The following is a 72,089-nucleotide window of genomic DNA, read 5'->3' as shown; positions in this document are numbered from 1 at the left end:
GGCATGAATCGGAAATATCGAATTAGGGTCCAAGATATAAACAGGACATGCCTTGTGCGGAGCCCCCAAACCGTGCCCGCATCCAAGGAGTGTGGCCCCTGCATCATGGGTTCTCAGCAAACACAAATATCCCATTAGTGGTGAGCGGATTTACCCTGACTGCAACTCGGTGTGAGCGTGGAACTAAGTACTGTGCCTTGTGCGGAGCCCCCAAACCGTGCCCGCATCCAAGGAGTGTGGCCCCTGCATCATGGGTTCTCAGCAAACACAAGCATCCCATTAGTGGTGAGCGGATTTACCGGTTGCAGAACTCAGCGTGGCCCACTTCATAATTCCTAAGAAAACAAGTTACTTACCTGTAACTTTGGTTCCCCAGTATTGGTAACTTTCATAGATTCCCATGCTTTGTATCATTTCCCCGTCGTCGGATTGGGAGCCTTGGTAAATAAAAAATACCATAGCAATAGGCACAAAGGAGAAAAATTAGGCCTAGGTATATATACCTTAGCAAGGACTATCACAAGTGATACAAAATGTGCAACATAGGAAGGAGGGATTCTAGGGAAAGCTCACCTCTCATTGAAAAAGATTCCTCAGGACTGCCTGTCCAACAGCTGCGTCATTCTTCATAGAAGAATCCAGGCAGTAGTGCTTCGTGAAGGTATGCGTCCTGCTCCACGTTGCTGCCCTGCAGATTTCCTTGATAGAGACTCCTGAAAATAGAGCCACTGACGATTCCACTGATCTTGTGGAATGTGCATGGACTCTTCTTTCGAGCGGTTTGCCCGCTTCTTGATGGCAGAACTGAATAGCACTTGAGATCCAGCGAGAAATGCTGTGTTTGGACAGCGGAAATCCCTTCCGCGGGGCACTGTAGGAGACGAACAGTTGTGAGGATTTTCTAAAAGGTTTCGTGCACTCCAAATAGAACTTTAGACACCTCTGAACGTCCAAAGAATGTAAGGACCTCTCTGCTGGAGTAGTAGGTCGCGGTAAAAAAGACTTCAAAATTAATGGTTCATTCAGATGGAATTCAGATGGAACCTTCGGGATGAACTTTGGATTCGACCGTAGTATCAGGACATCCCGCTTGAATTGTAGGAAAGGCTCCACGATCGTCAGTGCCTGGAGCTCGCTACTCCTTCTGGCCGATGTCAATGACAACAGAAGAGCTAGCTTCCAAGATAGGAATTTAAGGTCGGTTTTGTGAATGGGTTCAAACGGTGCTCTCATTAGCTGAGCCAAGACCAAATTAAGTTGCCAGACTGGCGGAGGAGGACGGACTGGAGGAAAAACCCTAAACAGGCCTTTCAAGAACTGCTTGACAATCCTAGCGGACCAAAGCGAAGGACCTGAAGACGTCCGTCTGAATCTTGAGATGGCTGCCAGATGAACTTTAACAGAAGAATGAGCCAACCCAGATTTAGCCAGCGACAGGATATATGGCAAAATCTGATGCGGAGCTGAAGTGTAAGGGTGAAGATGTTGTTTCTGACACCAGAGGCAGAACCTTTTCCATTTTGCCTTATAAGTTCTGTTCGTACTTGGAGCTCGAGCTAGAGACAATATGTCCCTACACTCCTTGGTGAGGTTCAGATTCTGGAATTCTCTGTACTCAGGAGCCACGCTGTCAAGTGAAGCGAGCTCGGGTCCGGATGGAGCACTTGACCCTGAGATCTCGTCAACAGAGAAGGAACCGGTGGGGGGGCGTGGCTACGCGCGCAGCGAGACTGGCTGCACACTAGTGGAGCTCCGGCGTGATCCCCAACTCAGGGGTTAATTTATCCGGTGAAATGGCCACATCGGCGACTCAAACTCGCAGCGAGTGACAACGAGCCGCCAACACAGCATCGGACCAAGTCTGACGCTCCGACGAGCACCGGGACCGCACCGACGTCAGCGGGGCTTTCGTGGCCGGGGAAGTGGACACAGGCCCGGCGAGACCCGACAGGCAAGCCCGTTGCTGGGACCGGAAGCAAGGGCCGCGGGGACGAGGCGCCCGAGAGGCGCGAGTGGAGAAAGCGGCGCTGAGACCCACCACGACGGACAGGTCCCCAACAGGTCGTCGGAGGCAGTGGGGACCTAACGGGCGGCGTACGAGTAGTACCTGGCCCCATTACTACAATACGAGGGACTGGGAGGCGGCGCACCGCCGGAACACTGAGGCCGCCATCGGGACTGCAGCGGCGGGCCTGGAGCCCATCCCCCACCTTGCCTACGCCTGCGGAGCGGCCCGAGTGCGGCCGGAGCGCCCTCTGAGCTGCCCCTCACCGGGTCCCAACGGAGCGGAGACCGGAGGACCCGGAGCTGCCCCTTGAATTGGAGGCCGAATCCCCGACACCGCCTGCTGTGGCCCTGAGGGTGAGTGCCGCGACGCGAGGCACCCCAACTGCAGACGCATGCCCAGCGGGCACTAAGCGTGGGCACACCGCTCCAACCAAGTGCGCGCAAGGGGCTGAGAGGCGGCGCACCACCGGTAAACTGAGGCCGACATCGGGTCTACTGCGGCGGACCTGGAGCCCATCCCCCACCCGGCGCTGCGCCTACCGGACCCGGGTGTGACCGGATCACCTGCTGAGCTGCCCCCCACCGGGTTCAGGCGGTGCGAAGACCGGAGGAACCCGAGCTGCCCCCCGGACTGGAGGCCGAACCCCCGACGCCACCTGCTGTGGCCCTGAGGGTGAGTGCCGAGGCGCGAGACACCCCAGGAGACACACATGCCCGGCGGACACAACGTGTGGAACCACCGCTCCCCTCGAGACGTAGCCACGGCAGCGCCTACCTGACAGGCGCACAGAGGGGGCTCACCGCGCCTGACAAAGCGGAACCCACAGGGAGCCACACATCGCCTGGGCCGGAATCCGACCCGTCCAAATTCACGGAAGACTCCAAGGTGGTCATACCTTCACTCCCCGACCTAGGAACATTGCCGGAACCCCAGCCTGTGGCACTGACGAGTACTACGACCATAAACCGACACCTCGCCGGGGTCCCCCGAAGGCCAGCGCCCGCCCATGTCCGGGGGTGCCGGAAAACGCACAGGAGCGGGGACCACGTCCCAAAAGGGAAAAATGGATAAGGCGCAGAAGCAATCGGACGCGGATCCGGTGGCGACTAAACTAGACTCGGTGCTGGCAGCCATGGAACGCCTGGAAAGTTCCATCCAGTCCACCCGGACGTCCCTGGAGGCGAAGATAGACGGAGTCGCCATTGACCTAACACACCTGAAGGAAGATCACAAGAAACTGGCTGAGCGCACCAAAACCCTGGAATCCACGGTGACGGGCATGGAACCTCGGGTTGCCCAGTCAGACAAGCAGATTAAAGATCTCCTCAACAGGGTGGAGTTCCTGGAGGACAGGGCAGAGGATGCAGAAGGGAGGGCGAGACGCAACAACGTCCGCATAGTGGGTTTGCCCGAAAAATGGGAAGGCAAGGATCCGACCACCCACGTAGAAGAATGGCTACGCACCTTGCTGCCGGAAGGTACCCTCTCACCGCACTTCGTGGTGGAACGGGCGCACAGAGTCCCGTCAAGACCACTGCACACCGGCTCCAACCCGCGCCCATTCCTGCTCCGTATCCTGAATTACAGGGACCGGGATGCTGTCCTGAGGGAGACTCGGAAACTGGGCACCATACAGGTCGAGAACGCGAATATAATGTTCTTCCCAGACTACACGATCCAGGTGCAACGCCAACGACAATCATTCCTAATGGTGAAGCGGAGGCTACGGCAGCTGGGACTTACGTACTCCCTCCTCTTCCCAGCAAAACTCAGGGTGGTAGCGAACGAGAAAACGCACTTCTTTGACTCCTCGGAGGAGGTGGAAGCCTGGCTGGACAATGGGACGGATAAAAACACCGGGAGGTCGAGACGCCTGGACAGGCCAAGGAAACGCAGGAGGTCTAACAGGAGACGTGGAGCTAGATCACCCTCTCCAGCGGCCAGCAGTACCCAACACAGCGCGAGCCCACCAGAGGAGGAGGTGCGCAGGGAACAACAGGAAGCTCTGCGAATGGTCTCGGAGCTCAGCGGCTCCCCTTCACAACGCTCCCCGCCAACCCACAGCCCCAGAGTATCGCCAAGCGACGACGAAGCGATCTATGGACTCCCGGACTCGCAGCTCTCGAATGGACTGCCCGACATCACCCCACAGACATCGGACCTGTTTGGCTAACGGAGGAGTGCCATGCCACGGGGCCACCAGTGATAGAGGTAAAGACGCAGCGAGGCCTGGCGGAGACAGACACGGAACACGCAGTAAGTTGAGACTATGTCATGTTTGCAGTAACTTGTTACGGAGCAGCTGCCCAGTGGCACCCTTGCCACGTGGGCCGCTACACTGCAGGGTCCCTATAGGTGGGAGATAGTTGGCGGCTCCAGGCTCAGCTGGGGCGGACACCCCATGACTCTCTGGACATATAACTATCCAACCCGTGGGCTGACCAGAGGGCCGATCGGGCCTACACTACACACCCCCCTGGGAGGGCACTCACGCCTTCACGCTCGACGAACTATCACTGGGCACTTGGACTGCGCGATGGGCAGCAACCCCCCAGCATGGACTGTTCGTACTTTTTGCAAAAAGTTTGGACGGCTGCACGTTTGGCAGCCGACCCGATGGTATTCCCCCCAGTTAACGTTTACTCCCCCTTTCCCTACTGTGCAATGCTGCATACATGACCTACGGGGGTGCTCACTGGGTTCTCCTGGGTGCTGCTCGAGAAAAAGCTGCGGATGCTCTGACGCTGGGTGGTGGAGGGCTCCTTGGGGGGCGCTTGGTGTGGGGGGGAGAGTGGGTGTGACTGACTTGTTATATGCTGATGGCTGAAGTAGTACTGTGTACCTGGAATGTGCGCGGAATACACACACCTGCACGCAGATACATGATTTACTCCTACTTAAAGAGACACAAGGTACAGATAGCGCTCCTCCAGGAGACACACCTAACAGCCCCTGAGGTACACACCCTGCGCAGGCGATGGCGCGGACAGATTTATGCAACTGGGTTCTCCTCGTACGCTAGAGGGGTACTGATATGGATCAGACCGGGGCTCCCGTTTGAGGTAGAGGACTCCCACATAGACAAGGAGGGGAGGTTTGTGGCGGTGAAGGGGCGCCTAGACGGGCGACCACTGGTGGTAGCGTCGCTCTATGCCCCTAACACGGACCAACAGGGCTTCCTCGAGAAGACCTCCGCGGCACTGGCACATTGGCATGGGGTCCCCTGGGTGCTGGGAGGGGATTATAATAGTGTACTGGACACCACACTGGACCGCTCATTCCCACCACTACCCACTGCGCCAGTAGTGGGCGCCATGAAAGCTCTTATAGCCTGGGCCTCACACTGGAACTTGCATGATGTGTGGCGACATCGGAACCCCACGGCCAGGATATATTCGTACTATTCGGGAGCCCACACTTTACACACCCGATTGGACAGATTCATGCTCACGGATGACCTACTCCCGCTAGTGACGGACGCGCATTACATGGGTAGGACACATTCAGACCACAACCCACATATGCTAACCATCACTAGGGAGAGTGCCCGCCCCCCTGTCCCCACTTGGAGGCTACAACCAGACCTCCTCCTAGACGCACCCTTCCGCGACTCGCTGTTTGCACATATCGTACATTACTTTGAGGACAACGCAGGCTCGGCCACCTCTCTGCAAATGGAATGGGAGGCGTTTAAGGTGGTCATTAGGGGGCAGTGTTTAGGTACACAGGGGAACCTCAAGCGCCAGGTAGAGAGGGACCTACTGAGGGTGGAGGAGGAACTGAGTCGACATGAGCGGGACTCGACGGGAGGAAATGTCACTGGCCTCCGACACGCGCAGGCGACCCACGAACGACTATTGGAGAGGCTCCGGTGTCTGAATTTTGCGGCTCATGCGGCGCGCACACATGATAGGGGCGATAAACCCGGAAAGTTGCTGTCGTGGCTCATCGCCAGTGAGGACCGAACGAAACCGGTCACAAAGGTGCTAGATGCGAATGGGACGCCCCTACACACGCAGTCAGAGATCCATGGAGCATTCACTACTCATTACGGGGCGCTGTATCGCTCTTGCCTGCCCACACCCGCCCCGGACACGGAGGAATATCTCCGTCGGTTGACGTTGCCGACACTCACCGACGCCCAACGAGCAATCCTCGCGGCACCCGTCGCCCCTGAGGAGATCCGGGAGACCATAGCAGCGCTCTCGAACGGCAAGTCCCCTGGCCCCGACGGACTCCCAGCGGAGTTTTATAAGGCCTACCAGGACCTCCTGATTCCTGAACTCGTCAAATTATATGAGACGGCTCTAGAAGATTCCTCCCTGCCCCCTTCACTGAACGAGGCCACACTGATCTCCCTATTGAAGCCGGGTAAGGAGGGGACGCTTATGGGCTCATACAGGCCACTCGCCCTCCTAAACACAGACTATAAAATACTAGCCTCCACCTTAGCGAGAAGACTGGCCCAATATACGCCCCTCCTGGTCCACCCTGACCAGAACGGGTTCGTACCCACACGCAGCACATCGCTCAATATCCGCCGGTTATTCAGGGTGCAAGAGTACGCGAGAGACCCTTGGCCACGATCGGGTTGCATAGTATTAGACCTGGAAAAGGCATTTGATTCGGTGGAGTGGCCGTACCTTAGGACGGTTATGCAAAAATTTGGTCTGGGAGACGACTATCTGGAAATGGTAGGACTCCTATACCAGACACCCACCGTCCGGGTACGAATAGGGAGCCTGATCTCGGATACTATACAGGTGAGGCGGGGCACGCGACAAGGTTGCCCGTTATCGCCCCTACTCTTCTCTTTGGCCATGGAACCGCTGGCGGAGATTCTGAGGATGCAGGGCGCCCAGTGGGGCATTCCATTGACAGACGGGGAGCACGCGGTTTCCTTGTATGCCGATGATTTACTCCTCTACGTCCGGGACCTGACGCGGATACCCCCGGAACTCAGCAGTGCCCTCTGCGAATTCGCGGCGCACTCGGGTCTAAGGGTCAACTGGGGTAAGTCTGGGGTCTTCCCCTTTCACCCAGATATGCAAGAATGCGCAGTACGGCTAGGAGACACAACGCTGACGTGGTATGCCGGCACCTTTAAGTACCTGGGCATACACATTTACAGGAACGCGGCGGATATACTGGATGGCAACCTGGTTCGAGCCATAAACTCCTTGCGGGCGCAAATCCGATTCTGGGGCACGCTCCCGCTTAATGTCCCGGCCAGGATTACCCTGTCCAAAATGATAGTCTTGCCCAGACTTCTGTACTACTATTCGAACCTGCCGGTATATGTCCCAGCCCGGGTCTTCAAAGACCTGGAGTCCTTAACACGAACCCTCATATGGAATGCGGGGAGACCGAGGGTGGCCCTGAAAAAATTATATGCTCCAACGGCCTCGGGGGGACTAGCGGTCCCGAACCACGAGCATTACTACCTCGCCGCACAGCTTCAGTGGGTGGTGGCGTGGCTCGCGGGCAGAAACTTAAGCGATACGGCCTCAACAGCCCCGGCACTGACCCATGCGGAGGCTCTCGCACTGTTCCACCCCCTCAGAGGCGCGACACGTGAGACGCAACTACATGTAGTGGTGGCACTGAGGTGCTATAAGCGTGCACTGACGTTAACCAGGGAGACTACACCCTACGCCCCAGCATTACCATTGGAAGGACTGCCCAGACCAGGGGGAGTGGTGACGGCAGCGCGCCTGCAAGACTGGGCACAGGTGGGACTTGAAACGATGGCGGACCTCTATGACGATGGGGCCCTGGTGCAGTTCGAGGGACTAGTGGTGAATCCAGGACTGCCAGCGGGTCAATTCCTGACGCATGCATCAATGATACGGGTCCTAACGGAACACTGGGGAGATATGACAGCGGAACCCGAGACACACCTCTTAATACAATACCTGCACGTAATGGGGGCGGGCACACACGTCGTACATTGGCTAACGCAGGCGCTGAGATCCCACACTACATGCTCCCTGCGATCGCTCAGGGACAGGTGGACCACGGACAGGGGGGAGGACTGGTCGGATAAGGAATGGGAAAGGATTTTAGAGGGGCCACAACACATTCCTCGCAACTCGAGATTCAGAATCATACAGTTCTACATAACACACAGGGCATATCTGTCCCCAGACAAGATTAATCGTTATTTTGGCCTGAACACGTCCAAATGCCCACGCTGCGCGCTACTGAATGCGGATCTCCTACACATGCTATGGGCATGTCCCAAACTACAGACGTATTGGCATGATGTCACCACACTGTTGGCAAAGGGAACGGGACTAAGTGCTCGACACGACTGAGACGCCTGTGTATTGGGCCTCCTCGCCAGGACGAAACACAACAAACCGCATATGAGGTTCTGGGATTTAGGGCTGATAACCGCCAAAAGACTCATAACCCGGCACTGGAAAGCAGCAGCACCACCGCTGACAAAACATTGGAGTGCCTCCCTCACCTACTGGGCGACCGCAGAGGGCACGGTACTAAGCAGGGAGGAAACAGCGGGGCGGAGGGCCATACCGATAGCCCAGATGTGGGAGGGTTTCCTTCGAGCTTTCACCAGGGCCTGCCATGACAAAGGGGTGATGTAGAAGGGGGGCAGAGAGGAAGGGGAGCAACGAATGACGCGCGCAGATAAACGAGAAACGCCGCCCCCGTGATCCACCGCCCTCCCCCCTTCCACCCCCCCACGCCCGCCCTCTCCCGCCCCCCCCGGTTTCCCCCCCCTCCCCCCCGCTTCCACTTCCCCACCCGCTCCGCCCCTTGCGCCCCCCCCATCATCATCCCCCTCACCTGCCGGTGGGACACACACACACACAGACGACCCCGCCAATGCACTCCCACCCCGGGATTCAATGTTATCACGCACCACTTGTAGCACCCTCATGCGAGCACCACGGAGCAGCACCCTATGCGGCTACTCCGCTCGTAACCAACGAGACAAAACCCACACTGCAGCACCCCCCCCCCTATGCTTAGGTTAGTTGCACCCGCACACTCTTTCCTGTTCTTCCCTAGATCGGAATAGCGACACACACGGCAGAGGTCGCCCCCCAGTTGACCACACCAGACCTGCCTTTCCCACTCGCACCCTCGCTACTAGTATACAAAGGTTACACGTAGGAGTGCAGCACATAGGCGAACCACTACCGGGACCTTCCACCCCATGGTGCCTATATCCTGACCAGTCTAGTGGTCCACAACACTCGTACATGCCGCCCGGAGTCAGACCTGGATGGCTGTCCAAACTGTAGGGAATCACCACACTTCACCACTGACCATAAGGCTACGCACACCGGGGGGAAGGCTGGACACCAAGCTGCCCATCTGGGCGGGCAGGATTGGCTGCCCAGGTGGGAACGACGCTGCGAGGCACTCCGAGACAGGACACTGGAATGAATGGTCTGACGCATACAGCGCCCACCCATGAGGCGATAAGTGGTGATTTTATATGTATATGTACAATTATCGGACCTCTAACCATCGACTGTATTTGCTTTGATACTGTACGGACCACTCCGATTGTTGTTTCCCCTTTGAGTTATGCACATAATGAACTGTACTTGTATACCAAGAGTTTCAATAAAACAGATTTAAAAAAAAAAAAAAAACAGAGAAGGAACCGGTTGCAGGCGAATTGGATGGTCCTGAGAAAGAAGGAGGAGTTCCGTGTACCAGAACTGTCTGCGCCATGCCGGTGCAATCAAGATCATTCTGCACGGCTCCGCCTTGATTTTCCTGATCAACCTCGGGATTAGGGGTATCGGAGGAAAAGCGTAAAAGAATGCGCCGTACCAGGCAATCGAAAGTGCGTTCCCCAAGGACCCCGGATGGCGATCCCTGCTTGCTTAGAATCGGAATTTGGTGTTCTACGGAGTTGCAAACAGGTCTATGGTCGTGGTTCCCCAGACCGAGAACACCTCCTCCAGAATGGTTTGGTCTAACTCCCATTCGTGACTGATCGATTTCTGACAACTCAGCGAATCCGCTGGTACTTTGAGCGAACCTGCAAGGTGTTCTGCTGTGTGATTGTGCTGCATGAGAACTAGTGCTAATATTTGCATCGTTCTGCAAAGTTGTTCTTGTATTGTTTCATTACCTAACAAATACTCCATTTTTGATATTCGTTTTACCCGTGCGGCCTTGGCCCACGGTGCTGATGAAAGGTGTAATATATTCCTGTGTGTACACATTCCCGATATCATCGTGACCTGAGGTGCACACTAGGAATTTGTGGATCTGATTTGTGTTACTTGCCAGGGTGAGCCAGGCTCTGAAAAAGTATCGCACCGTATGAGGGTGCTAAGGTAAAATAGAATGTTGCCCAATTGTGAATGTTACTGATGTCATTTTAAACTGTTGGGACTAGTACTGCTAGTAATATTTCAAAGTGTGATATATGCCCAGAAATACATGACGCTCTAATTGTGTTAGTTAATGTGTGTGTGGAATATAATGTTTATTTACTTACACCACATGTGAAGTCTCTTTTGTGACGCTCAGTGTATGGTGTATTTATTGTGTGAGAGTGCTGTGCCAATGCTTTACACAATACCTCTGTGATAAGTCTGACTGCTCAATGCCAAGGTACCCAAGGGAGAGCACAGGTTTTAAGGTAAGTGAGATCACCTAACCCTGACAGGAGTGGTAGGGTCTGCCTAGCTTGGGCATTGCCTCAGCCGACCAGAAAGAACCAGTTTCAACACAATCCATTACACTAACAGCTGCTATTATAGTCAGCACCGGTGGTTACATGCTTAGCATCAAAAGCAAGGATTTAATAAGTGTGCATTCTGGGAGACTCTTTGGCTCATTAGGATAACAGGAAGTGTAAACAAATGGTAACTTCTATTGTGAACACTAAGAAGAGGTCCCCATCTGGCATTTTTCATGTGCCCTATATTCAGAACACAGACAACTTAATACATCTGCAGAACTGTCAGTGTATGAGAAATGCATTAATTATTTCAATTTAAACGCTGTCATACTGAGTAGATGTGCAATAGGAATATGATTTTACCTTCAAAAAGAAGAGAAGCCAGAAAGCAGGCTACAGAAAAAGCAGTCCTCATGCTGATTGAACCACGTCTGGAAGTATCCAGTTATGTTCCGATTATTGAGTTCCTTAAGGTATGGTTCCTGTGCTCACTAAAACACAGCAGAAGAAAGAAATAAGAAGAAGCTACACTAATCTGAAGAAATTACACAATTTAATTTGCAACTAAATAAATTATAATGCAACATCAGTTTTTCAGCTTTTATAAATTTGTGGTTCTTAAAAGCTCTATTCAGAGTGGATTGACTTATGTCTGCTAACTACACTTCATGCCTACTTTAGCTGATCCAGCTCAGCTGCTGAATTGGATTGGTAAATAAAAATAAAAAAATCAGTGGGCAAACTGGCCCAGCAGCAAATAGTAGTACCCTCCAAAACCAAAACGTAAAAGTATTTTTTAATGACCATAAGGGTTGGTGGGGAGAAGATGGAATTAAGGAATGGGAAATGGATGAGGGGGGAGGGATTAATTGAGGCCAGCAAAAGCACAAATGGCAACTGCTGGACACCCAAAAATGAGGTACCAGTAGAGGTAGTTGAACAACGGAGGAGAGGGTGAGTATGGGGCCAAGTGAGGGGAAGCAATGGGGGTATGTACTGAGGACAGGTGCTTCAGCACTATTGAGAGAGCAAATAAACAAATGCATTCTCATGGATTGCTTCATGACAAAGTAAAAAGTAGTTCCATAAGCATGATCATTAGAAGAATACCAGCCGGGATTCCAGGAGCATGCAAGTTCCTTTAGTTTGAGAGGAACTGGAATACCAAAGGATTGATGATCACTACCCCAGCCAGTGATCCAAAACATGTAGAGTGGTCAATATCATGGGCACATTTTTAACTGTAATCAGGGTCGGACTAGCGTGTTGTCTTTGAAAATATATAAATTAATAGCATTGTTATTCACAAAGCAAATAGCTTACACTTTCCTAATGCAAGTCCTATTGGCTATGGCAATGCTTGTTGGTAGCAAGCAAGGACAGTGTTGTTGTGGTGCTGAGTGATGCTGTTGTGGTGCTGAGTGAGGATGTGGCTGGGCTGAGTGATGTGGTGGTGTCCCAGTGTGATGTGGTGGTGTCCCAGAGTGATGTAGTGGTGTCCCAGAGTGATGTGGTGGTGTCCCAGAGTGATGTGGTGGTGTCCCAGAGTGATATGGTGGTGTCCCAGAGTGATGTGGTGGTGCCCCTGAGTGATGTGGTGGTGTCCTAGAGTGATGTGGTGGTGTCCCTGAGTGATGTGGCGGTGTCCCAGAGTGATGTGGTGGTGTCCCTGAGTGATGTGGTGGTGTCCCAGAGTGATGTGGTGGTGTCCCAGAGTGATGTGGTGGTGTCCCAGAGTGATGTGGGGGTGTCACAGAGTGATGTGGTGGTGCCCCTGAGTTGTGCCCCTGAGTGATGTGGTGGTGTCCTAGAGTGATGTGGTGGTGTTCTGAGTGATGTGGTGGTGTTCCTGAGTGATGTGGTGGTGTCCCAGAGTGATGTGGTGGTGTCCCAGAGTGATGTGGTGGTGTCCCAGAGTGATGTGGTGGTGCCCCTGAGTGGTGCCCCTGAGTGATGTGGTGGTGTCCTAGAGTGATGTGGGGGTGTCCTGAGTGATGTGGTGGTGTTCCTGAGTGAAGTGGTGGTGTCCCAGAGTGAAGTGGTGGTGTCCCAGAGTGAAGTGGTGGTGTCCCAGAGTGATGTGGTGGTGTCCCAGAGTGATGTGGTGGTATCCCAGAGTGATGTGGTGGTGTTCCAGAGGGATGTGGTGGTGTTCCAGAGGGATTTGGTGGTGTCCCAGAGTGATAAGGTGGTGTTACGTGAGTGATGTAGTGGTGTCTGTGAGTGATGTGGTGGTGTCCCTGAGTGATGTGGTGGTCTCCCAGAGTGATGTGGTGGTGTCCCAGAGTGGTGTGGTGATGTCCAGGAGTGATGTGGTGGTGTCCCTGAGTGATGTGGTGGTGTCCCAGAGAGATGTGGTGGTGTCCCTGAGTGATGTGGTGGTGTCCCTGAGTGATGTGGTGGTGCCCCTAAGTGGTGCCCCTGAGTGATGTGGTGGTGTCCTAGAGTGATGTGGTGGTGTCTGTGAGAGATGTGGTGGTGTCTGTGAGTGATGTGGTGGTGTCCAAGAGTGATGTGGCGGTGTCCTAGAGTGATGTGGTGGTGTTCTGAGTGATGTGGTGGTGTTCCTGAGTGATGTGGTGGTGTTCTGAGTGATGTGGTGGTGTTCCTGAGTGATGTGGTGGTGTCCCAGAGTGATGTGGTGGTGTCCCACAGTGATGTGGTGGTGCCCCTGAGTGGTGCCCCTGAGTGATGTGGTGGTGTCCTAGAGTGATGTGGTGGTGTCCTGAGGGATGTGGTGGTGTTCCTGAGTGATGTGGTGGTGTCCCAGAGTGATGTGGTGGTGTCCCAGAGTGATGTGGTGGTATCCCAGAGTGATGTGGTGGTGTCCCAGAGTGATGTGGTGGTGTCCCAGAGTGATATGGTGGTGTTACGTGAGTGATGTGGTGGTGTTCTGAGTGATGTGGTGGTGTTCTTGAGTGATGTGGTGGTGTCCCAGAGTGATGGGGTGGTGTCCCAGAGCGATGTGGTGGTGCCCCTGAGTGGTGCCCCTGAGTGATGTGGTGGTGTCCTAGAGTGATGTGGTGGTGTCCTGAGTGATGTGGTGGTGTTCCTGAGTGAAGTGGTGGTGTCCCCGAGTGATGTGGTGGTGTCCCAGAGTGATGTGGTGGTATCCCAGAGTGATGTGGTGGTGTCCCAGAGTGATGTGGTGTTGTCCCTGAGTGATGTGGTGGTGTCCCAGAGTGATGTGGTGGTGTCCAGGAGTGATGTGGTGGTGTCCCTGAGTAATGTGGTGGCGTCCCTGACGACGTGGTGGTGTCCTAGAGTGATGTGGTGGTGTCCCAGAGAGATGTGGTAGTGTCCCTGAGTGATGTGGTGGTGCCCCTAAGTGGTGTCCTAGAGTGATGTGGTGGTGTCTGTGAGAGATGTGGTGGTGTCTGTGAGTGATGTGGTGGTGTCCTAGAGTGATGTGGTAGTGTTCCTGAGTGATGTGGTGGTGTCCCAGAGTGATGTGGTGGTGTCCCAGAGTGATGTGGTGGTGTCCCAGAGTGATGTGGTGGTGTCCCAGAGTGATGTGGTGGTATCCCACAGTGATGTGGTGGTGTCCCAGAGTGATGTGGTGGTGTCCCAGAGTGATGTGGTGGTGTCCCAGAGTGATGTGGTGGTGTTATGTGAGTGATGTGGTGGTGTCTGTGAGCAATGTGGTGGTGTCCCTGAGTGATGTGGCGATGCCCCTGAGTGATGTGGAGGTGCCCCTGAGTGGTGCCCCTGAGTGATGTGGTGGTGCCCCTGAGTGATGTGGTGGTGCCCCTGAGTGATGTGGTGGTGTCCCAGAGTGATGTGGTGGTGTCCTAGAGTGATGTGGTGGTGTCCTAGAGTGATGTGGTGGTGTCCTAGAGTGATGTGGTGGTGTGAGGCGTGCAGCAGTGTGAGGTGTGCAGCAGTGTGAGGCATGCAGCAGTGTGAGGCGTGCAGTAGTGTGTGGCGTGTAGCAGTGTATGAGGCGTGCAGCAGTGTATGAGGCGTACAGCAGTGTGCAGCGTGCAGCAATGTGAGTAATGCAGCAGTGTGAGGCGTGCAGCAGTGTGAGGCGTGCAGCAGTGTGCAGCATGCAGCAGTGTGAGGCGTGCAGCAGTGTGAGGCATGCAGCAGTGTGAGGCATGCAGCAGTGTGAGGCATGCAGCAGTGTGTGGCGTGCAGCAGTGTGTGGTGTGCAGCTTTGTGTGGCGTGCAGCAGTGTGCAGCATGCAGCAGTGTGAGTAATGCAGCAGGGTGAGGCATGCGGCAGTGTGAGGCATGCGGCAGTGTAAGGCATGCAGCAATGTGAGTATTGTAGCAGTGTGTAGCAGTGTGAGTAATGCAGCAGTCTATGAGGCGTGCAGCAGTGTGAGGCGTGCAGCAGTGTGCAGCAGTGTGAGTAATGCAGCAGTGTGAGGTGTGCAGCAGTGTGAGGCATGCAGCAGGGTGCAGCATGCTGCAGTGTGAGTAATGCAGCAGTGAGGCGTGCAGCAGTGTGAGGCATGCAGCAGTGTGAGGCGTGCAGCAGTGTGAGGCATGCAGCAGTGTGTGGCATGCAGCAGTGTGTGGTGTGCAGCAGTGTGTGGCATGCAGCAGTGTGCAGCAGTGTGAGTAATGCAGCCGTGTTAGGCGTGCAGCAGTGTGCAGCATGCAGCAGTGTAGTATTGCAACAGTGTGCAGCAGTGTGCAGCGTGCAGCAGTGTGTGAGGCATGCAGCAATGTGAGGCGTGCAGCAGTGTGAGGCGTGCAGCAGTGTGAGGCGTGCAGCAGTGTGTGGCGTGCGGCAGTGTGAGGCAATACTTTTTGGGTAGCCTCCAGAACAAGATACAATATTTCAGAGGAAGCCTCCAAAATGGCAACAACATTCAGATAGGAGTTCTTGAACTTGGAATCATTTTCTAGCTGATGCTTCCAAATTTGAACCCAATATGTCAGAGGTGACCTCTAGAGCTGGAAACAATACTCTTGAGGAGACCTCCAGAGCTGGTCTCTCAGGTCCAGGTGAGGCCTCCATAACTATTCACAAAAGTCAGTTGAGGCCTTCAGAACTGGACACAAAAGTTCAGTTGGCCTTCCAGCCCTTCACACACTCACTGAAGACGTGTTCTTGGGAATTGAGGACAGCACTCCATATGGAACTACCAGAACTGAGCACAATCTGGCAGCAGAAACTTCCAGATCTCAGCACATCATTCCAAAAGAGGACCGCAGAAATGGGCGCAATGAAGGGAAGCCCTGCAAAATTGAACGCATCACTCGGCCTCCTGAACTGGACTCAATACTAGAAACAGTACTTTGGATATGTTGAGTGATAACAGAACTTTTTTCCTCTTAACTGTATATCTTCTATGCATTCCAGCATTACTCTACGTTTTTCCGTGACCCTCAATTGTGCCCCAATTGAGGTAATGTGATGCAATAACTCGAAGATTTAATGACACGGGAAGCTTGCATTGTACCTGTTCTGTGTATGAGAAAGAAGCTAATGCTGCCTGTCTGTTGTAACGTGTGTGCACACGTGTGTGCGTGTGTGCTTGTGCGTGAGTGCGTGTGTGTGGGCACGCGTGCAGGGTGGGTGGGAACTGTACCTCACTTTACCCATTCCCTTTGCTGCCCATGTTGTACCTGGGGTGCTAGTGTTGTTGAAACTGGGTAAAACATTTTCACTCTGCAAAATCCTAAGCCATTGGCTTTGACAAATTTCGTTTGAAAGCACATTTTGTTTTTGTAAGTAGTTGGTGTGCTAAAGTATCGCTGTTAGCTGTTAACAGGAACACAGCTGTGCCAGCCGCTGCCAGGAAACCTAGAAAACTGCAGCTCCGTTGCACAGTAAATAGCACATTTACTTTTTTTAAGTATTACCAAATGAATGGGATAATTTCTGCAGTGCGACGGCTTAAACTGCCTGCATTTGAGGTATGCATGGACACATATGGACCCCCTTTTCACATCGGCCTTAATTACCTCCCCTTTATATAGGCTGTGGATTATCCAGAGCGATCATTGTGCAGACATTTCCTGAGCGTCGGCCCCCTCCGGGCTTACTGGTCTGATAGCAAAACAAGCTGCTGCTTTCTTTAGAAAGCAGGGCAGCAATTAGAGAAAACAATGGAGCGGACAGACATAAAAGTAGACTTCGATCGGGCCACAAACCTCGACAGCCACATCCCACAACATGGCGAGGACAGCTGCATGGTGGGCGGCGCTACTTAAAGTTGTAACGCACTAAAATAACCTGTTTCATAGTGTAGCATGACAGGATCCTTTCTGTCTGTATGCACGGGAGGTACATGCTGCCAGCATCAATCAGTTTAAATGTACTCTGTAACTCAACCTCTGAAGTAAGAAAGGCTTGATTAGCCCTGGGAGCGTTCGAATGCTTTACCAGCAGATGAGTGGCAAAATGTCAGCAGCGAGCGCTGAAATCACTGAGCTAACTTGGGGTTAATGTCTGGTAGAGGGTGATTCACAACCAAATGAATTGCATCATGTTATTGGCCTCAGAAGGATAAAAGGCTGAGTCAATGCAAGACCTGCTCGCGTCTAACTAGGTGCTCAGCCCCAGCGGCAGCCGCCACAGACAAAGGGTGATGGGGTGTTTGGCTTTTCGCGGGAGGATGAAATACAATATAAACAAGATTATAGAAAAGACTGGAGAGGAAGGAAGCGAAAGATAGCCAGAGCGGGAGCACATTCCTTTGAAGTCTGATGCGGGAGAGCGGCATCCTTTGAAGTCTGATGCGAGTCACAGACAAATGGTGGTGTGTCACGTGGCTAGTTTGTGCACGCGCCTGTCTCACATGAACTGTGTCTAATCCACAGTTTTGGTAGAGCTTTCGTACTGCTTACTAGAATTCTCGACAAACAAGCACTGCTAAAGCAATGCTTTAGGTCGAGACCTAAAAGGGAGCTTAGTTCAGCACTCTCAAGCAACCGTATAGATATCCAAAGTGTAATGGACAAGTGTACCCAACACAAAGGATACAACAAACATCTTTTCAAGGAATAAGTTCCAGGAAGACCTATAATATCCTTTCACCAAATAAAGCTAGTCACAAATAGTCCACAGAATCGTTGTTCCACCTGTTTGTTGTATTTTTTTTCCAGTATTCCCAGCATGGATTTTGCCAACACGTGTTTTGTCTAAACATAGAGTTTTTCAAGGCTGGAAAAGTAAATACTATACATATTTTTTCATATTTATACACATTTCTAAAGAATTATAATGCGTAAAATCCAGTACTGGTGAGATTAAAACTTATTACGTGCCACCGTGTTATGGTCATTACAAGGCCAAAAAATACACAATGTGAGGAGTGAAGATAGACAAAACGATATTGAAACTTAAAATTCCAACAGAGAATTCAAAATGAGAAGAAGAGAGGAGAGAGGGTGATCGGTAGTTTCCAAGATGTATCTGCGAAAGGTGGATCGCAACGCCCGTCCCAGAACAACAGGGGCCAGGGGGACCAGACTGGCATCACCCCGTCACAAGATCCTCCTCTTGCAGGACATTCTCCTCTGAAGTGACAGAACTGAGCAGCACTGTCTGAGAGGAGCCTGGTCTTCGAAGGTAAGGGGGGGCAGATTGCCCCCGGGGGCCCAATATCTGGAGGGTGTGGGGCCGAAGATCCGTGGAGGTCTGCGAACTTGGAAGCCTCGGACTGTTACTGAGCCATATGATAGACTCCCAGAGACTTCGGCACTAGGTTTAAAGATTAGGGGGGGGGGGGTTGCAGAATTTCACTTGGGGGTGTGTACTCCGTTTCTACATTATGACTTCTTCGGCGGCTGCAGCATCAAATTCCCTGATTTGATTATTTGTGGGGTCATGGGGCGACAGGCACTCTGCATATTACAATGGTGGGTTCTCGTCAGGCTCTAGGGGGGTGGGAATTTTAATCCACACAGCCCTTCCACTGATTGTCACGAGTAAATGGGAGGAGGACTCAGGCTGCTTGGTGTCACTTGTGGCCAAATGGGAGGGTCGCACGCTACTGTTTAGCTCCTGCTACATTCCACCGGGCTGCATGCCTCAACCTACACGAAGTTGGGGTCCCATTTGGCGAAGCTTCCAAGGAGTACTTTGGTATTAAGCAGCGACATTAATGCAGTTATGAACTCAGATCTGGACCGCTCGGGGGAGAGACAAGGCCACAGGGGGGAGGCGGGTTTGAGTAGTTTTACGTCTGCGCTGGGCCTCAGCAACATCTGGCAAGCACACCACCCCACACAGAGGCAGTGCACTTTTTACTCTGTTAGGCATGGATCCTTCTCCAGAATAGTCCATCTCTTTGCCAAAATGGACCATGTGGGAGACTTTGTAGACTTGTGTATTATGGCCAGGGGGATATCAGATCACTCACCGGTGGGGGTCACTCTCAAAGGGGCGGTTATGACTAGAGCACCCTACCCGCGGATAGACATGTGGCGCCTCAAAGACGACTCAATAGTGGACAAACTGCAGGAGGGCTCCCAGCTCTACTTCGAGGAAAACCAGGGCTCGGTTGACTCCCATGTGATCATATGGGAAGCATTTAAGGCCGTTCTGAGGGGTCACGCCCAGGCTTTTATTGGCGCGAAAAATGAGGAAGGTGGAGGCACTGGAGAGAGGTGTTGGGGGCCCCATCGGCAGAGCACAGTCATGAGTTGGCCCTCAAGCAGCAGGCGTTCACTGGCGGAGGGTGAATCACGGGCCTCCTCCCTTGCCGTGCAGCACCGGATATATGATGCTGAGGACAAGAGTATGAAGCTGCTGGCGTGGTTGGAACGCCGGGATCTGGAGCGATCCTGGGTTGCGGAGGTTCGCGATAAGGCAGGGACCCTGGTATTGGCGGGAGTGGACATAGCGGAGGCCATCGCTTCCTATTATGAGGCGGTGTAAACCCCGGTGTGCACCAGAACTGAATATGATTGCGAGGAGTTCTTACAGGACTTCGCGCTTCCCACGCTATTGACAGCCTGGAGAAGGACCTCACAGTCCTGGAATTGGGTGAAGCCCTTAATGCGCTTCAAGCTGGGAAGGGGCAGGGGCCGAATGGGCTCCCAGTGGAAATTTATAAATGACAGGCCAGTGTCATGACTGAACCCTTGAGGCGCATGTTTCTTGAGGTGCAGCAAGTTGGGATACTGCCACCGGACCAGCAGGAGGTGACAATAGTAGTAATTCATAAGCCGGGGTAACCGGATGACCGTTGCTCCTCATATCGACCTATATCACTCATGAACGTGGAGGCCAAGGTCTTGGCTAAAGCTTTGGCGACGCGTCTACTCACAGTCCTGCCGGACCTGGTACATGTTGATAAGTCAGGATTTATGCCTCATAGGAGTACGCGACACAATTTACGCAGGCTTTATGGAGTGATATAAATGGCGGAGGACGTGGGTGACACTCAAACGTCATTGATGGCGCTGGACGCCTCAATGGCCTTTGACAGTATCGAATGACCTATTTATTTATGGTCCTGCAGCGTCTGGGCTTTGGGATGGTCTTCTGTGGCTGGGTGCGCCTGTTGTATGAAAGGCCGGTGGCGAGGGTGAGGTCAACGGAGTACTGTCCCGGGTGTTCCCCCTGCGGCGTGGTACGAGACAGGGGTGCCCACTGTCCCCTCTCCTATTTGCCTTGGCACTAGAGCCATTGGCACATTAGATTAGGAGAGAACGGCCATTCTGGAGCTTGGTGCTTACGGGCGATTGGGAGGAGCGTATATCTTTGTATGCTGACGATATAGTCCTCTACATGGCTAGACCCTACCACTCCATGGTGCAGGCGCTTCAACTTTTTGTAATATTTGGCAGATACTCCTTGATTTACCCCCTCTCGGGCCCACCCCCAAGGGTCCTGTCGCAATGTCCGGCATTGGTTGTAACTGAGGGTTTTAAATACCTCGGATTGTACATCACTAGGGACAGGGCGGAGTTCTTCACCAAAAATCTAGAGCCGCATCTGGCAAGATTAGCGTCAAGACGTCGCTCACTGGCGTTCCTTGCCTCTCACTCTGAAGGGACGTGCTGCACTTTTTAAGATGTTGGCATTGCCGTGCCTTCTGTACATCCTACAAAATTCACCTTATCCTGTGCCAGACGGAGTGTTCCGGCCCATATCCCAGGTCCTGAGGACGTTGCTTTGGGACGGGGGCAACCTGAGAATCGCGCTGAACAAACTTACGAGGGGGGTGTATGACGGGGGGCTGACTCTACCGAATGTTCAGCTGTACTATTGGGAGTCTCAACTTCAGGTCATTAACGACTGGGTCTACGCGGCGGACTCAGAACCGGCATACAGGGTGGATAGATACGCCATGCCAGAGGGTGGTTGCGAGCCTCTTCTCTATTCACGGAAGCACAGGAGTGATTTGCCCTCGCACACAGGGGTAGTGCTGCAGTGCTGGAAGGATGCTTACAAGTTCCTGGGCTGGGCTAACACCGTAACTGGTAGGACCCCGCTTTGGTGTGGTGACCAATTAACGGAGGTGAAGAGACTCACCGGATTTAAGGGCTGGAAATTTATTGGCATCGAATACCTGGGGGATGTTTGGAAGGGGGATGCCCCTAGGTATTTTGAGTACTTGGGGAAGGAATACCAAATGCATGCCTCACAACACTATCATTACTTGCGTATTACACATGCTCTGCATATCCCCGCGGGGACCTCAATCCAGGAGTACTCGCCAATGAAGGACAGGCTCTTACTTGACCGCATTTTAGTAAAGCCCACGGCCACTATTTATCGCAAACTGATCAATAAAATGCCTGACCCCTTATGTCACTGTGGGCGAAATGGGAGGAGGACATTGGTACCCTCGACGATGATGATTGGCAGGACACGGGTCCGGTTTCGTCTGGTCCAACTTAAAATTTTGCAGCGGGTCTACTATCCGCGCACTCACTTTTCTCATAGGGCAGGACCCAATCTCCTTTGTGCGTGAGAGGTTGTTATGAAGAGAGAACATTTTTCCATATCCTTTGGGACTGTCCGAGTGTGGCACCCTTTTGGTCTAAGGTGGCTCGCACCCTGGAGATAGTAGTGGGGTCGCCAGTTCCGGTGGAGCCAAGATGGCTTTTAGTAATGATTAAAGGGCCGACTGACTGGTCAAAGTACAAGGAGATCTGGCTGGCCTTGGCAGCCAGGGTGGCAAAAAAATATATTGCCCGGGGTTGGGGGCGCAGGAGGCCCCACAATGGGACCAGTGGCGGCGGGATCTGGATTGGTGCCAGAGGGCGGAGGAGACGATTTACAAGGCCAGGGGGTGTGTGAAGAAGTAGAGGAAGGTCTGGGGTCCCTAGCGGAAATACCGAGGAACAGGGAGGGGAGGTGGGTGTGGAGTGATGTAGGCGGTGGTCTTTGGACACGTTTTGACCTGCCCAATGTATGTACAAGCGTTCGCTAACTATCTCCTGCTAAATGAACGCTGCTATGTATTTTATGTACCTGTGAGCAAAGTTAATAAAAATAATTTAAAAAATGTAAAAGAAAGAGTGAAATCACTGAACGATGTGTCTTCTTTCTACCAAGTGTCTACTAGATGATTTCTAAAATTATGAGAAAAAATTATCCTAGGTAACTGTGCGCACAATATGTGTTTGTGGCCCTACCAATTTTATGTCCGCAGTCCAGTTGTTTGTAACTTGAATGTTCCCGTAACCACGTCTTAAGGAGATGCTAAAAGTAGAATCTCCTAATAGGATCTATTGTGGTGAAAGAGAATGTGAATGTGAATGTGAATAGGCTTTTATAGAGCGCACTTACACTCCAGGGAGCATCTTGGCACTAGACATCGCTGTCCCGACAGAGAAGAAGTAGGGATGCTGCTTAAGGTAGGTCCTATATGTAGATCCTGGTCTATGAGTAAAGTGTGGGTTAGATTAGCGCTAAGCAAAGTGAGTCTTCGATTTTGAAGATCCATGTTTTGAGCATTTTACGAAACAGTTTTTCAGAATGGATCAGGCGCATTTGTGATGGGAGCTTGTTCCAGGCTTTGGCTCCAAGTACTTCGATGGATTTTCCACCTTTTGTGGTTAGTCTGAATTTGGGGACTGCGAGTAGGCTTAGGTTGGATGATCTGAGTGACCGTGGGGGAGTGTATCTTCCAAACCTCTGGGACAGGTATGTCGGTCCTGACTGGTAGAATGGTATTAGTGGACCGTTTAATCATAAAGACAAGGATTCTCGGGAACGCACACACAGTTTAAAATCCACTGTGTGGAAACACTAGGCAGTGAATGAAGCTGAACTCGCCATATGTACTATTTTTCCAAACAACCGCCTAATAATTTGTATATATACAAAGAATATGGGCAACATCTATTCTGGCCCGTTTGAGATTATTAAATCCCTGTACTAAGATGTATGTTCTATGAATAAAATATTTTCTAGCCTCAGACACCCAAACTGTAAACAGTAATACAGGGAAAAGGAATGATTTACCAGTTCAGAGGTATATATAAGCACGGAAAATGCTTTTGAGATTCTGCAGTTGCCCAATACACTGGCAACCTTCCTATTAGTCCTTAATACGCCAACCTCGTCCTGGTTAGTTTGTTTTGCTGCCGTCTTGTTTGTTTGTGCATTCCAAAAGCTCCCGCCTCCCAGCTGACCTTCCCTCGCACAACCCCCTCCACTATCCACTTATGACAGATGCTTTTGCGCGCAGCGTTCACGCGCAGCAATCGCGCCCCATGCGCGCCGAAGGTGCGCCAAAGGTAAGCCCGTCTACGCCCGTCCGCGCCTGGACTGCGCCCAGCGCCAGACCCCCTGGCCCCCGCAAACCACACTCCTCCCGCATTACGTTTGACGCCTCCACCCTCCTAGCCCTTAACACACCACAATGCTACAAAGCTGCCCCAGGACGTACCCACGGTCCCTTCACCTGCCACTCATGCAAGTTTGCCTGCATCAAAACCCACACCAAATCCACGACCTCCATACACAGCTCCGACTCTAACCACCTGAAATGCATCCTGCTAAACACCCGCTCGATCCACAAACACGCCACAGAACTCTGGGACATACTCGACACTACGTCACCGGACATCGCCTTCCTTACAGAAACCTGGATGAACGCATCATCCACACCCGACATCGCCATAGCCATCCCGGACGCTTACAAGATCATCCGAAAAGACCGTACCAACCAAACAGGAGGCGGCATCGCCATCGTCCATAAGAACACCATCAGAATCACGACCAGCTTCGACGACCACTTTGCAACCGCCGAACACCTCCACTTCCAGATCCACACCGACCCCAGGTCCACAGTTAGAGGCACCCTCATCTACAGACCACCAGGAACCCGTAAATAATTCTGCGAAGACAGCACCGACTTCATCAGCCCACATGCGCTCCCCTCCGAGAACTACATTCTACTGGGAGACTTCAACTTCCACCTAGAAAAGAAAAACGACTGCAACACCACTTCCCTTCTGGACAACCTGGCCAATCTCGGACTCAAACAACTTGTTGACACCCCCACCCACTTAGCCGGACACACGCTCGACCCTATCTTTACCTCCAGCAAACACATCTCCTTCAATCATACCACAGCTCTCCATTGGACGGACCACAGCTGTGTTCACTTCAGCTACAAAACTACCACGACTCACAACCCCCCACAACCTGCTCCGCGAAGAAACTGGAACAAAATCACCACCGACCAACTCCTCACATCGCTCAACCAAAACCCTCCAGCCCTCTCATCGGACCCAAACGAAGCTGCCACCAAACTCAAACAATGGATCACTCACCGCGCTGACGAACTAGCACCCCTAAAAAAACACCAGATCAAACAAGGTAACAAAAAGGCCCCCTGGTTCAACGATGACCTTAAGAATTCCAAGAAACTATGCCGTACTCTCGAAAAAGCATGGAGAAAAAAGCCAACCACTGACAACCTGACCACCTTCAAGGCAGCCACCCGCAAACACCACCAATTGATCCGATCCACCAAGAAATCAGCATTCAAGGATCGACTCGACAACAACGCCCACAACAGCAAGGAACTATTCAACATCGTCAAAGAATTTACCAACCCCACCTCAGCCTCAAACGACATCACTCCCTCCCAAGACCTCTGCGACTCATTATCCTCCTTCTTCTTCAACAAAATCGCCGACATACATAACAGCTTTAAGAACATTTCGAAAGAACAGCCCACCCCACCCGTTTCCAAACCCGAACCGCTCTCTAACAACCTCAGCGTCTGGAACCCAATCACCACTGAAGACACCATCCGCCTAATGAACTCCATCCATTCAGGTTCACCAACCGACCCCTGTCCCCACCACATCTTCAACAAAGCAGACTCCATCATCGCACCCTATCTCCGTGATGTCATTAACTGCTCCTTCAACTCCGCTACCTTCCCCGAAAGCTGGAAACACGCCGAACTCAGTGCCCTCCTGAAGAAACCCACAGCTGACCCCTCTGAACTTAAGAACTACCGCCCCATTTCCCTCCTCCCTTTCCCGGCCAAAGTCATTGAGAAAGCCGTTAATAGCCAGCTCGCCGCCTTCCTTGAATCCAACAACCTCCTCGACCCCTCACAGTCCGGCTTTCGAGCCAAACACAGCACCGAAACCGCCCTCATCGCAGCGACAGATGACATCCGTACGCTCCTGGATAATGGAGAAACAGTTGCCCTCATCCTACTCGACCTCTCTGCCGCCTTCGACACAGTCTGCCATAGCACCCTCATACAATGCCTCAGCAACGTCGGAACACAAGGAAAAGCCTTGGACTGGATCATCTCGTTCCTCGCCGGAAGAACCCAGAGAGTCTGACTCCCCCCATTCAAATCAGAGGCCACCGAAGTCATCTGCGGAGTCCCACAAGGATCATCGCTCAGTCCCACCCTCTTCAACGTTTACATGAGTCCCCTTGCATCCATCGCGCGACAACATAACCTCAACATCATCTCCTACGCAGACGACACCCAGCTGATCCTTTCCCTCACCAAAGACCCTAACACCGCCAAAACCAATCTTCATGAAGGCATGAAAGAAGTAGCCGAATGGATGAAATACAGCCGCCTAAAACTTAACTCAGACAAAACGGAAGTCCTCATCCTAGGATCTTCACCCTCTGCCTGGGACGACTCTTGGTGGCCATCGGCCCTGGGCACAGCACCCATACCCACAGACCAAGCATGCAACCTGGGCTTCATCCTTGACTCCTCCCTCTCGATGACCAGACAAGTTAACGCCGTCTCATCCTCTTGCTTCAACGTACTCCGTATGCTCAAAAAAATCTTCCGTTGGATCCCCACCGAAACAAGAAAGACGGTCACTCACGCACTGGTCACTAGCCGACTGGACTATGGAAACACCCTCTACGCCGGAACCACAGCCAACTACAGAAAAAACGCCAACGCATCCAAAACGCATCTGCCAGACTCATATTGGACATCCCTCGCCAAGCTCACATTACCGGCCACCTGAAAGACCTCCACTGGCTTCCCGTCAACAAGAGAATAACGTTCCGTCTCCTCACCTACGCTCACAAGGCCCTCTACAAACTAGGACCTGAATGCCTCAACACACGACTGTCCTTCTACACACCCACCCGCCAACTAAGATCCTCCAACCAAGCGCTTGCAGCAGTTCCGCGCATCCACAGATCCACCATGGGAGGAAGATCTTTCTCCTACCTGGCGGCCAAGAACTGGAACTCTCTCCCCACTCACCTCCGCCTCACACAGAACCACATTTCCTTCAGAAAGGAACTTAAAACCTGTTTATTCGATAAATAATGCACCCCCTCCCACAAGCGCCTTGAGACCCTATCGGTGAGTAGTGGGCTATACAAATTTCTGAACTTGAACTTGAACTTGAACTATGCCATTGATAGACTGCTGACAAGTCTTCCCTTTAAATTATAAAGAAATAGTCCATATTAAATAATAGTGACTAAGCCGCTATCTATGCTGCACTATGGACCATACCAATAGTTACCATTTCTGAATGCTATACTATGCATCCAATTGTAGCTGTATCTCGCTGGCTGTGTCTATTGTCAATGGCAGCACCAAGAGTACGCAGTCCAGAAAGAGTTCCTAGTGGGTCGCCTTTCTATGATAAAAAGATATGGGAACCTGATGCCAATTGTAACACCAGTAGCTCAAGTCCAATACATTGAAACATAGGCCCTTCACTCAAACTTATCTGGATGCCACCAATTTGTGTACAACGGGACGTAGTTCAACACCACCTGGAAGTGGTTCCTGCATAGTCATCTGCGGTTATAAGAAATGCTGTATTACACTCGCAGGAAAATCCCTGATAAGTTCCCTTGCTACAAGATAAAAGTTACCACAAAGGTATACACTAGTAACCATGCCTTCGGTGTCATCCAGTTTGAAAGTGCATCTTGGTTTAAAGTCAACCAGCGGGTCCACTTCTCAAAGATGTAGAGTCTTCAAACCGCCCTCACATCTGCATCACCTGCACCAGTATTCCTAGTTGAAACGCCCTGTTGAATTAAAGGCAATGCTTACAGATCACATGGTCTGCGTCCCTACATTACTCCTATCAGTATAGGGAATAGGTCGAAAACATGAGCGCCATCTTTAAAAGATAAAAAAGGATGTGTGTGTTTGTTCTAGTGCGAGTGTAGCTTGTAAAATAATCTACCATATATATTTAAAGGATTAGCATCTTGTATCTTGCTTATGGCAATAGGATGCACCGATTTAAAATTGCAAGTTCCAATCACGTGCCCCACCTACATCCAATATATCCAAAAGCCCACAGGGTATATTATTAGTGCTGTCATCATATTGTAAGTATATGGACTATTGTATGTGCTACTGATGGATACAATGGACCTGCGTTCTAAAACCACGATCTAATATGCCTCATACAGCCGCAAAGTGAAGTGTTAGAATCCTATACTCCAGGTTGCGGTCACATAGCCCACCTGTATAAAATCCCTTTCCCAATGTAACTCGTGAAATGAAAACAGCACCATCCTCCTCGAGATTCTGCTGTTTTCTAAAGTCCTATTAACAGTATTGCTTCATCAAATGCACTATATTATATCTCAAAACAAAGTGCAAGAGGAAAGTATGTAGAGGTATCTATAAAGGTGCAAGTTATTTCAGATGTTTCTATTTTAATTGGTTGGTTAGCAAACGCTCTAGCGGGTGTGCCACTACGCTCGACCGTGTTTGGTCTAGCTGTTCCTTGACGCGCATTAGCTTCGCGCACCACTATTGACCGCCGAGTCTTATCACGCCCACGCAGTCACCCTGGCCACGCCCTCCCCGGAATGAGAGCGCGAAACCAGTCGCCTTCTTATACGGTGAAACCGGAGACTGCAATCATCTTCGGGATACGGTTTTCGAGGGCAGAAGCAGTGAAGTAGTGTGGCTCACTGGTTAGAGGCAGCAGACCCGAGAGCAGAGGACGGCCTGGGACCAGGGTTCAATTCCCGGCGCGGCAGGTTTCTGGACCAGGGTCAGCGGACTCGATAATTCTCTCGCCTCGGTGCCCACTCTGATCAGCGATCACACTCGGCAACTCTGGGCATTAGCTTGCCTCATCTTCACTAACGGCCCCACCAGACCGCCGGGGATGCCTGGTCTCACCCTGGAGATACCCATTAAGGGACCATCTCTCAGGGAAGCCAGGAAGGGTTTCGCAGCGGTCGAAGCGCCTTGGGACCCTACGGGTAAGTAGTGCGCTATATAAATGCCAATACATTTACAAGCATGTTTCCAGTGGGTGCCTGGCGTTGAGGGCGTGAGTCTAGCGCCCTCTTAACACCATCAGACCGATCTACTACACTTAGCTAAGTACTGCCTGTGTGAACTGCTGAAATATGTCTTTTTTTTACCCAAGGTTGTGCCGATTACGCCACCACCCAGCTCCCGAGATCCATGATGTATATGCTTCTCACAATACAAGTGAGATATTTTATTCCTGATTTTATGCTTTCTTCAGGTGGGGGTCACTGGCCAGTTTGGTCCATTGATCCTCCACTCCACACGCGCCAGTCACTATGTAAGGGCTAGGCAGCATGAGAATACAACTGCTTATACCATCACCACCATACACCCCCTGGCGCTGTTTACTTCCTCCAGGACCTGGTATGGTGCTAACAATACCGTTAAATCACCATCCATAAGTCCCTTTTTGACAACAACTGGAGCACCAGATCTTGCCAACTAGATCACTGTAGATATACTCATGAGCATAGCATAATGTTAATTGTTTGTTCAGTCTCTTACATGTTTGTCTTTGTCACTTGGTTAGGGTGGGCCTTAGCGTGCTCATACCGCCGGGGTTTAGTCTACATATGGTCCTGACGAATGCCTGGTAAATTTACACCATTTCAAGGCAGAAACATGTTGACCGTCTGATGATAATATATTGGAAATAACCAAACAATTAATTTGGCCTATTTTCCCACACTTTGTTTTTAATATGTCCAATTGATCAAACATTAAATATCTTTTTGATACAATCTAGACATTTTTAATCACTAATATCACTCACTTCACATCAACTCACAAAAACCTGCTCCGCAGTAAATCTGGCGTTGTAACACACTGGGGTGGCATTCGGCTTCTCCCAGTGGGGCCCGATGATGAAGCATGTCACCAACCAAGTTGGTGAGTGAGGGCCTTCCATACAAACCTAAGTTGGGTTTTGTATCTCCTTTTCCTTTTGCTCCTTTGTCATATAATGTTGTAAATCTGGACACTCTTATTTTGTTGAAACAAGTTTAACGGGGGATTAAGAGTGTACCCACATTCTCCCTACCTCTCTTCTTGTTGAATTGTATTTTAATATTATGCCAATTGATACAACCCAATCATGGTCCAATGTATCTTACTTATATGTCTAGATTCAAGTTAGATCCCAAGAGGATATATATCCATAAGAACCCATAGTGCAAAAAATCACCACAACAGAAAGTGTGAATTAGGATCCACATAGGGAGATTTTACATGCTTGTCATCACAAATTTCTTTTCATGTCACAATGGACTGCACATTCCTAATCCTCCAAGCCTCAGTTGAATATACACAATGTTCCATCAGTTAGACATAACTAGTTAGCAGATACAATTATACAATCCAATAGAAAGACATGGAGTTCCCTGTCTATATTTAATCCTAGATCCACCGGCCTCAGTTTTATCTTGCCTTGAGACATGCTGGATCTGCCAATGCCTTTTGTTTTACACTGTACAGCATTGGCACTGCTGATGTTGGCATCAATTGTTTTATTTACAAATCTAAGATAGAGCTGGAGATAAAAAATATTACATTCGACAAGTACAAAGCGTTTTTATTTCAAAGTGAAAGGGATGGCAGTAAATTGCTGCCTGACCTTACAAAAAAAAAAGAAATAGGACTAGGGAGGCGATGGAGAATAACGGGCAATAAGGGTCAGGGTGGTGGGGTGAGTAAAGGAAAAGAAGTGCCGTAGAAAGAAAGTAAAAGAGATGGAGGGAGACACACAAGGGAGAAGACAGCAAGGGGCAAAGGTAGAAGCACACAGGCAAGAGCAGGTCAGTGGGGGTTTGGCTATAAAATTCCGTAGTCCAATCGGGGTTGTGCAGCGCCATAACTTACCAGACACGAACAGATGTAGTGACCCAGCTATCCTGTGTCAATGTTACTAGAAGGAACACAGCAGAACCTATATCTGCAGGACCTGGAGATACCAAGTGCACCTTTTCTGATCAGCTGTAGTGCATGACAATTTCTGCCCTAAAAAGGGTTACTCCAGGGCGATGTGTGGTACCTAGCATAGCTGCATACATGCCAACAGATTCAATTCAGGCTGGAGACTCCAAATGTTGTAAGCCAAAAATGACTTTATTTTGGTTGTGTCCCACCTGAAATTGCCTCTGCTTCAATGGAAATCAATTGGGGGAATACCGTCTCCAGATTTGTTTTTTTCTTTTTGTTTATCCTCCCACTTTCCTCTTCCAAAATGTTTCCATGTATGGAGCTATGATGTTGTGTAGGACACACACTAAATATTTACCCAATTACTAGGGTGGGGCCAGTGTACAAAATCTATGAAAAAACTCATTCTCATGCATTGAATGAGACTGCATCATTGACACTATTTTATGTTAGCATTTTACTCTATCATGTTCTTGATGTTTCCAAATATCTGTGTTCCTACGGGGAACAGACAGTCCTTATTCTGAAACATTTTCGTTGAAATTCAAAGCTATCTCAAAAAAACAAGCATGGGTAAATGCATTCGTTTTTGCCTGTATGATTATTAATACACTGTTTTTCGTTGTAAGTTTGTTGAGTAGTTTTACAATAAAATTTACAGAAAGTCTGTTAAAGTGTTATGACTTGTTTATGTACAAAAAGGCAACATAATTAAGTCTACCTGTTTTCCGTTTAAACTGATTTTTGCATATAAATACAGACGGAAAGATATTTTTTCTTTTTCTGTATTTATACATAGAAATGGAGAAAAAAAACAGTAAATATGTTTAACTTTACTGCTGTCTGCGAGGAGAAGAGGAGCCTGTCTGAGTGCAAGCGAGGAGAGGGCTTATCAGATTTCAGCTCTGCCCATAACAAAGGTCGACATTAAGGGTCCATCAGGCCTCCTTTCTTTTAAATATCCTGGCTGGGAGCTTTGAGGGGTGGGGGCGAGGGGGTGGCGCACATGTGAAAGCAATTGAGGGAAAATATATGCAAACAGGTTATCACTTCACAGGTACTTAAAAGAGGCAAGCTTTTTTCTGTGTTCAGTCCCTGGATCCTAGACATATACATGCACTGTAGGAATGTTAGATGTGTTGGTCTGTCCAAGTATTTACACAAATAACAATTTAAATACCACAATTTTGTTTTATTTCTTTTATACTGCTATCACACTACTCATCCCAATGCAGGGTGTCAAAGCGCTTTACATCACACGTTATACACTGACAATAAATCATGTGTGCAAATCAATGTGTAGGATATGTTACATAAGACAGTGAGGGTTACAAGGTCTTCAAAGCTCACTGTGCTGTATTAGAAGGATTGAAATTTATTAACTGCAAGTAAAAAAAGGATCTCTTTGTTAAAAACAGTAACCCATTTACCCATCTACAAAAATCTATCTAAAACTATAACAACCAAGCGCGCATTGCCTACTTAAATACATGTGAAATGATACTAGCTGCATCCTCCATTTTTGCTTGGGTTAAAAATAAAATGTGGATAAATATAGATAAAATGGCCCAAAAATAGATACGGATAAATACAAATGTAAATGTTAAGAAAATAAATACCATAAACCCAGGAGCCCTAAATATAATGAGTTGCTATGTACAACGGGTAAATAATAGCAGTATTTTGAAAAATTAAATGAGGAAAATAATATAATTAATTGATGTAATGCAATATTATGTGTTTAGAGGTGTTCTGAAGAGTTTTGGGCTCGGTGCCACTTTACCATTTAAATAATTTCCCTAGTGCCTCTAACAGTACTGCATTTCTGACTGCCTATTTAGAAATTTTTGGTGTTTAACACTCCAACGCTTACTGCTAGATGCTTCTCTTTTTCACGCATACATGTGTTTCCCTTATGCACATTTTCACCTGCCTTTTTGAGAATATGGAAGATAAGGATGTGTTTATAAAAGATAACAATTTGAAATTCAACGAATAGCTGCTGAATTAGTGGAAACGTAATGTATTTTTGCTTGGGTGCATGACAAATCTGTCATAAGAAATGTTTAATTATTGATACACAGATATAAATAGCACAGTATAATCGCAGACACTTTGGTCAGATTGTTCCTTATCCCACGAGAGGAAATGTATTAAACATGCCCCCTCTTCTGCTCTTCCACTTTAAAGAACTTCCCATAAACTCCAAGGCAGTCTGTGAAGCGTTGAAAATCATAAGGCCCCCTGAAACCAATGGCATTTCCATATTTGAATCCAGCCCATACGACCCCATCCATTGTGTTTTCTACACATTAAGCCTGAGGGAAAAGCCCTCGTGAATACTATGGTTTAGTTTCCAGAATATGGGAGGTCTTATGAGGTAGGTGTTTATTTACGGATTGCAGTGTACTTGCTTAATGTATAAAAAGTTATATGTATAATCTCCCCTTGAATGCTTGAAGGGAATTTACATTTAAACAATTCCAGGGAACAAATTAGTACCCAGCCGCGTAGCTGGGGGGGGCTGGGGGAGGGACGCCCACGGCGGCACCTTTTTGAGGCGGCACCTTTTCTGAGGCGGCGGTACGGGCCGGCACTGACTGTCTGAGGTCGAGGCCTGTTGCGGCCGCGGCGGCCTCTGTGACGCTAGTGACAGTAGGGCGGACGTCGGCGCTCTTTAGTTTTACATATCAATATATGTTACAATAATACGGCAATATGTAAAGTTAGCACTAAGCACTGCACAGAGTTCTTATGGGCATTATAATAAATAAATACTGCAAACACACACTTTCTGAGTTGCTGTCACGGTCGGCCCGGGTTCGAAATTAAATTCAACATTCATGTGATGACCGTTGTGTAGGCCTGCCCCTCCTCCTCCCAGCCTCGCTCAGTCACTGTCACACTAGTAGTCCTCCAGGGCAGTCAATCCAGGGGTAGCGGGCGCAGCGCGCGCTAGCGCAACCAATGACGACCCTGTAAGGACATTTGGCCAGCCCTCGCCGCGCCGTAGCAAGCAGTGTGATGAGTTACGCGCTCACTGCCCGCCCCGCGCCCCCTCCGTTCGCCCCTCGTTGTCGTGTCGAGCCTGGAGTCGGAGGAGTGCGTCACTACCATTCTCTTCTTCTTTCATCTCTTGCCTGCAGCCTGCATACGTCCATGGGCAGCGGCACGCACGCAACAAGCACAACTATAAAATAATTCAGGTGAGGAAAGGAAAGAATAAAGTTAACCGACCGTCCGTCCAATTACACCTGCAATCATTGCACTGTGCACGACCGGCACGCGCCAACAAGTGTTACACTACTTCTACACACTCTTTAAGTGCCCAGACTCGTTTTGCACTCTGCCGTTAGTTAGGATCTATGCCTATGCACTTCATTGAATTCTAATACCCATTCTGCATGAGTATGAGTTTGCTCAATTAGAGATATGAGTTAAGAGTGAGCACTCCGTCTTAAGGCACCCAAACATTAATCTATATGGTGGCTCCTGGTAATTTCAAGAGCAGCATCAGTCTTGTTGGGCATCAATCTTGTTGGATCAAAACAAAACGATGTTGAGATGTTTCAAAGTTGAGAGGTTACCTGTGATGTGTAAATGCCAAGGGTGCAGTCTTTTGCGTAGTGGTGAAAATTAATAGAAATCTAAATTCATTGTGATTGTTAACAAAAACAATGTACAAATTCCGTGTGGTACTCCTGCGTGTAAGAGGATGCCCTCAGCTATTTTATGTGAGAAGTAAAATTAGCATTGTCGGGAGCAAGTACTATTTTGGGTGGGTGGGCTAAGACAGAGTTATTCCTCGACTGAGCTGGCATGTTATGTAGGGGTGATATAATAAGGCGTGGACTGTGTTTGGCAGTTTCAAGTTCACATGTTACTGCTGAATTCCCAATTTCCTTTTGGACAACCTGCAAGTCTGGTGACTCGTGACTGTGGGGCATCTGGCAATAGAGGGACAGAGCTCAGCTTTTAATCCAATCCAGCTGAACAGGAAAACCACCTTTTGAAGTCTAAGTTCTTAGCATGTGTGTGGGGGCCCGGGCGCGCTGTCGAGAGAGAGTCTGGCGAGCTGGCAGAGAGCAGAGCGCACGGATAGCACCTCAGAGCGCGCGGAGTCCTCCAGTGCCTGCTGCTCCACAACACCAACGGTTATAAGGCTGGGGGTTGCCATTCAAACCTCCCAGCCTGAGTCACCAGAGGGGACCTTGGCATAAATCAGGGCAGGCGCCCAATGAAAAAGCAAGTTAGTACCTCGTCAGGAGTAGTAAGCGCTACATAAATGCAGCTTCAATCAATGTCAAATGCTAGGTTTTATCGTCACGGAAAGCACAAACATAATACACTGGTTATGACGAGTTAGAGAGCGTCAGCTTTGCCAACATAAGGGCTTGAAGTGCCTGAGTGATAGATACATCTGCTTCCTGTAACATGCTGCACAGCTTTTCTGTGTGTCCTGTCTTATGGTAACACACACAGCAGCATCACACAATCATACACTTTCATGGTTATAGTAGATTTGGATTAACTATCACAAGAGCTTGAATACTCTTGTGATAGTTAAGAGATAGTTAGGGAGAGAACCAAAGGTCTGTTAGTTTCCTTAGTTTTAGAGAGGGGTGATGCAGAAATAATGTTGCAATAACCCCTATATACGAACGCTGTGAAGTATGTGATACTTTTCTGGTGAAGGTTCCTCTAGAAAAATAAATCAGGGCATGAGAGTTGTCAAGGAAGACTCAGATTTAATAAAGTTCTTCTCATAAGGGTCATTAAATGCTTGATATTAACTTATACTGTAATCAGTAGGTGCATGAAACATTTCCAATATCCTGGTAGCGCCTTTCATCCAAAAGTATTTTGTGTTCTTTTAAAGCTCACTTGTGTATGTACATATGCTGCCAGTATTGATACCCTGGGATGGTTTGTACTTTGACCTGTTTTCATCCTTCCTCAGTTGTGCAGTGGATTTACCAGAATCAGATGAAGTAATTAATAGAAAGAAATAGTAGAAAGAATATTGAACATGAATAACTACACAGCATACCTGCGAGCCAGACAAACCCCTTGGAGATTGTTATCTTTTATTTGGTGCTTTGTCAGAAGCTGGGGGTTAATACAAGAAGAATCGTAGATCCCTGCTGTCCTGAATCCACGGTTTTGGACGACAGTGGATGCTATGGCTGTTAATATAGTACGAAGATCACCCGACTGGAAGAGCATCCCACGGCTATTTATTGGCCAGCGGGATGGACTATGACTGTTTTCAGAGCAGAGAGGAAAGCAAGAAAAAGAGCAGACTTGCATTTAATGGGCTGCATAGGTAACTGTAAGAGTGACTTGTTTACAAAATGGTGGATAATGTTTTGTTATAAATATGAGAAGGCGCATTACAGTATGGGTTGACTGGGAGCATGCACACTCACAGAACCCCACATGTGCAGTACCCAAGTACAGAGCTGCGACACCGATTACTTCGCTAAAATTCCTGTCTCCACGCCAGAGAAAGGCTTATAGTGATGGAGTTCTGTGCATCGTAATTTTGAAATACTTTAGCCGGAGTTAATCCTTGGCAAAGGGAGCTCTAGGTATTACTAATAGTACAGGCTTTGTGTGCTGGGTTGGTTCTGATTGCTAGGTGTGATATTTTCATAATTTTATTGAAATCATGAGTCCGCCGCCACAGACATTTGCACCAGTTTTAGTCCTTTTAGAGTGTCTCTCTCATTGCTGATTGCTCAAATGGGTGTAATTACACACACATTTTTTTATTAGGTATATCATGAGTGCATGTAAGCCCGATATGAGATTTAACAAACTGGATTTTGCTTTGGGGTTGTGCTAAAAAAGTGGCGCAATCCCAATGCAAAATCTGGGCCTCAACTAATTTTACATTTTTTTTAAAAACCCTGCCACAAAGAAATTGGCTACAAGGAGAAGCATGTTAGTAGATCTCTTATGCTTAATTGGTTACAAAGACTGCATTTCCTAATATTTTCATAGGGTTAAGGCATCTGCTTCAGAGGTGCACAGTAACTATCAGGGAATAATAATTGGTGAGATAACTCTAGAGGTTAAAGTATTTCTTGGAGAAATTTCTGTTTTGTGTAGCCTCAGATCTGACTCGAAGTAGTATAGAAGGTTAATGTGCCTGCAAAGCACATCATGTAATATGCAGGTGACAGATTTTGTTTTAATGTAAGGTAAGGTTACTGTTTTGAACACAGTCAGATCCTTTTGTTACTTTCAGTTTATAAATAGTAAGCCTTTTAATTTAACACTGTGAGCTATGTTGGATATGTGACTACTACTACTTTTAACCCTCACTGACTCATGCAACACATCTTGTTCACTGATTTACACGCTTGCATGATTTATTTTCAATCTGTATGTTATTGAAATCGCTCTGACACTCTGCATTGGGATGTGTAGCGTTGTAAAAGAAAGTAAAATAGTACTATTTAAATTGTGTGAAAATACTGGGACAGACCAACACATCTGAGATACTTTCAGTACATGCACTTACATAAAGGTGCTTAACAAAGTCAAAAGCATGCCTCTCTTAATCACCTTTGAAGCGATAACCAGCTGTATGCTTTTGTCTCCGTTGTATTTACATTTAAGTGTGAGGTTCCAGGCCACTCGATCAAAAGGAGGCCTAATGGCCCCTTAACTGAGCCGTGCTCTGACAGCTGGGACGTGATGTGACGCCCCCCTCTGTAAGGTACTCAACATTCAGGCTGTGTCAGATAATAAGACAGTGAGGGTTAAAAGGTGTAGGAGTCGCATGCCCTTCTTGTCTCACTTTATTTTATTGCAATTGAAATGGAGCAGACTACAAGCTAACATTTTGAAGTTGGATGTATTTATCCGTTATTCTTTTTATTATGAATATCTTTTCCTTATTCTTCCAAGCTTAAAGATGAAGCAAATAAAAGAAAGCGGTGCAGCCTTTAGAAAAAAGAAAAAGGCTAGAGAGGAAGAATTAAAAAGTATGAAGGTTCACTACTGAAAATACCTCAGTCACGAAACAGAAAGTACTAGTACTACTGCTGTTACTGAAGCAGAAACTACTAGTACTACTACTGTTACTGAAGCAGTTTCTGATTTTGAAGTCAATCCATCATCAAAGTCAAGTGATCCTTCAACTTCAACAAGTGATAAGGGGTCTGATGGACAACAAATTCCAGCTGTTGACTTAAAAGATGTTGGTCTTTGGCCAAGTAAGATTAAAGATGACACTCGTATCTTGCTGGTACAACAAGGGGCGTCTGTGGTTCAACATCTAGATTCTGATTTTGGTGAAGTCATTCGTGAGAGTGCTTTGCTCAAAGGACGAACCAGAAAACGCGAGTGGTTTTTTCAAACTCTGCCAAATAATGAAAACATTTTGAGGTCATGGTTGGTGTACTCTCCTTCCAAGAAAACTCTTTACTGCTTTTGTTGAAGACTATTTGCTGACAGAAGTCATTCGAATTTTGATTCTGCAGATGGATTCAACACGTGGTGGAAACTAAATCCTAAAATTTTCGATCATGAATCTAGTGTTGTCCATGTTCGATGCTTCACACAATGGAAGGAGTTGGAAATTAGAATCGGTTGTGGAGCAACAATTGATAAAAAGGCACAAGAACAAGTTGAAAACGAAGTAAAGAAGTGGAGGGAGATACTTTCAAGATTGTTGGATATCATTAGATTCCTAGTTAAACAAAATTTGGCTTTACGGGGTCATCGAGAAGGAATTCATTGCAAGACTGATGATGAACCTGAATCAACATGAAATTAGTTCATTTGTTGGCAAAATACGATCCAGTACTACGTGAGCATACTGTAAGAATTAAGCTGGGAAAAAAGTATGCTAAATCATATATGTCGCCTACTATTCAGAATGAGTTTATAGAAATTTTGGGAGAAAAAGTAAGAAGCAAAATTATCGAGCAAGTGAAAGAAGCAAAGTATTTTTCTATGATGTTCGACAGCATCCCTGATATTTCTCATAAGGATCAGACGAGCCAAGTTTTACGCTACGTTATGATCAATGGAAATAAAGTGATGGTTGTTGAATCATTTGTCGATTTCATTGAAACTAAAGGTAAAGCCGCTGTGAATATATTTTAACTAAGATTTTGCAGAATTTAGAAAGCAACGGAATTGATATTCAAAATTGTAGAGGACAGGCATTTGATAATCCTGCTGTGATGGCTGTTCAACATACTGGCGTTTAAAGACGCATCAGAGAAATTAATGGAAAAGCAGAATTTGTCGCATGTACAAATCACTCGCTGAATTTGGCTGGTTTACATGCAGCTTCTGTTGCTGTGAATTCTGTTACCTTTTTTGGAACTGTGGAGCGTTTGTTCACGTTTCTTTCTTCCTCGACCCATCGCTGGGATATTCTGACTTCAGTCACTGGTCAGAGTGTCACGCGTGTAATAGAAACTTGGTGGAGTGCACGTGGAGATGCTGTGAGTGTTGTAAAAAAGAATTACTCAAAAATCTTAAGTGCTGTAGAACATTTAACTAGTGAAGAAGAAAATAGAGTTACCAGGTCAGATGCTGGTGTGCTGCTTGTTGCTTTACAATCTTTTTCCTTTCTGTGCTTTCTTGGACTGTGGGAATCTGTCCTTGTAGACATTAACGACACTCAGGTCTACCTCCAAACCAAAGGATTGAATGTATAACACTGTGACATAAAGCTCAATGCTTTAAAATCATTTCTAACTGAAAATAGGTGTGAATTAGTTAACAAATCAGTAGCTTACGCCAAAGAAATTTGTGATGATCTTGGGATAGTCATGGATCGTCGGTGTAGAAAGAAGAAACTAATGGCAGGTGAAGAATCACGAGGTGCTGAATTGTCATATGAAACTGAGTTGAGGAGAGAAATGTTTTCTTCACTGGACAGAGTGATCCAAGAAATCACCACAAGATTCAACAACTTCATGTTCTTGCTGAAAAATATGCTTTCCTTACTCCATCAAATCTTTGGATGATAAATACGAATGTCAACTAAATCATTATCATGATGACATTAATGAGGAAGAGTTCCTGGTTGAGAGAAAAAGACTTTAGAGTTGTATTTCTGTTGCTACTACGCAACACGATATAGAGACATGGAAGGACAGTCCCCTTGAACTTTTGCAGTTTATTCTAACATACAGTCTTGAGAACTCGGTTCCAAATATTGTAATACTATTGCGAATTTTCCTTACAATTGCTGTAAGTGTTGCTATTTGTGAAAGGAGTTTTTCTAAATTGAAATTGATTAAGAATTACCTAAGATCTACAATGAGTGCCTTACGTTTAAGAAATCTTGCCATACTGTCTATAGAACAGCAACTGAGTAGACTTTGATGATGTCATCGATGATTTTGCTATTAGAGAAGCAAGAAAAATAACAGTTTAGAATGTTGGATTTAAGTTTTACTTGAAAATTCAACATAGTGTTTTATTTACTTTCCTATACATCATTTTGAATTTTTGTTGTAATTTTTATGAGTATTAAGAGGGGCTGCAAACTAAAACAATATTTTTTATATTATTACAAGACCTAATAATAAAGACATATTAACCTTATGTGTTATTTGTGCTGAGGCTGCTCTGAAGGAGAGATGCACTATTACAAGCTGGTTTTGTGTCCCAAGAGCACACGTCTTTTCATTCCCAGGGAGTTGCTTGCCGCTGCTTAGAAGTAATGACAGGGCGCGACCCCTGGTTGTTGCCTTTGGGCCACCAGAGTGGGCTGTGTATCCAGTCTGTGTTGGCAAGGTGGAGTTGACTGACCGCTTTGTGCTGTGTTTAGTTCTAAGTGAAAAATAGAAAGGAACCCACACCTGAATAAATTTCACACCATTTAAATTCGGAATGAAAAGGAGATAAACAGAGCTTAGTATGTTTATCTAGGCGTTTGCTTTCGCCGTTTTATTTAACAATTTTATCAAAAATAGAAGTCACTTGAGTCTAGAGAAATCTCAATGTCTTGAACGTACTTGCCAAATGCGTACACCAAAACCTTAAATCAAAAAAAGTGAATTTTGACACAACAATTCACGCAATATACAAAATAAATTGTAAAAACACACAACTAATTAACATGTGATATACAAAAAACCATATGAAACTGTTTCACAAAGAAGGGGGAAAAAATATAACCATATTTCTTCAAAACAGTATTAGAAATTATTGTTTAAATTGACCAACAAGGAGCCTATTAATGGGTCTCCAATAGAACAAAACGACCTCTCGGTAGAAATGTTGAATGAAAGAGCTAGGCATGTAGTTCCTAGCGATCTAAACTATTTATCAGAACTGAGGACTTGATCCTGTCCGCCAAACTATTTATCAGAACTGAGGACTTGATCCTGTCCGCCTACGCGTTTCGAGTTTGTGAGGATTCTTCTCAAACTCTCTTCAGGGCCAAATAAATTTCTTTCCCAGTTTGTTAAACCTCTGGGGATTCGAGGTGATTCTGTTCATCCAAACCACTTGTAAAAATTCTTTTATAGGGTCTGTGCGTATTTCTGGATGTATGATGCCAGGAGAATCAGTGTATTGCTGCAATTTTCAGATTATATATTGTTCGTTATCCACATAGTTAATATGTTGTTTTCTACTCCTAAGCGTTGTCTAAATTCAGGGAAGGGACCGGATCCTTGCCGGTAACTCTTCTGGAGCGCCCTCCGGTAGTCTTGGTACTTGCAGCTCAGCCACGATCTTCACTTCCTCATTCCTTTACACTTCCTCATTCCTTTACACCAAGTGAATGCGGTAAACCGCATTCACTTGGTGTAAAGGAATGAGGAAGTGAAGATCGTGGCTGAGCTGCAAGTACCAAGACTACCGGAGGGCGCTCCAGAAGAGTTACCGGCAAGGATCCGGTCCCTTCCCTGAATTTAGACAATGCTTAGGAGTAGAAAACAACATATTAACTATGTGGATAACGAACAATATATAATCTGAAAATTGCAGCAATACACTGATTCTCCTGGCATCATACATCCAGAAATACGCACAGACCCTATAAAAGAATTTTTACAAGTGGTTTGGATGAACAGAATCACCTCGAATCCCCAGAGGTTTAACAAACGGGGAAAGAAATTTATTTGGCCCTGAAGAGAGTTTGAGAAGAATCCTCACAAACTCGAAACGCGTAGGCGGACAGGATCAAGTCCTCAGTTCTGATAAATAGTTTGGCGGACAGGATCAAGTCCTCAGTTCTGATAAATAGTTTAGATCGCTAGGAACTACATACCTAGCTCTTTCATTCAACATTTCTACCGAGAGGTCGTTTTGTTCTATTGGAGACCCATTAATAGGCTCCTTGTTGGTCAATTTAAACAATAATTTCTAATACTGTTTTGAAGAAATATGGTTATATTTTTTCCCCCTTCTTTGTGAAACAGTTTCATATGGTTTTTTGTATATCACATGTTAATTAGTTGTGTGTTTTTACAATTTATTTTGTATTTTGCGTGAATTGTTGTGTCAAAATTCACTTTTTTTGATTTAAGGTTTTGGTGTACGCATTTGGCAAGTACGTTCAAGACATTGAGATTTCTCTAGACTCAAGTGACTTCTATTTTTGATAAAATTGTTAAATAAAACGGCGAAAGCAAACGCCTAGATAAACATACTAAGCTCTGTTTATCTCCTTTTCATTCCGAATTTAAATGGTGTGAAATTTATTCAGGTGTGGGTTCCTTTCTATTTTTCACAAAGTATTTGGGCCCTTACCCCACCTCGTCCGCATGGGCCAAACTCCTTTTGTTGTAAAAAGTGTTTAGTTCTAAGGGCACACAGTGAGTCAGTCCCTGTGATAATAATTAAATTGTTGTTCTTGAAAGGTAAAGAAGCACAGGCTGCAACACTGTTAAGTTGGTTTTGGGTCCCCAGAGCACATCACGTTTGTGCAGGTCCCCACTGCTTTAATAAGGGGACTATGATTTATGGTCATTTAATGTCAGCTGTAGATGATGGATTCCTGAACAGTGCCATGTATGTGCATGTTTGCTTTGTGCTGAGGGGTAATTGTTCACACAGCTCTATGATGGATGTCACATGTGGTTTTTCTGAGTCCCCAGGTAGATCATGCAGTCTGGGTGTTCACTTTTGTACTGCCAGTCACCGGTGTATTCAACTGTCTAGCCTTTGACCGTGTCATGTATGTGCATTTTTGCACACTTTAAACTATTTTTCCATCATCTAAAGAGTATCCCTAGTTTACAGTATTATGGCTTTTTATCGTTATTGGTCTTGTGTTAAGTCTATGCATAAAGATACATATTTTTTATAACTACTTGTGTGGTGTCCCTTTGTAGTGTTCTTCAGTGTGTTACTGTGTATGATCATAAATGCTTTAAACACTGCCTCTGAGATAAGCCTAGCTGCTTGTGCTACGTTACCACAGGGTTGAGCAGGGGTTATCAAAGGGTGTAGCCCCCTTACTCTGACTTAGGAAGAAGAGTCCCCACTTGGACAGTGGCCAGCCGTTGCCACCTAGAGATCCCCATTTCTAACAAACAACCATTCCGATTTTGAGAGGAGTAAACATATCAATGCCCATTAGATTCCCCATGTTAGAATAATGTTCTGATTTGTTACATTTGCCTCAAATTGTAAAGCGCTCTGATATCCTTCAGGATCAAGTTCGCGCTATATAAAACTTTATATATAACTAAATGTAACTTTCATGATCGAGGTAACTGTTAGCAGCAATAGTACATGTCTATCCTCGGAGACTCAGACATCTTTCAAGTGCTCACCGTCCTTTTTCCCCAGCACCACCCCCCCCAAGGGGCGGCAATCTGAGGGGTAGCCCCGGGCGCCACAAGCTCTAGCTACGCCCCTGTTAGTACCCATGAATATTGGAGAAAAGAAACTTGTTTCCTGGGGTAGGTCTGCGGCTGGACCACTGGGGCAATCACCGGTCTACAAGGAGCAGAGGAAGAGGAGAGCCGCCCACACTTATGAAAACTAACAACGGACCAGGAGCCCAGCGGCCGAGATGACACCTGCGTCCTCCCTAGGCCTCTGCGTGGGTGACCTGGCTGTTTATTTCACAGCTGTAGAGGGCAGCGAGAGGTGACAGTAAAGTTAATTGAAATCCAGAAGAGTATTTAACGATCTCTTTATTTGGGCTGACTTCGTCACAACTTTCATCTGACATCTATTTAAGAAACTTCCCTGAGGTAATTAGTAATGGTGACCTATACTGCCCGATTCCAGGATCAGATACTTTTATTCATGATGATCGTATCACAATGTCATACTTTCCATTGCGGTTTATATGGCCATGTTAAACAAGGAATTGCAGTACATTATGTTTAATATTCGTGAATACCAGCGTTTCTAAAAGAACTATAGAAGTAAAACAGATATTTGGCATTTACAACAATATTTCAGACTGGCGGCCTCATATTTAGCGACAGCCAGACGTTGGTCCCTTGATCATTTGCCACTAAATTCAAGCAAGCCTGGCTGGTAAGGGCTGTTAGCCCGAAACCGGTCCCAGGATGCTTGTTTTTGGTCCAGTGAAGACATGGCTTGGCAGTTCTGGCTGGACTGTTCCCATGAGGTACAGGGGCAGGACTGATTCATATATATCAGTGTCTGAACTGGGGTGGTGAAGTGAGCTAAAGATTGATGATGGATTCAATCCATATCAGTGACTGTGGATGAGTGTCTGAATAGTTTCAGCGGTCTGTCCATCATCTCCTTGTGTGTCCCAGGATGCTTATTTCGGTGCAGGGAAAACATGGCTTGTCAGTTCGGGCTGGGCTGTGTCCATGAGGTACAGGGTCAAGACTGATTTACATACAGCTGTCTGAACAGGGGTGGTGAAGTGAGCTAAATCCCAATGACGGATTCAACCCAGATCTGTGACTGGGGGTGAGTTTCTGAAACGTTTCAGCGCTATGTCCATCATCTCCTTGTGTTTGCTTTGTTTGGCCTAAGTTGGCAGGGTATGCCCAGACGTGGGTTCCTTGCTCACTTTGCTACTGGATTCAAGCTAGGCTGGCTGATGAGGGCTGTTTGTCCGAAACCGGTCCCAGGATCTGGTTTTTGGGCAGTTCGGGCTGGTCTGTTCCCATGAGGTACAGGGTCAATACTGATTTGCATATAGCTGTGTCTGAACTGAGATAGTGAAGTGAGCTAAAGAATAATAATAATAATAATACTAAAAACATTTATTAAGCGCCTGATTACACTAAAACAGTGCATCTACATGCTAGGATGCATTCCAACCTGAATTCAGACAAAAATTGCTCCATGCTTATGGGACAAGACAGGGGAGGAGAGCACTGGAGTAATACTAAACTACGGGAAACAGATAGGTCTTAAGTTTCTGCCGGAACCTTGTTTCCGACGGTTCCATACGAAGCTCAACAGGGAGGTCGTTCCATTGTTTACTTGCTAGGAACCTAAAAGAACGCCCACCCATCCGTGCTTTATAGATGCGGGGTACCGAGAACTGCATACTGCCCATAGATCTCAGAAGGCGTTTAGGACGATATATGGTTAACATCCTATGGAGATAAGTCGGGCCATTGCCATGTGCAATCCGATGACTTATGCACATGGACTTGAACCGTATGCGTTCCCGCATGGGAAGCCAGTGCAGGGTCTGTAACGCACGTTTCCCCGAGGACTTCCTCGGCAACTTTAGGACCAGCCTGGCCGCCGCATTTTGAACATATTGCAACTAGTTCAGGCCCTTTTTGCTAAGGCCACAAAGCAGGGAATTCCCATAGTCAACATGGGACGTGACCAAGGCGTGTACTAAGGTTTTCCACGCTGTAATAGGTAGGAGATCCAAGATTTTGCGCAGGACCTTCAATATGCCATAGCATTTCCCCGCTATCTTGGCAATATGTTGAGAATATGAGAGGTTGGAATCCAAAAGAACACCCAAATTCTTCACTGTATTTGAGGGGACGGGTGTGGGACCCAAATCCGTAGGCCACCAGGCAGATGTCCAGATAGATGGAGAGGAGCCAATCACAAGTAGTTCGGTCTTATTACCATTAAGGCGAAGGCAATTGCTCTTCATCCATGCTGCAAGTGATACAAGACAGGCAGAGAAATTATCTGCCGTTTCAACTGGGTTGTGGGATAGAGTAACCACCAGTTGCGTATCATCCGCATAGGATACATTGTCCAGCCCATAGGATTCCACCATCCTAGCCAGGGGTTCCAATGATGGATTCAACCCAGACTAGTGACTGGGGGTGAGTGAAAAGTTTCAGTGCTCCGTCCATCATCTCCTAGTATTTGCTTTAACAGCCGTTGAAATCGACAGACAAAGGCATTTTCATAATAAAGAGTAATTTGCTTAATTGAGGAATACTTGTGTGCTATGTTGCTTCAAAATTCAAGAAAGTCTATATGCAATATCTCACTGTTGTCATATTATTGCCAATAATTGTCTTTTGTTAACAGAACAAAAGTGCCAATACTGATATAAATAGTTCAAATGAATCAATCACCATCCAACACTAGAACAGAAATATCAAGAGTGGGAACTACTACTCAATAGTATTTTATTCACAAGAAATTTTTTTAGGAGAATTAATTTCAAAATTTAGTACATAGTGAAAAGAATATTTATATACCAGACACGTAGAACTTTAAAACATTAACTGTGTACTCAATCTTTCATTCAAATATTCAAGCATATCACAAACATCCATCTCACATACACACTCAGGGAAGAAGAAAATTGTGTAATATATATACAATTCAAGGAAAAAAGAAAAAAATGTATATACAGTTCAAGGAAATAAAACGGAACGCAAAAAAGAACCAGATCTACAAATAATTTCCAAAACTAATACAACACGCTATTTTTTCATAGTACATTCCTGTATGATTGACAGATTAATCGAACTCAATAAAAATTAATCCTGCAGGGTAACGTACAAAATAGAGCTCAGGGTTCAACTACTTGAATGCCAGGATGCTCTCGCAGACCGGTTACAGCAGGGCCTACTTTTAATTGTCTTGAGCATTTCTCTGTATAACAGCACTCTTCATGTCTCTTTCTCAAAGCACGCATTCGGAAATAGTTGTCTTTAGTTGATGTGCCGGAAAGCCGAAAGATGGATTTTTTCCAAATGTTTACATTGTACCCTCAAAGTACCTTTGTGGGAACCCCTTCCCTCATGAAAGGATTTTATTAATATATATGGAATTGAGATGAAAACTCAAGCACTCTAAACAAGTAAAACAGGAGTGGAGAGGCAATTAAACTCTCCGGGTGATAACAGCTGTGAATCTGCTACAAGACAAAAAAACAAGAAGAGGTAAAACTTTATGAAAATGTAGTTCCATCAAAACGGATGTTAACAGTATTTCAGCTATGGGAAACTGATAAGGGAAGCAGATTAAGAACAAGGATTGGCAAATGTAGGAGAATATGTAACAGCCAATAGAAATGGAGGAAAGGTAAGTAGGATGCACACGAACCAATGAAAAGCCAGGAAAGAGAGGGGGAAGGAAGGATGTAAGCCCCTTTTAAGTTTATATTAAAAACAATGGATTTCACAGGCACAGTGCAAGCCTACTCAGGCGAAACCCAACAATCACAGAGCAGGCAAAGTGAACGTGAGCAAATTCTCAAACATATACACAAATAAATGTATGCAAGTTCATTTTCAGTAAAAGCAGCGCGATCTGAAAGATCTTCCCTGGGGCAGATACATACTCTTGACCAGTGGTAGAAGTGGGCAGGAACGGAAGGGCACGGCGTGCTCCTACTTCTAAAAATAAGTTCAGTCAGTTCCCCTACTTCTTACTTTCAAAAAAGCATCCCGGGACGGCAAGAATAGTCCGAATTAAAAACAATAACTTTTTTCATTAGATTCCAGGGGCTGCTCGAACTACTCCGTGAACTCCAGAGGCTGCAGTAGGCCCCGCCCCTCCTGAGCTCGCACAGACCGAGGGCAGTGCGATCGGATTTGGTGATTACAGAGGAGCTTTCCCCAGAGTACGTGGGGAACTTGACACCATGTGTAATTTGTTAATGTTGTACACAGAGTGAATTGGGCAGGAGCAGTGACCAAACAAAAGAGGCGACAGGAGCGACAGGAGAGGAGAGGTACTAGGGCAGGAGAGGTGACCGGGCAGGAGAGGTAACTGATAGGAGAAGTGACGGGGCAGGAGAGTTGACGTGTCAGGAGCAGTGACGGGACAGGAGAGGTGACAGGAAAGGAAAGGTCACGGGGGCAGGAGAAGTGATGGAGCAGGAGAAGTGAAGGGGCAGGAGCGGTGATTAGGCATAGGCAGGAGCGGTAACCGGCAGGAGCAGTGAAAGGATAGGGGCAGTGAACAGATAAGAGCAGTGAACGGGGCAGGAGAAGTGATGGGACAGGAGCGGTGATCGGGCAGGAGCAGTGAACGGGCAGGAGCAGTGAACGGGCAGGAGCAGTGAACGGACAGGAGCGGTGACGGGGCAGGAAAAGTGACGTGGTAGGAAATGTGACGAGGCAGGAAAAGTGACGGGTCAGGAGTAGTGACGGGGCAGGAGAGGCAACAGGAAAGGAGAGGTGACTGGGCAGGAGAGGTAACTGGAGAGGAGAAATGATGGGCAGGAGAAGTGACGGGCAGGAGAAGTGTGGGGCAGGAGAAGTGACGGGGCAGGAGAGGTGACGGGGCAGGAGAGGTGACGGGGCAGGAGAGGTGACGGGGCAGGAGAGGTGATGGGGCAGGAGAGGTGACAGGGCAGGAGAGATGACGGGGCAGGAGAGATGACGGGGCAGGAGAGGTGACAGGGCAGGAGAGGTGATGAAGCATTAGAAGTAATTGGGGAGGAGCTGTGATTAGGCATGAGCAGGAGTGGTAAACGGGCAGGAGCGGTGAACGGATAGGAGCGGTGAACGGGGCAGTAGCGGTGAACAGGGCAGGAGCGGTGAACAGGGCAGGAGCAGTGAACAGGGCAGGAGCAGTGAACAGGGCAGGAGCAGTGAACAGGGCAGGAGCAGTGAACGGACAGGAGCGGTGAACGGACAGGAGCGGTGAACGGGTCAGGAGCGGTGAACAGGCAGGAGTGGTGAACGGGGCAGGAGCAGTGAACAGGAGAGGAGACTGGGCAGGAGAGGAGACTGGGCAGGAGAGGTGACTGGGCAGGAGAGTTGACTGGGCAGGGGAGGTGACGTGCAGGAGAGGTGACGGGGCAGGAGAGGTGATGAAGCAGTAGAAGTAATGGGGCAGGAGCGGTGATTAGGCATGAGCAGGAGCGGTGAACGGATAGGAGCGGTGAACGGGGCAGGAGCGGTGAACAGGGCAGGAGCAGTGAACAGGACAGGAGCAGTGAACAGGACAGGAGCAGTGAACAGGGCAGGAGCAATGAACAGGGCAGGAGCGGTGAACGGACAGGAGCGGTGAACGGACAGGAGCGGTGAACGGGTCAGGAGCGGTGAACGGGCAGGAGCGGTGAACGGGGCAGGAGCAGTGAACAGGAGAGGAGACTGGGCAGGAGAGGAGATTGGGCAGGAGAGGTGACTGGGCAGGAGAGTTGACTGGGCAGGGGAGGTGACGTGCAGGAGAGGTGACGGGGCAGGAGAGGTGATGAAGCAGTAGAAGTAATGGGGCAGGAGCGGTGATTAGGCATGAGCAGGAGTGGTAACCGGGCAGGAGCGGTGAACGGACAGGAGCGGTGAACAGGGCAGGAGCAGTGAACAGGGCAGGAGCAGTGAACAGGGAAGGAGTACTGACTGGACAGGAGCAGTGAAAGGGCAGGAGCAGGCGTTTCCCAGTGCTGTCATAAATTGGCAGCAATGGGTTAGCGTTAGCGGAAGCCATTTTATATTTCTGGCAGCCATCTTGTCTGCCATGTGCTGCAATGTGCTCACCATGTGCTTTGTCCTACCTTCCTGTTAGTTGTGCCTGAAGTCTGCCCAGTAACAGGATATTTTTAGCCTCCTCCACTTTAACGCATGCCCAGACATGCCCGGTAGGGTCTGCAGCTGTTACTGATTAGTTTCAGATAGGAATGTGTTTACTACTTTCTTAAAACTGTTAGCTCCTCCCACTTGGTTGAGCAAGTAGAACTTGCATGTCCATATTAGGCATTTTTGTGTGCTCACATGAGCCAGGACTGCCCCTTGCATTTATGCTTACTATGTAACTCTGAAACATATATAAAGCCCCAGGTTTCTGCATTCTTCAGACTGCCTCATTCATTTTCTAAGGCTTCTGTGTGATGTAGTCTCAACTCATGTGAGTTTAAGAAATATTTCTTTTGATATTGCAGTTTCTGTGCCAACTTTTGTTCAGCTTTTGAAAGACTAAGTATCAGTGAGACCCCTGAGAAGGAGTTTTGATTTCTACAAATGGCGCGCCAACGTGGGTCTCATCAGAGAGGTGGCTATCTGAAGGAGTAATCTTGTCAGGAGACAGAAATCTACGGCGGAAGACAAGACAAGTTTCTACTAAGGAGGTACTCTGTGCACAGGAAATTCTGGGGATTCTTTGTCTCTGCAGCCCAGTGTGTTTCTGATCTTCCTGATTTTGATCCTCCACAAGATGTCACCCCTGACGGAGAACATTTTTTGCCTGAGTATTCTAAAAAAAAGACTGTTAGGTCATTCAGAACTTGGCCGTTAGAACCTGGACACTCTGGGAGTGGTAAGAACCATTCTACGGTACTTGCTGTGAGCTTTTGTAGCCTGTGAGTGGCAAGGCAGTTTTAGAATATGCTTGCTGTGGAAATTTGGAATGTGATGACTAGTCATATGTGTATGTGTATGTGTAATATGCAAATTGCAATTTGTGTAGGCAGGTAATGAGAAGATTTGAACGGTGCACGTACGAAGAGTACTTTAAGCACTACTTTGGGTATAATATTGTATATTTTGCAATATTTTTGGCATGCCTGTTTTCAAGCTCACATCAAAGAATGTGTTGCTTTTTGGAAAGTACCATAGTGAGATGTGAATTAAATTAGCTAGCTCCCCTACAGGGAATACCTAAAAAGGTTTAGGTATAAAAACATATTTCTTCCTTGGTGATTTTGTATCCCCAGGGAATTAAAATATGGACATAATACATATAAGGATCCTTTGTTCTGTGCAATTTTATGAATGGAGATATGCAGAGCGATTTTTTGGTGCTCTGCCAGTCAAAACTAGTGAATTGAGTGTATTTTGGCTTCTTGGATACACAGCAGTCTGTTGGACTGTTTTTTGCAGTCTTTTGGAACACTATTGAGAAGCGGTTCTTGTAAATATGACTTACAACTAGTATTTACAAATGGTTTGGTTTAAGTACAGTCTGTGGGCTGTCCTTTGTTTCAGTCCTATGTGTTGATCTGTGGGTTAAATGTGTGTTTAAATGTCTATGTGGTTTTTCCCATTAGTGTAACTTCTGTAAGTGAATAGCGATGGCGCAATTTATGAAACAAATGGCTAAAGCGCTGTATTGTGTGTCCTGAGTGTTTGAACCCTTTCTGTTTATGTCTGAAATGAGCTCAATGTGTGTTTGTGGGTTTTTGATGTTTTCAGTCTGTTAAGTAAAATGTCAGATTAATTAATATTAAGTAGAAATTAAATAAAAATGTACCATGTCATATGCTAAAATAGCTGTATGTTGCTCTTTAATTTATAGACTAAGTAAAAACGCATATGTACAAACTGTTAAATGCTTAAAAAAAGATAAAATTAAAATTCACATTCACTAGGAATATGAAAGGCCTCAAAAATAAATTGTGTGTTTTGTAGAAAAACGAATTTATAGCATGTTTTTACTTACATTCATTGTAATACATGTAAACAGGCAAACACTTCAGCTAAAGTGAATCTTTGCTAAATTCAAATGCATATTATTGCACACGCATTTTAAAACTTGAAATGTCTGTTTTAAGTAAGACTGCCACCGTGCTCAGGTTTCAACACTGTGCAGGGCTCTTACTGTCGTTAAGGAAGCAGATGTTGTTTTTTGAAGGCCACGAATAACATCAGAATGTTTATTTAGCCAGGACTTAACCGTTAGTTAATCACGGTTGGAACTTTGCATTTCAGAATAGTGTTTTACAGAGTTACAAAAATAAGGTTCATTATTTTGTAAGACAGGGAGACATTTCAATTGCGGTTTTCCTCTCTTTAAGCATTTTTGAAAGGATATTCTTGGTTCTGCTGCTAAATAATAATTGTCCTTTTAAAAAAAGTGGCGTGAAAATCTGTCATGTTTTAAGTTAGGCTTCTGTGCTTAGGCTCATAAATGAATACGTCTAAAAATGATAGGCAAGGGATGCAGCTTGTTTTTATATGTGGAATAATCAAAAAAGATTGGGTTTAGTAAAAATAATTATTAATTATGAAAAATAATTATTAAAAAGAAGTACTTCTAAATTCGTTTTTTAATATTCTTAAAGCTTAATACTCATAGTATGACCTCCTAGCATTAAAATTTAATTTAAGTTGTGTTTTACTGAATAATGAGGACGCTTGCATGTGCATTTTCACTTGGCGCAGGCGTAAAAACTCATTTTTCTAAGGAATTACATGAGAGATGTCTAATGTCCAATCTCTGCAATCTGTAGAGAACATTCTGAGGATGATTAATAAGTAATGCAATTGTAAGTCGAAATTGAGTTAAATAGACTTTTAAACAGCATTCTTGCCATTTACAATAGCTTTAAAGTGTCTCAGGCTTCAGTTAATGTATACATTTGTGTATAATACAAACTTGCAGGTTGTTACCATTTGAGGTTGCTTTCATAGTTCAGTGAGCCAATGTGCCCGGTGCAGAGGTTTGTGTTTAATATCAGGGTAGAAGGTTCTAACTTTAGCTGGACCTACTGAGACGTTCATCCATTTAAGGTTTATGAAATGAGTACCATTGCATAGGGTGGTAGCAAACATTTGTTCTAAAGCTCGTATGTCAAGTCAAGTCAAAAAGGCTTTATATCGACAAAAATTATCATAAAAGCTTCACAATTTACAAGTACACAAGTTCATTTGGTTAAAAATAAAAGACGATACAATTTAATTACATTCAGCTTAAGAAAATCTTAGTTTACGGATAAAAGAAGCGTAAAATTGAAGGATGGTTAAAGGGGAATTAAACAATTTCTTTGAGCCTTTTACTTCTAATACACCATGCCCACGATAAAAATTTAGAGAGGGTACAAACATACAGTGGGCGAGAGTCTGACATTAAAATACGTAGTGCCTCAATGTGGTGCCTGGTCCCCAGCAAGCGGCATAATTGTTTTAAGCCATTTTCTTTTTGGTCGTTCATACTCCTGGCACTCAAACATAAAGTGTGCCACTGACTCTTGTCTAGATGTACACGTGGGGCAGAACTCTGTGGTCTGTGCTGGCGGTTTCCACCGTGATGTAAAGGCATGCAGGGGAAGAGTTCCAGTTCTAAATTTGAAATAAAGGGTCCTTTCAAATGGTTTTTCAATTATATCTGGATACAGTTCTCGAATCGGTAGGTCCTTAAATTTCAAGAAGTCCTCCGTCAATCTACCCAATGTGCGATTACTACTCCGCTGAGACAGAATCCAGTTCCAGTATAGACTCTTAAGTATTGCCTTTGGTGGAGAGGACCTATTTGCCCAGGCTTCACTTAGGCCCAAGTTGCGCAAGAGGGATTTCATGTCTCTTAACCATTTAATTCAGTGCCACCTTGGTAGTGACATAATTTCAGAGAGCCCTTTCGCATATTTGGCGAGCTCCGGAACTCACCACAACCGGGCCCATAAAAGTAAGGGCGGGAACTTAGTTAAGTCTTCAATAGGACGACAACCTAAATCAAGCATTAGTGGCGCCATGGGAGTACCTCGGGGAGTGACATAATGGCCCTACAGAACTTCCTCTCGGATCTTGACAATTCATTGGTGTTGCATGAGCCCCATAGTTCTGCCCGTAAAGGGCAGAGCTAACTCCCCTTGCTGTGTAAATATCGATAACAGGGGCTATAGGTCTTATAGCGCATGAGCGCTGCTCCTTTAGGAGAGCCCCTGTTACCCTCTTATGAGCTAACAGCATTTTATCTAATGAGGGGCCCACTGCATGTTGTGCGACAAACGGATGCCTAGGTAATCAAATACGTCTACCCTCCCCAAAGGTACAGCGTTTAGTTTGGGGGGGCGTACACATTTTTGGGGGGGGTTCATCACAAGGTATTTCGTTTTATCAGCATTGATTACCAAGCCCCGTTCTGCACAGAAAGTCTGGAAGTTATTGAGGAGTTTTTGGACACCCATTGGGGATTTGGATAGCAGAAGCGTATCATCGGCAAAGAGAAGGGTGGGGATACGTTCCCCCGCCAGGAATGGTTCGTCTGAGGAATCTTTCAACAGATGCTCAACCACTCCGTTGATGTACAGAGAAAAAAGAGTGGGAGCTAAAACACATCCCTGGCGAACCCCTCTCTCTACCGGGATACTGCTGGTTCTTTCCCCCCTGTACCCCATCTTATCTGGGCAAAGCTATTTTCATGGAGCCTTACAAGTAATGATAGAATGTAATGCGGTATCCCCATGTCAGTAAGGACTCTCCAGAGGGTCTCCCTAGGTACCAGGTCAAAGGCAGTCTTTAAATCGATAAATGCTAGATAAAGACTGCCTTTGCCTATAACCACCACCTTCCAGTACACTAGCATCAGTCTAAAGGCTTGTTCTATTGTGCCAGTGCCTACTCTAAATCCTGCCTGAAAATCAGAAAGGATGCTATTATCATTAATCCAATCCAGTATTCTAACCAGCAGAACCTTACCAACTACCTTTTGGCTGATGTCCAACAAGCTTATAGGTCTATAGTTGGATGGGTCGTCCCTAGCACTTTTTTTAAAAATAGGGACGACCTCCGCCCCTTTCCAGGATGTGGGAATCGGTGCACCCCTGCAGATGGCAATGAGCAGGCAATAAATGAATTTCCCCCATTTCGGAATATCTGAGCGCAATAAGTCCCCAGGGATACCATCCGGGCCGGCCGCCTTTTGGGGCATGATGGTACTAATGGCATATTCTACTTATTTTATTGAGAAGTCAGAGTCCATTAGGTCTGCCTCCCAGTCTGGTTGTGTCATAATTGGGGCCACCTCCCATCCCTGATCTTCCTTGGGTGTTTCTGAGATGTTATATCCAGGTTGGCGGGTGTATAGTTTAGAGAAGTGGTTGACCCACTTTTGGCTAGTGATGTTACATGTTATAAGGTCGGTATCTGGTCTGTTTCTGGTTCTAATTGTATCCCAGAAGCGCCTTGGATCTTTCTTGGTACTAGCCTCTTTTAAAGTACGCCAGTACTCTTCTTCCCACTCCTTTTTTGCGCTTGCCAGTATTCGCTTGTGCTCTTTCCTAGCTTCCTTTATCAGGGCTTCTGATCTACCTTTGATAGCCTCAATCAAAAGGGATTTTGCATGTCTGCATGCAGATGTATACCAGTCATGCTTGCCCCTAGAGTTTCGGGGTGCTGTATTACTCCCCACACGCCCCTTATTCAGGAACATGTCCCCTATAGACCTGAGTGTATCCTCAAAGATAGATGTCAACCTTCCAGTTGGAGAGGCCGAATTGATAGTATCCAATTCCGATTGAGAAGCCGTAAGCAGTTCATTAATTGTATTAAGTTTGGCTTCATCAGCTGAAATTTTGTTCCACTTTAAACGTCTCCCACAAGAATAAATAGAAATTTTGTGGGCATGTTTGACGTTTCGACTGGTTTGTTAGGCCAAGTATTTGTTAGGGATAGGGAGAGCGAATTATGATCACTTTCTACCGTGGGTAAAACTACCATGTCCTGCACTAAACCCCATAGTTCAAGTTCAAGTTCAAGAATTTGTATAGCGCACTACTCACCCAGAGGGTCTCAAGGCGCTTGAGGGGGGGTAGGTGCATTACTTATCGAATAGCCAAGTTTTTAGCTGCTTTCTGAAGGAGAGGTGGTTCTGTGTGAGGCGGAGGTGAGTGGGGAGAGAATTCCAGGTCTTGGCCGCTAAGTAGGAACAAGGATCTTCCTCTCATGGTGGACCTATGGATGCGTGGGATTGCGATGAGGGCTTGATTGGAAGATCGTAGTTGGCGGTTGGGTGTGTAGAAGGACAGTCGCGTGTTGAGGCATTCAGGTCCTAGGTCATAGAGGGCCTTGTGTGTGTGGGTAAGGAGCCAGAAAGTTATTCTTTTGTTGACGGGGAGCCAATGGAGGTCTTTCAAGTGGCCGGAGATGTGAGCTTGACGGGGGATGTCCAGTATGAGTCTGGCGGAGGCGTTTTGGATGCGTTGGAGTTTTTTCTGAAGTTTGGCTGTGGTTCCGGCGTAGAGGGTATTTCCATAATCCAGTCGGCTAGTGACCAGTGCGTGGGTGACTGTCTTTCTTGTTTCGGTGGGAATCCAACGGAAGATTTTTTTGAGCATGCGTAGTAGGTTGAAGCATGAAGATGAGACTGCGTTGACTTGTTTGGTCATCGAGAGGGAGGAGTCTAGGATGAAGCCCAGGTTACGTGCGTGATCTGTGGGAATGGGTGCTGTACCCAGGGCCGGTGGCCACCATGAGTCGTCCCAGGCAGAGGGGGATGATCCTAGGATGAGGACTTCCGTTTTGTCCGAGTTTAGTTTTAGACGGCTGTTTTTCATCCACTCGGCTACTTCTTTCATTCCTTCGTGTAGTTTGGTTTTGGCGATACTTGGGTCTTTGGTGAGGGAGAGGATCAGCTGGGTGTCGTCTGAGTAGGAGATGATGTTGAGGTTGTGTTGTCACGCGATGGATGCGAGGGGACTCATGTAAACGTTGAAAAGGGTGGGACTGAGAGATGATCCTTGTGGTACGCCGCAGATGACTGGTGGCCTCTGATTTGAATGGGGGGAGGCGGACTCTCTGGGTTCTTCCGGTGAGGAACGAGATGATCCAGTCCAGAGCTTTCCCTTGTATTCCGACATTGCTGAGGCGTTGAATGAGGGTGCTATGACAGACTGTGTCGAAGGCGGCGGAGAGGTCGAGTAGGATGAGGGCAACTGTTTCTCCGTTGTCCAGTAGCGTTCGGATGTCGTCTGTGGCAGCGATGAGGGCAGTTTCGGTGCTGTGTTTGGCTCAGAATCCAGACTGTGAGGGGTCGAGGGAATTGTTGGATTCAAGGAAGGCGGCAAGCTGATTACTGACGGCTTTCTCAATGACTTTGGCAGGGAATGGGAGGAGTTAGATGGGGCGGTAGTTTTTAAGTTCAGAGGGGTCTGCTGTGGGTTTCTTCAGAAGGGCGCTGAGTTCTGCATGTTTCCAGCTTTCCGGGAAGGTGGCGGAGTTGAAGGAACAGTTGATGACATCGCGGAGGTAGGATGCGATGATGGAGTCTGCTTTGTTGAATATGTGGTGGGGGCATGGGTCGGTTGGTGAACCTGAGTGGATGGAGTTCATAAGGCGGATGGTGTCTTCAGTAGTGATTGGGTTCCAGGCGTGAAGGTTGTGAGAGTGCTCTTTTGGTTCGGGGGTGGGAGGAGTGGACTGATCTTCGGCCTGGTTTTCAAAGCTGTTGTGTATGTCGGCGATTTTGTTGTGGAAGAAAGAGGATAAAGAGTCGCAGAGGTCTTGGGAGGGAGTGATGTTGTTGGTGCCGGTGGTGGGGTTGGTAAATTCTTTGACGATGTTGAATAGTTCCTTGCTGTTGTGGGCGTTGTTGTCGAGTCGATCCTTGAATGCTGATTTCTTGGTTGATCGGATCAGTTGGTGGTGTTTGCGGTGGCGTTTTTGAAGGTGGTCAGGTTGTCAGTGGTTTGATTTTTTCTCCAGGTTTTCTCGAGGGTACGACATTCCTTCTTGGATTTCTTAAGGTCATCATTGAACCAGAGGGCCTTCTTGCTACCTAGTTTTGTCTGGTGGTTTTTCAAGGGTGCTAATTCGTCAGCGCTTTGGGAGATCCAATGTGTGAGTTTGGGGCAGCTTGGTTTGGGTCCGATGATATGGCAGGAGGGTTTTGGTTAAGCGATGTGAAGAGTTGGTCGGTGATGATTTTGTTCCAGTTTCCAGGATGTCGGGGGATGTGGATCGTGGTTTTTTTGTAGCTGAAGTGAACGCAGCTGTGGTCCGTCCAGTGGAGAGTTGTGGTGTGATCGAAGGAGATGTGTTTGCTGGAGGTAAAGATAGAGTCGAGCGTGTGTCCGGCTAAGTGGGTGGGGGTGTCAACAAGTTGTTTGAGTCCCAGATTGGACAGGTTGTCCCGAAGGGTGGTGGTGTTGCTGTCGTTTTTCTTTTCCAGGTGGAAGTTGAGATCTCCCAGTAGAATGTAGTTCTCGGAGGTGAGGGCATGTGGGCTGATGAAGTCAGTGATGTCTTCGTTGAATTGTGTGCGGGTTCCTGGTGGTCTGTAGATGAGGGTGCCTCTAAGTGTGGTCCTGGGGTCGGTGTGGATCTGGAAGTGGAGGTGTTCGGGGGTCGTGAGGTTGTCGTCGGAGCTGGTCGTGATTCGGATGGTGTTTTTGTGGATGATGGCGATGCCTCCTCCTGTTTGGTTGGTGCGGTCCTTTCGGATGATCTTGTAAGTGTCTGGGATGGCTATGGCGATGTCCGGCGCTGAGGAGGCGTTCATCCAGGTTTATGTAAGGAAGGCGACGTCCGGTGATGTAGTGTCGAGTAGGTCCCAGAGTTGGGTGGCATGTCTGTGGACCTAGCGGGTGTTCAGTAGGATGCACTTCAGGTGGTTAGACTCGGAGCTGTGTTTGGAGGAATTGGATTTGGTGTAGGTCCTGATGCAGGCGAACTTGCAGAAGTGGCAGGCGAATGGTCCATGGGTGTGTCCTGGGGCAGCTTCGCAGCAATGTGGTGTGCGGCCGGGGTTAAGGGCTGAGAGGGTAGCGGCGTCGTACGTAATGCGTGTAGAGTGGTTTGCGGGGACCAGGGGGTCTGGCGCTGGGCGCGGTCCAGGCGCGGACGGGTGTAGACGGGCTAACCTTTGGCGCACCTTTGGCACGCATGGGGCGCGTCCGCTGCGCGTGAACGCTGCACGCAAATGCATCTGTCATAAATGGATAGTGGAAGGGGAGGGGCGAGGGAGGGTCAGCTGGGAGGCGGGAGCGGGTGGAGCTAAGGGCTAAGAAGCACAACAACAACAAAATGGCTGCAACAGATAGAAAGCGAAACTGGGCGAGACTGGGGCACAATCAGAGGCACAATGGGGCATAAAGTACTTTTAAATAAACAATGCGATCAGAACAATGCGCTAACTAAAATATGCAGCACTACAGAGGCAATCTCACAATGCAGGCAGCGGCAGCAATGCGGGGGTATAATAGCGCTAATGAATGGCAGCAGAGCGAGCGGAGCACAGACGCGGTGGTTTGAGTCAGCTGGAAGGCGCTACGATACCGCAAATCAGCTTCAAAGCGCTCTGAAATCACCAAATCACCAAGCCTTGGGAGCGTGGGGAGCGACCTCTTCTGAGCGAGTCAGGAGAGTCACCATAGTGAAAAATCTAGCAGAATGTAGTCGATCCTCGAGGTGTGATTGGCTCTATTATATGTAATAGCACCCAATGGGTCTGAAGATGTACGACCATTTGCAGCTCTTAGGCCAAACTCCAAAGTCAAAGCATTTAACTGGATCGCACTATGAGACCATCTTTTAATTGGGGGGATAGTTAGGACTGGGATACCCCTTCTAATGTCATCCTCTCCCAGGTCCAAAATGTCATCTGAGAATGGCTCATAGGTGCAGTAACAGCCTCTTCCCACTCCTGAATTACCCTGGGAAAACATTTCTATGGACTTCGTGGTGGGTATGCCGGTTGACCAGGGGTGCACTGCCATCCTGGTAGTAGTAGATTACTTAACAAAGATGGCCCATTTCATCGCCTGTAAACGGGTCCCTTCTGCTAGTCTGTTAGCTAGGCTCATCCTCACCAATATAGTAAGGTTACTTGGATTACCCAGGGTGATAGTCTCAGACAGGGGCAGTCAGTTTACAGCTAGATTCTGGAGGACATGGTGTAAGGCCCTGGGAATAACATCTAGCACATCCACTAGCTTCCATCCCCAAACCGATGGGCAAACTGAACGGGTTTATCAAACCTTGAAGCAGTATTTGCGATGCTACGTGGATGTCATTAAGGAGGATTGGGTAGACAGATTATGGCTAGCTGAAATAGCATATAACAGCGCTGTACATGGTTCCACTAAACACGCCCCTTTTTTCAGCACATATGGTTTTCATCCTAATTTGTCACCCTTCCAACATCCTGCATCAGCATCCCCTGTTCCCGAAGTACAGGAAAGAGTACAGACTATTCAGGAAACATGGCAGAGAGTCAAGGGTCAGTTAAGACAGGCCAAAACGAGGTACAAGGCCTATGTGGACAAGCACAGACAAACTGGGCCGGTGTATAAAAAAGGGGACTACGTTTGGCTATCCACCAAGAACATACGCTTTAAGCGTTACAGTATTTTCAATCCTAAATACATAGGCCCTTACAAGGTGGTCAAATTGATCAATCCTGTGGTGGTTAAGTTGGCTCTACCTTCTTCTTTGCGGATACATCCTGCATTTCCCGTTTCTTTAGTTAAACCCACACGCTCTGTCAAAAGAATCATCCCTGCAGCGGTCGCTGTAGATGACGAAGAAGAACACGAGGTGAGAGGAATTGTGGACTCCAAGATATACCGCACCAGATTGTGGTATTTGGTAGCATGGAAGGGGTATGGCAATGAGGAGAATTCCTGGGAACCAGCCTCAGGTGTTCATGCTCCTAAATATGTTAAACAGTTCCACAAACGATTCCCATACAAGCCATGTCTCTGTCAGTGTTCTTCGGGAGAGGGATGTACTGTCATGTCCCACAGAGGTTGAGGTGCCGGGTTTTTAGAGACCCGGTGGTGCCAGGGGACCACACCCGAAGACCTCTAGGTTCTCCCTGTTCTGGACTTACAGAAACACAGAGTCTTCTAGTTGAAGTCAGAGATCGAGTTTTATTGGCTGCAACCAAGTAACATGTGTCCTAGAAGTACGACAGCACGGGCCGTAAGTTCTCAGGAGACTGTTCGTTTTTACAGAACCAGACTTCTCCTTATATACATAAATAACAGCTGTAGGCAAGAATTCTTAAGTTTACGATATGGCAATACAAATATTTCCACAATAATACAAAGAGCGAAGTCATGCTGGTCAGCACATATTTCAGATGTCCAGTTGGTGATGGATTACCCCGCCAGATCCAGAACTGCCATCAGATATCGATGAAATGCCAATAAGGTCGAGCACCCTCCCATCATAAAACTGGCCATAAACAAGAATCATGGACAGGTGTGTGTGTGTATGGGAAAACAGGGTCTGTATGTAGTGAAGGGTTTATGACATGTTGTGCCTTGATGATATCTGGCTCGGCCACTGGGCGAGGAGCTGCCCAAACAGGCTTGGCTGGAGGCAGTGGAGTCTGCTCGGCCGGGTCATGGGGAAGTCAGCTACGGTGGACGTGTCCTTTCAGATCAAACTCGGTTTTAATCAATTGACTATATAAGGGCAAGCTACAAGATGGATGCCGTTCACAAAATGGCGTCTGAGGGTTCGAGCCGGAAACCACGATTTAAGGGTGTCAGCATCACTCGATCATGATGCAAATGCATAGGGATGATGTCCTAATCATTACCGGTCTTTCGATACCATATTCGTCATGGTACGACGACATTTGCGATATGAGTGTGTGGACCTAGAGGCTGGTGAAACGGCAGGGTCCAGAATTGCAGTACCACAGACCCTCATTTTGCCCTCATATTAGGCAATAACTCTAATCTGAATCCAGATCTGTATTGATGAATTCGTGGAGATGCTGCTGGAGCATCATTCTGTTGCGCAATTCGTCCCTTGACACAGGCTTCCTCACACATGAAGTAGCACAGAGGCCACATAATGCAGGAGCGCACTGAGATCAGCTCCCACAGCCATCCTAGCAGGGACCAATCCCCTTTCTCCATGTGAAGGGAATCAGAGATTTTGTGCAACTTGGAGATGGCCTGGTACACTGTCAGAGCATTATCGGGGATGAAAATGCAGCAACTAGATTGGATCACTCTACATACACCACCACGGTCTGCAAGTATGACATCCAGGGCAACCCGGTTTTGAAGTGTCATAAGTCGATCCGACTGAAGCTCAGCTGTTAAGTTGCTAAGGGCACCGGCCGTTTCAGTCACGGCGGACTCAACTATTCTCGTCAATTGTCGAATGTTCCTGCTGTTCACCATAGGCCCCCAAAATGGCAGAAAACCCTTTGCGAAGTCCCCAAATTCTTGACCCGCAGTGTCGTCTTGACTCACGACACCCCTAACTGTCCTTGTCCGATGGTAATCTGCCCCGGCCGTGTAGGTGGGTGGCAGCAGAAACGAGATGAAGCATGTGCCCGAGAAGTCAGCGGGCAACCATGTGTATGCCTTGTCGTGGCAGATGAAGAATGTACCCTTAGCCGCCAAGAATGGAGGGGAAATTCAGGATGCAAACACATATGTTTCTGTGCAGATGCTTTTCCCCAACTGTGCTTTGGGATCCCTGCCAATACCTTGCAGACACAGATGACCACGGTGGGGTACTACCCAAACTGAGGAGGATTTCTTTGATTTCTGGCTCTCACTTAAGGAAATCCCATACTTGGTGATGTTCCACCTACTGTATGGGGTAAACTCATCCTTGGGAGTTGCTCTGATCGTGTCAATATCTCTACTCATGTTCTTGATTCCTGCCACTAGTGCCCTGTTATTTGAGTTTTACCCTCGAATGTATGGTTCAAGGGAGAACAGGAACATGGTCTGGAAAGCCCACAAGGAACCGAAATAACTGAAGGGCAGGACGAAGTAAGGGATACTCTTATCGGTTGTGTGCGGCATGAGTCCACATATCCAACAGTTCGTGGTGTTCATAACAGATTGGTGCTGGTGTAGGAGTAGGACAAATGAATTGTTCACAAATTCGAGTCTTCTGGCAGACTCGTGTTCAGGTAGTGGATGGAAGGAGTGTGTGGAAACGGTAGGAGAAGGTGTGAGCTGAGTGTTGTGTATGAATGGAACTCGGAAGATGGACAGAGCATAACCAGTCAAAAACACTATTATACTACACAACATTGAGATGCTCAACACTAGAAAACGTCTCTTTGCCATTATAGTGCATATTCTCTTTTCAAAGTTCATGCGTCTAGCAGGTCTCTCTACCCTCGGAAACTCCATCCTCTGGTTGCTGCCCGTGGTGGGAGGTTGCTTCTGCCAAGATGTGCGCTCTGACCAGTCCGGGGTGATTCCCTCAGACTGACCAGAACCGTTGACCTAGGCGTCCCTGGCTGCACTCCTCAGACTTCAACCGCGGCCTTAGCAGCAGAACCGGATGGCGGTTCGAAAATCAAAAATGTGCTAGTTCCCTGGGCGAGAGAGCTGTGGAATCAAAAATAGTTCATGGGAAAAGGGAAGATCGCACTGCTTCGGGAATGTCAGTTCCTTGGTCTTGGCCTCAGATTATAACGTTCTTTCTCAGGCACGGTGTGATCTTTGAACAATGGTTCAGGTTCTGTAGTGTCCAACTGCAGCGACGGTGGCACAGATTCTTGCAAAATACGATCGCTCTCTTTGTCGGTACCAGTTCCTTTTAGTCGTGCATCGCTGAAGGGGACAAAACGTGGTACAAACTCAGTCTCGGAGTCAGCGACTCCTTGCTGGACCCATCGGTCGTATGGAAGGGGCAACGGGACCCTTTTGCAATGGGCGCCGTGCACCCAATGTTTCTTTCCGTGGACACGTACTGCAGAGCGAGTCGACAGCAAAACCTGGAAAGGTCCGGTCCAGCGAGGCTCCTCGTTCTTTGCTCGTCTGAAGTTGCGAATCAGGATCCAGGAGCCAGGTTCGATAGCATGGCCTGGATCGTCAGATGCCGGTGGAGAGGAGCTGTGGACCTTTTGATGTAAAGCATGCAGTTTAGTTGTCAATTCGTGCAAATAGTCAAACAGTGCAGGGTACTCGTTTTCACTGAGCTTTCTTGGCCTCGGTACTCCCCATATATTTACTGGGTGCCCGAACACGATCTCGTGCGGGCTAAGTCCCAGTCTAGAATGGACAATCATCCTGGTAGACAGGAGTGCTAAAGGCAGGGCGTCTGGCCACTTGAGACCTGTGCTGGCTTGGATTTTGGCCAATTTCAATTTTACCGTGCCATTATAGCACTCTACCAGGCCTGCCGACTGGGGGTGGTTTGCAGCATGGAACTTCTGGCGGATGCCTAGACACTCACACACTCTCTTCTTTACTTGTCCCACAAATTCACTTCCATTATCACTCCAGACAATCCTAGGCATGCCGAATCTAGGGAAGAATTCTTTGACAAGGGCTTTGGCAGTTGGCAATGCAGTGTTGTTCTTAAGGGGGTACGCTTCTGCCCACCTGGAGAAAGTGCAAACGACAACAAGGACATATTTTAGGTTATTGCACCTCTCCATGTGAATGAAGTCGAGTTGCAAGTCGAGTTGCAAGACCTCGAACGGATACGTTGGAGGTGCAAAATGACCAGCTGGGGTTGGGGTTCCTCTACCGGGATTGCGCTTCAAACACACCATACAATTTCTGACCAGATTCTCTGCACATTTTGGGATACCACTATTCTGCCATACTGGGGCCAACAACTTACATATTCCTTTCACACTGACATATGCCATTCCATGGGCCATCGTTACCACTGCGAGCACATAAGCATCCGGCTGATGTTCTGACAGTTCGACCCAACAACCATTCGCGTCTAACCTACCCTTGCTTTCTCTCCATTCATTCACCTCTTTCTCAGTCGCGTCAGCTTGTATGGACTTCACGCTTTCGATGGTGTCCTCACACATATCCACATCAGGGGTCCATCTAGCAGGACCTAAAACATACATCCGACTCATTGTGTTCCTTGCAGTCTCTTTCGCGACTTCATCGGCAAATGCATTCCCTCGACCAACATCATCTCGGATCTTTCTATGCGCGCTACACTTCACGATCGCAACCTGTAGGGGCAAGGTCAGTGACTCGAGAAGGTCGTGTACTAGCTGGCCGTGTTGAATCTTTGCACCATGCGACGTCAGGAACCCACGTTCACGCCACAATCTTCCAAAACTGTGGGCTACGCCAAAGGCGTACTGACTATCAGTGTACACATTCACTCGTTTTCCTTTCGCCAACACGCACGCTCTTGTGAGTGCGACTAACTCTGCTGCTTGCGCAGAATTGTGGGGGATGCGAGCTGTCTCTACAATCATGTGTAATGTTGTCAAGGCATATGCTGCAGTCGTATCACCATTCGGCAACTTGAAACATGAACCATCAACCCATAAACTATCATTACATTCAGAGAGAGGAGTGTCCTGTAAGTCTACTCTCCCTTTCGTCTCTTCCTCTGTCCTAAAACAGCAATCATGTTTATCGACCTCATCTGTCTTTGCTGGAATAGGTAATAACGTAGCGGGGTTGAGTGTATCACACCTTTTTATGTGAATGTGACTTGCTAACAGGGTCAATTCATAGCTGGACAATCGAGCACTAGTCAGATGTTGTGTCTTCGTTCTGTTTAGTAAAATGTCTACTGCATGTGGGACCATAACGGTCAGAGTATTATTCATGACTAACCCAGCGGACTGTCGAATACAGACAGCTGCTGCGGCAGTGGCCCTCAAGCAACCCGGTAATGCCTTAGCTACGGGATCTAGAGTCGCGGAGAAATAGGCACATGGGCGTTGTTGGTCCCCAAAGTGCTGTGTCAAGACTGATAATGTGCAACCTTCCTTCTCGTGGACGTATAATGTAAACGGCTTGCTGTAGTCGGGGTTGCCCAACACAGGAGCCGAACATAATGCCTCACGCAACTCATGGAAACTCGCCTGACAATCTTCAGACCAAGGCAAAGGATTGGGTGTGTCTTTACGCATTAATGCCAGCAAAGGTTTGGCCAACAGTGAGAAGTTCAGTATCCATTGTCTACAGTACGATGTAATGCCCAAGAAGGCACGCACTTCTCTTTGTGTCCTTGGGACACTCAGTTATGCAATCGTCTGTATTCTTTCTGGGGTCAGTCTCCTTTCCTCCTTCGATAAGATGTGACCTAAGTAGGTTACTTCTTGTCTGCAAAATTGTAGTTTGGATAGCGAGACTTTGTGCTTCAAGTCACATAAATGACGCAACAATGACAACGTGGCTTGCTTGCATATTTCTTCAGTATCTGCAGTGATCAGTAGATCGTCTACATACTGGATCAGAGTCGCGCCACCAGGTAGAATAATCATGTCAAGTTGTGTTTTCAGAGCTTGGCTGAATATTGATGGGCTCTCACAGTAGCCCTGAGGAGCGCGTTTAAAGCAGAAGCTTCGTCCTCCTAGATTGAAGCCGAAGATATCTCTGCTCTCCTCGGCAATCGGGATGCTGAAGAAAGCATTCTTCAGGTCAATCACCGAAAAACCAATTGGCTGAGGCTGGAACCATTGTCAATAAGGCAGTAATATCGGGAACGACTGGAAACTGCGGTACAACGATCTTATTCACTTCCCTTAGATCGATCACAAATCGGTACACAGGGGGCTGTGAAGGATCGGTACGCTTTAAGACAGGCAAAACAGGACTGTTACAAATGTTGCCTGTAGTTTCTTCGATGACATCTTTCGCAATCAGGTCAAAGACGATCGCTAACAAAGCCTTTTCACATTCGTTTGATATTCTATATTGGGGAATACGTGGCAACCTAACATTAGCTTTTAATGTTATGACATACGGTGCTATCTCTAAATGACCCACATCATTAGAACCATTCGCCCAAAGTACATCTGGAAGGGATGACAACTCAGTCGGAATTCTTTCTTTTGACAAATACATCGGGGAAATCACTCTCTTACCAAGCGTAAGTTGTACTCCCGAAGGAGAACAGTACAAGGTCGCATATAGTCTCTTCAGCAAATCCAAACCTAACAAATTTTCGCCACAACCTGTGCTAAGAATGAGGGGTGCTTCTAATTCGCATGGGCCAACAGAAAGGGGCATGGGACTGGAGATCGGGTTTCTAACAGGGGCGCCAGAAAAACCTACTGAAACATTCATTTCGCCAGACAAAGGTGCGCCAGGAAGTTTTGAGTGCATAATCGAACTTTTTGTAGCACCAGTATCCAGCAGAAATGGCTCTGACACTCCGGAGGTAATCACCTCGACATAAGGTCCATTCTGGTCTACTGGAACTGAAACAACTCCCTCTCTTTGTCCATGGCTGTCCTAGCAACTATTACCCTCATTCTCGTTTTCTGCGTAATAGTCATCTGCATAGTACTCAGCTGACCTGGAAGACGCATTATTCTGTTGGTCAAAGCTATTCATAGAATTCTGAGGCGGAAAAGGAGTGGTGTTCTGGGGGAAATTTCCACGGCCCCTACCTCTAGGAACCTCTTGAACACCTCTACCTCTTGCGCCGGAAACACCATTCAAGCGTCGCGCAAGAGCTGCACAATTACTTTTGAAATGACCCTCTTCTTTGCAATATGCACATTGATTCGGGCCATACGGAGAACGCTGGTGGGAAAACTCGTTCCCTTGCGCGTTTCTCGAATACTGCTGTGGTTGCTGATAATTGGGTTGACTAGGAGTGCGAGGCGGATACGCTTGCTGGAGAAGAACTTTAGTCTTTAGTTCTTTAGTCTTCTTCTCTGTCTTGTCTAGCTCGTCCTTGCGCCTATTTTCGTAGTACTGGGCTGTGGCTAAAATCTGTGCTGAAGTGGAGACAGCCCAAGCACTCTCTGAATCTTTCAATTTATTGCACAGTTCAGGAAGCAGATTATGTACAAATTTGTCTACAAACAATCTTTGGCCACCCTCGGTAGCCATGTCATGACCACTATGATCAGTGAAAGTCTCCTCAAATCTCGTGAAAAAGTCAGACACATTCTCATCCTTCTTCTGCTTGCACGCAGATAGCTTGTCCCAATTTACACGTAATTCAGGCATTAACGTTTTCATGTACGCGATAATCCTACCGGGAAGTTCTGCTATTAAGGGCTCGGGTTTAGAACCACCAATTTGTCTAGCATCAGTAGCAGTAATATTAGCCCATGAGTCACCTAGTTCTTGATCGTGATCTGTATGACGAATTTTACTCCATAAAGGATGCGGAACAACATTCCCAAACAACATGTCTATATCTGCTAAATTCATTATACATGAGCTGGCAGTCTGTGACAACTCCTTGTAATATCCTGCTGGGTTTTTACGTGGATCAGGTAATGTCTGTTTGAGTGCTAAAACTTCGGATCTTTTCCAGGGGACATGTGCCCATACTCGCTGGAAATGCGGTGGAACAGGTGGTTGTGCATTCGCATCACCTTCCCTCCATACTGGAGGAACCTCTCTCATGGGGTATTGTCGCGCCTTTTTCCGACCAGACACATCATCCTCATCGAATGATCTAGAGCTGTTTCCCTGACTCCTATAAGATAACAACAGATCCATTGCTTTTTCAACATCGGTACCTACAATCATGCCTTCGTAAAATTTGAATCGCATGCGGGCTAGTTCCTGCATTCTGCGTTTTGGGTCATTGTCTTGTAAATCTTCCCAGAGGTATACGCACATCTCCTCAAACACATATCTCTGAGTGGACGGATCCCACTGACTGAAGACTTTCATGACAGACTGAACATCATACCTTACAGTATCAGTAACCCATTTGCGTGCTAACTCGTTCAGCACTTCTCTCTCCTCGTAGTCGGGTAGTTGACTACGCAACTGTCTACGTTCTGTTTTAGGGGTCGTTTTGGGCGACCCGAAGAAAGGCGATAATAGACCAGTGACAGTACTTGTCACTCTCTGTCTGATAGAAGGAGAAGCTTTCAGCAAGGCAGATGCGCCAGAAAAGACAGGCTGATGTAGAGAGGAAATCGAAGCAACAGCAGAGGAAGTTGAAGCAGTAGCAGACGTAGTATCATAGTCAATAGTTGGAGCGGTAGGCAAAGTTGTAGAAGTAGATGGAGTGTGGAGCAAAGGCGGCGGCCCTTGAGAAGGCTGCGCCGGAGAAGTAGGAACCAGCTGAAGAGGAGCTGGTGCTTGTGCAAGAGCTGCTTTTCGTGCGCCAGGGCGCGGTATAACAATACGTCTCGGGGGTCCCACAACACTTGATGTATATGGGGGTGGTGAGTTCAATAAATGGGACATCAGTGGATCTTTCTCGGATGTACCCTTTGAGTCTTGTCCCTCATGTGGTAACATCGGGTAGCATTTATCTATTGCTAGTTTCTTGCTTCTGAGCATTTGTTCACTTTCCTGCTCTTCCTCATTATCCCTGTATGCGATGGCAATTTGTACCATCGACATACCTCCTTTGTTTTTCTTTGCTAATTTTATTTCTTTCTGTTTGGCTTCTTTGCGCCATAAGCGAAAAGAGTCAAACATCGCCGGCCGGGCTTTCTTCTTGAACAATTTGACCTCGAGGTTGTCTAATATTTCTGAGTCAAAACTACCATGTTGGGGCCATTTTAAAACACCATCTTTGGGGGTGTATTTTATCCATACCTCATTATACGCAATAGGACCTACTCCGTGCTTTATATATAACTCATATGTTGGAGTTCCAAACAGAGGAACCGGACACGAATCCTCTAATCGGGAGTCCTTACTACAACCAAGACAAAACAAGTTTCCAAGTCTGCTGAGACCAGGCATCTTCGCTCACTAGTCTAGCTTCAAACTTCAAGGGATTATCGAATACGATATTTTCGTGAATACACGAATCCCTCGGTTTTGGTGCTTGCAAGTACCAATACAAACCGTATCTCTGGGATACCAAGACTAAGAACCAAACTAAGAACCAAACTAAGAACTAGGAGACGCTCCACTTATACTTAACTGAGTATTGAAGATCGGTGACGTCACTAGAAGACTCATCTATCGTTTCGCTCTACCAAGGATCACTGGGTCCAAAACAGGGCGATAGTCAGGGCAGCAGTCCTTCGTAGCCGTCGGGACGCGGGGAACCTCGCAGCAAAGACCTTCGGAACCACGTCGACATGCAGGGGTCGCTGAAGTGGCTGGCCGTCCTCCGGAATTTTTACACGAAGCTCCTCACGAACATCTGGCTTGGACCGTCACCGCTTGATATCGCCTCGAGTTGGGCGCCAACTGAGGTGCCGGGTTTTTAGAGACCCGGTGGTGCCAGGGGACCACACCCGAAGACCTCTAGGTTTTCCCTGTTCTGGACTTACAGAAACACAGAGTCTTCTAGTTGAAGTCAGAGATCGAGTTTTATTGGCTGCAACCAAGTAACATGTGTCCTAGAAGTACGACAGCACGGGCCGTAAGTTCTCAGGAGACTGTTCGTTTTTACAGAACCAGACTTCTCCTTATATACATAAATAACAGCTGTAGGCAAGAATTCTTAAGTTTACAATATGGCAATACAAATATTTCCACAATAATACAAAGAGCGAAGTCATGCTGGTCAGCACATATTTCAGATGTCCAGTTGGTGATGGATTACCCCGCCAGATCCAGAACTCCCATCAGATATCGATGAAATGCCAATAAGGTCGAGCACCCTCCCATCATAAAACTGGCCATAAACAAGAATCATGGACAGGTGTGTGTGTGTATGGGAAAACAGGGTCTGTATGTAGTGAAGGGTTTATGACATGTTGTGCCTTGATGATATCTGGCTCGGCCACTGGGCGAGGAGCTGCCCAAACAGGCTTGGCTGGAGGCAGTGGAGTCAGCTCGGCCGGGTCATGGGGAAGTCAGCTACGGTGGACGTGTCCTTTCAGATCAAACTCGGTTTTAATCAATTGACTATATGAGGGCAAGCTACAAGATGGATGCCGTTCACAAAATGGCGTCTGAGGGTTCGAGATGGAAACCACGATTTAAGGGTGTCAGCATCACTCGATCATGACGCAAATGCATAGGGATGATGTCCTAATCATTACCGGTCTGTCGATACCAAATTCATCATGGTACGACGACATTTGCGATACAAGTGTGTGGACCCCGAGGCTGGTGAAACGGCCGGGTCCAGAATTGCAGTACCACAAGGTGGGCAGTCTCGAACACTGCCTTGAGACGTTTTCTTCTAGATGGAAACTACAGTTCCCATGATCCTTGGTACTGCGTGCGACGCCTCAGGCCGATGACTTCACACGCGGAAGCTTCATTACGGAGCGGGGGACGACAGCGCCTTGCCGTTGATTCTGTAACGAATCGAAGACACGGTAGGAGATTGTTCCTCGAGGTTCCTGTGTATCCTTTGAGTGAGGCTTTGTTATTCTGGTGTTCTGTTCCCTGGAGAGCTCAGTTCGAGCATTCTGCTCGCTTTATCGGAGCTATTATTTGTGTTACGTGGAGTCCTCGGCTTGGGCTCCGCTCTCGAGTTTCCGAGGAAGCCTGTTCAGTGTCTGCTTTCTCTGGCATTCCTGCTGGACCTTCCCGTGTTGTGAGCAACATTGTATTGGGTGGTACTGCTCCCTGGATTTGAACTCAAACTGCATCTCTGCGTATATTTTGATTTACCTACTATTCAGAGACACTTATTTGCCAAAACCCTCGGGACCAGTGGGGTATTGACAATAGCACTACTACAGGTGTAGTAGAAACTGGGCTTATCATTGCTGAGGGTCTTTGAGTACAAGGGAAGTGCTCAGTCTGGACTATTGGGCCATACAAGGTATACTGAAGAAGTATTCAGTGTTCTTTGTTCTATGGGCTCAAGGATATATATATATATATAGACATTTGTTTTCAAGTTGGAGATTCCAACTAATACCGCTACCAGTAAAAGCCTAGAGGTGATGTTAAACCGGAGGTCTACTACTGTGGGTGTCGGAGACTAACTATTATTTTCTGTTTTGTGGATTTTCATACAACAGGGGTTAATGCGCTTCGCCTGGCTGGCTATTTACCATTTGCCCTCTGTTGAAGCCCTTGATATTATTACAGTTGGTACGTGTATGTACAACAGAAGTTATTATGTCATGTGCATGGGATCAGAAAGATAACATATAGTTTCTTGTATTCTAGATCTGTAATATATATATTCTACAATCTGATTGCCAGGCAAAGCCACCCTTTTCTCTCCCTCCAGGTAATAAGTTTACGAATATCTCTAGCTAGTGGGGAAGCACATTGTGTAATCTATCTGTATGTTATGTCTCTAAAGTGTGTGCTTGACTCATAGTGCCATGTTCTCGTTTCAGCATCCTCTCCCCGCAGTTCCCTTCCTACCCTTCCTGATATCCCTCGCTTGACCACTTCTGTGTGTCTGTGGACATTCAGACCCAGGGGCTGTCGAGAGGTGGAACCCATTTAGCATCGTACGACCCTGAGGACACCTGGACCTGACACTCACCCACTCTCTCCACCACTTTGCAAACGTGCCTCCTGCCACACTACTGGTTGGTGGGTGAAATTTTCTTGACTTCCGAGGGCCCTTGGGGGCCAACTGCCACTCCTGCTACTTCCAGTTAGTGCCACACAGCGGGATTGCTGTGAGCTGGTCAGAGGCCTGCCCCCATCCTCCACCGCTCGGCAAACGTGCCTCCTGACGCACTACTGGTTGGGGGATGTAGTCCCCTTTAATGCTGAGCGTCTTTCCTCCTGTTACCGCCATTAGGTCCCACACACCGTGATTGCTGAGAGCTGGTTGGAAGCCCGCCCCCTTTCTCCACCACTCTGCAAACGTGACTACTAGTTAAAAAAGCATAGTAATCCACTTAAAAAGCCAAACATGACAGGGGCATTATAGTTAGGAAATAGAACTACAGAAACCTTAGAAATTGACTAAAAAAACAAAGGTGACAGAGACGTTATCGTCAGGCTCAGATTTCACACATACAAAACCATAGACATTCAGCTGTTATAGTTACCTGAGCT

The sequence above is a fragment of the Lissotriton vulgaris genome, chromosome 7 (assembly GCF_964263255.1).
Source record: "Lissotriton vulgaris chromosome 7, aLisVul1.2, whole genome shotgun sequence".
Taxonomy (NCBI): Eukaryota; Metazoa; Chordata; class Amphibia; order Caudata; family Salamandridae; genus Lissotriton; species Lissotriton vulgaris.
This window is presented reverse-complemented; position numbering follows the sequence as displayed.